The sequence below is a fragment of the Protopterus annectens genome, chromosome 11.part0 (assembly GCF_019279795.1).
Source record: "Protopterus annectens isolate FY-2018-M chromosome 11.part0, PAN1.0, whole genome shotgun sequence".
NCBI lineage: Eukaryota > Metazoa > Chordata > Ceratodontiformes > Protopteridae > Protopterus > Protopterus annectens.
In genome coordinates, this window is record NC_056745.1 from 1429007732 (window position 1) to 1429079820 (window position 72089).

A 72089-nucleotide genomic window follows, 5' to 3' on the forward strand; every position below is an offset into this window, starting at 1 on the left:
TAGGCTGTAACTACATTGTAAATATTATTAGCATTGTTAATGTTGCGAGAATTGTTAATTTTTCTCTGCTGTATGTTCAGGACCTTTTCTCCCCAGGCCTCCACTGAAAATGGGCCCCATTCCCAGTCGGACATTACCCAGTAAACAAACAAAATAAATAAAAATAAATAAATAAATTTCCTTTCAACCATTGTCACTTAATAGTCAAAAGAGGCAGCACTATTGACCCAGGTTCTTAACTTCCTAACTACATTTTCATTTTGTAGTGGATGTGACATTGTGAGCTATTGCCAGCTGTACCAGGAAAAGTGGGACAGTGCATGTTTGGCATATGCCAGCATGGCTGGCTAAAGTTTTGTGAATAATCTTGTGCCATTTGACTGTCACATTGATTTGCACAGATGTGTGTATTAAAATTGTATGTGTAACAGTTCCTTATGTTAAAAATGCTGCAACAGAATCTTAACAGAGTTCTGAATGTGAATTGTGCCAGAGTCAGGTGACTAGATATGATGTCATTCTAGAACATGCTGAAGAACGGAACTCTGACAGCAGCAGTTTGTTGTTTATTTTTGTTTTTGTTTTTTTTTTTTGGAATCTGATATTAAAGATCTGTGTCAGTTATCACAGTTCATTTGGTAGATGTACAGTTCATTCAGTGTGTAGTATCTCATCTTGCCATGTGGAAGTTAACATCTCAGCAGTACATCTTGCCTTGCGATACTAAGTGAGTCAACTAGGGACAGTTTCTCTTTAGTTCAGTTAGGAAAAGTACAGTGATATTAGATTAGTATTATTTCTTTTTCTGCATCTATGAGGTTCTGTCCAACTGTGCTATTTTTATATTTTCTGTGACTATAAACTCTGATGTTTATTGTAATTAAATATTAAGTATTCTTCTGTTTTTCTACTTTATTATCCATTATTAAATGTTTTTATACCTTTTCATTGTGGCTGGTCTTTTAGTCTTTTAGTGAATACTTTTAACAATTTGAGGGTATGCTTATTTTAGTAACACTCTGGCCACTCTGATAAGCCTTACTGCTTCTGTCACACTCTACCATTTATATCAATATTAATTTGACACAGTATAATTGATTTCTCTTTGTAAGAGCCTTAGAGTATCTGGCTGGTGGCAGCAATCTACCTTGTAGTCTGGAGAGAGGGGGCATCGCTGGTGAATCTGTGTCAGCCTTTCCCAGAGGTGTGTGTGTGTTTGCGTGCACGCGTGCGCGCACGTGTGTGTGTGTGTGTGTGTGTGTGTGTGTGTGTGTGTGTGTAATCAGATATTCAAGTGTGTGTGACAGATACTTGGAATTTGGACACAGTGCTCCAAGCTGTGTCTTGTTTGGGATCTGGAGAGACAAAGATTCCAGTCTCAGTGGAGCATGTTCCCTGTGTGCTCTTGGGGAGATTATGTTTGATGCAGAGAGCTGTATTTGAAATACTGTGTAAATCATTCCTGTTTTTAGTGACCACCTCTCACCAGTGTCAGTAGTGAGGTCTGGGGCTCCTTGTTTACTTGCCCAAGGTAAAGAGGTGTCATGACAGTTGTATATTATCTTTACATTACGATGAGAAGACAATGTTTGTTAAAGTGATGATACACTTTTTAGCATTTACTTTTAGCCCACTTTTAGTACACAAATACTTTACTAGGGAGAGCTAGTTTTGGAAGGTTTGGGTGTGAGGTTAACACCCACTCCCAGTTTGCACTCATCTGCAAACTTTTTGTATTCAGAGGTTTTTAGCTCTCTGTTTAGAGATCTGAGAAGTAATTATTGAAAAAATGACATCTTGATTAGCATGTTTATTAAATTATATTGAGAAATAATTGGGGAAGTAAAGAATTCAGACATTTCAGGACTTTGGATAGAAATCACTGAGATGAATTTGACACTAAATATGTTTCCAAGGATACTGGCAATGTCTTTGGTCAGAATAGGAGGTGTTATTATGAGTAAGTTTACAGCAATATAAAGTACTGTTTCTGAGTTTTCTTGTATAGCTAAAGAAGGATTTATATTTTCTTTGGCTTCAGAGGCTGTGATAATTGGTTCTGGTAGGAACTACTAGCTCTATGTATTTTTCTAAATGGCTGTAGAATTCATTAGTGAAACTTTCTGCTGTATCTAGGTCAGATGTCATGGCAGTCATAAGTGAATTCTGACATTTTGTCATAATGTAGGTTGAGGATGGCATGTAGTCCTTAATTTGAATGAGGTTTGCTATAGGAGATTTGGGGATTTTAAAAGAGAAGGTCACAATTTTGTGGTCAGACATCAATGAGAAAAGAGACACTGGAGGATTAGTGCAAGAGCAGCCATATTTATAAGAAGAAAGTCAACACTGCTGCACCCTCTAGGCAGGTTATTTACCAACTGCTCATATTAATTTTTGTTAAGGCTAGGAATTTTTGAGGCACATTCTACATTGGAGGTGCAGGTGTCTCAGTTTATTGAAGGGTAGTTAAAGTCACCGAAACTAAATAAGTTCTTGCTATTACAGAGATCATTTTCAAACTTAAGAAATTTTACGTGTTCATCAGGGACAAAGAAGATGTTCTGTAGCAAGCCATGAGCTGATAATTAACTCTGTCTAGAGTAATCTGTTGTTCGGTGAGTTCCGTTTGCGAGTTCCTAAGGATCTGCCTGGAGGTAATATGCACCTTGACAAATGTAGAGACTCCAACACAGTTGCTATTGGGTCTGAAGGTATGAAAAATGCAAAGCCTGAGTATAAAGGAAATGTTATCTTCACATTTAAACCAAGTGTCAGCAACTATGTAGGCATGGATAGGTTCCAAATTCAGATGTTTCGCAAGAGAAGGCAATTTATTGTTTCTGTTTCTGCCATTGAAAAGAGCCAGCTGTATGTAATCTGATTTCAGGATTGATATGTTAGTTACAATGGAATTTCCATCAGTTGGACTCTGTCTAAAAAAGGCACAGGATAGTAGTAAAGGCTTCAGCCAGTTTGGGAAAGTTTTGAATGAGAGGGGCAGTCCATCTTTAACAAAGCAAGCTGGACTGTTGAACATTTCATCCTATGCTGACAAATACTGAATCCCCTTTGAATGACACCAGCTATTTAGACAAATATTGAAGCCAGTTATCTTTTCTTTGCATAAAGCATCAAGTAAGGTGAAGGAAAAATTCCATTCAGAATTAGAGCCTTACCTGCAGTTGTAACATGCATGAAAAGTCCAGCAATGTCTCTCTGCATGGCCCTTAAGGTTTTATGTTTCAGGTCAAATACTTGCACCAAGACCACTACTGTGTCTTAATCATACTTTCCAGGAATTAGGGTCTTTTGAACTCTTACAACATCAGAGATGCTAGTGTCTGAAAGAGAACACAGTATAACCTTTTCCTTGTCCAGCCTTATGAGTGACGGGGCAATGTGCTTGACAATAATCACCTGTCACTAAAACATTTCTACTGCTTCTGTGGTTCAAAATGGAAGAGTTGGAGAGTTATTGCTCAAGATGACTCTTTATGTATGAATTGGATGAGTAGTCTGATTTTTGCTGAGACTTAATCTTTTTATTTCTGCGAGATTTTGCCAGTGATTGTTTTACAGCCTCAGCATTAGACATTTTGATATGATTAGAGATGGACTGTGGTGGAGTTGTGTGAAGCTCACAAGCCAGGTTTATAGGTGTGAGGGAAGCCTCCAGATTAATTTGGTGTCTTCACCTCTCACTGATGGAATTATTAGCGCTTAATACAAATACATTATCACCTAGTGATAAATGGCTGGCAACAGGGAAGAAACTTACAAGCTGACCTTCCATTTTGTCCAATGCTTAGGTGTTTACATGAGGAAGTAAATGCAAAAGAGCGTAATTGCAAAACATACAGAGAGGTCTCACCAGAAATGTCTACTCTTGTCCTAGATGTCACAGATTTTAAAAGTATGATGGGAAAATGGAGCTAATGCTTCCAGGCATTTCACTGTGTGCTAAGAATCTAGGATGACTTGAAAGTTGATGGTATCTCAAGCTTTAGCAGTCAAAGAGGAGAAAATTTCCAGTCTGATCTCCCAGTGCTCAGTAGTTTGACCAGATAAGACCAGGAAATAATACCATAGACAAATTTCTAGTAAGGGCCAGCAACTCCAAAGCCAACAAGTTTAAAAACAAAATGGACTGGCTTGATGGACAATCAGAATTTTGGATCAATGGAATACAGTGAGGTAGCAAATGTATTTAAATAGCTTAAGATGACTGACTTCCTAAATTATACTTTTTTACTAACCAACAACATCCAGTGAAAGACGAGAAGGGGAATTTTGTCGTGAAATTATCACCAAGTTTAAGAATACAGCTATTACACACTGGAAACCATGTGTGTGTTTTCCTGAACTTCCTTGATAGGAAAAGCCTTAAGCATGCAAAGGACTGCTGAATAAAAAGGGCTTTATGCTGGTGCTGAATTATATGGGACAAACCTGCTAATAACTATTCTACAAGGTGCTTCCCATATAAAGTAACAGAATTCCCCAAGGGATATAAGAGACCTCTGATATATATGGGCCAGCCATCAGATGTGCTGTTTAATGAAGCAGACTTTTCTGGGAAAACTATCCGGTGGATTATTGGCACTCTGATCTTCAATGAAGGCCCATCAGTGAAGACTACTCCATGTAGTGAAGGCTGCAAAGTAATATTTTTATGTCATCTAGTCTGAAATCCAAGATTTGTAGATGTAAATGAGGTTCTTCATGTTATGATGCTTGCAGTAGCATTAGTGTTAACAGACAACCATGTGTTAGCGGCTGGCCAGTGCCTCATAATAGTCAGTCTCTCTCCAGCACTTGCTGCAGAGATTGCTACATGACACACTTTGTGCACATTGCATCTGGGCACAGGCACACCTTGTGGTGCATCTTGCTGTGGTTGTAGCCTTGATGTTCCTGGGGAGCAAATACTCATATGTGTTCTGCTAACTATACTATTCAAATTAATGGGTCAGTGTTTGACAGTAATAGAAGAAACTATATTAACCTGGTGCCTCCCCTATTGATAGCCAGGGAGTTGTCACCAGCCCAGCTTCCACATCCAAGCCACCAACAGGTATGAGACTTGTCTTACTTTCTCTTGGCAGGGATACCAGAAATTCCTCCTCCTCCTCTGTGAGATGCCTTTGTGTTGGTAATCAACAACTTAGGGTAACCTGACTTTGTGCTGGTGGTCAGTGACCCGTGATTAACCTTAGTCTTGGCATGCAGTGTCATATTATTAACTCTGAGGACCTGTGCTCTATTATGGTCACCCACAGCCTTGCTACCCCATGCCACAACCTGCCCCACCTGCTGACAAAACACCTTGTCTGCTTTACTTTTCTCAAGGATACGCCTGACATGTGTACATAGCATCTGTAATAGTACCTCTATTTCCAGTGCGGTGAACTTTTCCAGCCTTTTACATTCTGGCATGACCATGACAAAACATGCATACCTGTTGGTTAGAATACCCTACAGAGCAGGACAGTAACCCATCATGCCCTTGTTTCCCGCTCCGTGTCATGGTGAGCCCTCCCTACTAAAGCAAGACAGAATCCTGTTCTCATACTATCTTCCCTGTCAGGGAGACTGTCTCTGCAGCAGGAATTCAGTGTGTCCTGACCTTGTACTCTGTTCCATGTCAGGGATAGCACCCCACAGCATGGCAATCCCTGTCAAGCTGTGTTACCTCACACAGTTAATCTGTTCAGTATCTGTTGCTGCTGCTGTCCTGCACTGCTGTGTAAATACTGCACTTTTGAGGTCCATTACCAGTACTCCTGTCTATCACTTTGCCTGTTTGGCAGTACTATATTAACCACTATCCTATGTTTCTTGTGGTAGTGTAGATCATCACAATATGGTGATCACAATACTTATTGGGCTAAACAGACGGTATAACTCAGTAATTGTGCTAATTAGGTCATATAGAATGATCATTTCTGAACTGCAACTATAACTTAATGTGTTTTCAGACACAGTCAGTGCTATGATGTTCACATCTGCCCATGCCCAGGCTGAAAGGCCACAGTACAGTGCAGTCGCTGTGCCCAGCCACCAACAAGCTCATATTGCTACCTGTCTCTGCTCCAGATGTGTGTGTGGGACTACTATCTTTTAACTTGTTCTGACCAGCAGGGTGGCCATGGCATCTTTGATTAATAATTTATGCAGTGTTGCCACATAGTGAAGCCAACAAAAATCTTCCTCCATATTCAACACAGGGACTATAGGCTACAGCTGCTGGGGCAGTATGATACCTCTGGTATAAAATTAAATGTGATGCCCAACACAAGCTTGCCAGAGCATTGCGTGATGGCACTTGCATTATCCACTTATGTATCCAGTGCATGCAAAGATACACTGAATTGTGGAGGTGCACACACAGTCCTGCTTCCCCAGTGGGAGACAAAAATGATGGAGAGGTAACCAACTTTTGGTAGTAATCATTCCACATGCTTGATTTGACACTAAGGATTCAGCCAATGACTCACTGCTGTAACTGCTTTTAGCTGTAAAGGGTAGTTAACACTTATTATTATTTGTTTTCTTTTTACTGGAGATGAGAAGATTAAATTCAAACATAAGGGCATCAAAATAGACATGACATGCTCCCCAGGAGTTGGAGTATATGCAGTTTATAGCTGTCTGTACTGTAATATTTTTATACAATGCCATATGTAGGTGCTAATCCTTTGTATTTGCACCACTCTTTTTCTATAGGGTCAGCTATAGTGCAAGCCTGGGTGAGGCAGTGCCCCCCTAGATCCTGTCTCTGCAATGGCCACTAGGTTTCCCAGCAGTCCACAGGCCTACCTTTCTGCAGGGTTTTAAAGGTCATTCCGAGGAAAGTGACCTGGAGGGTTCACAGGTGGACACTTTAGCCACCTCTTGGGAGGGGGTTAAAGGCTCCTTCCTCTGAAACTGGTTGGGAGGAGTCCTCTTGGGTCACACAGTGGCACGTGTAACAGCTGGTGAGAATTGAGATGGAATGGCAGCTAAATGCCTTCCTTGGCACAATGGAGTATTACCTTGTTTGGCTCATAGCATTGCATGGTTGGTTGGCTTTGTTCATCAGGCCACCAGAAGACACACCCACCCATGATATTAACCATGCAGGTGACTGATACCAGGGTGAGTTCCCCTTTTGGTAGCTCAGGCAGGCTTCTGTATCCCTCCCTTTCCCCTACCATGGTGTTCTTCCTTCTTTACATGTCTCTTCTCATCATCAAATCATAGTGTAGTCCACCTCGACAACAGTTATCCACCTTCTGTCAATCTGCATCTGACCATTGTAGGACTACCTCCCCTGTCAGTCTCTGTCTACCTTGTATGTTTGGTTGTCTGTACCTGCTTCCTTCCCTTTACCCTCCGACCTCCATATGTGTCTTGCTACCTTTTTCCTTTTTCTTTCTTAAAAAAAATGGAAAATGGGCACCTGTCCCACAAAATAATGTGACCTACCCCAACCACCACCCATTTCCCCTTCATGCTGGCCTTCTGTGCATTCCACTGTTTGCCCCTTCCCATTTTTCCTTTACTACTTGCCCCTTTTCTCTCCATTTATATGCTAAAATACCTGGGCACTTTGCTGTGGTGCACTTGTGTGTGTTGTTGTTAGTGCCATTGTTGTAGCTATGAGGCACTTTACTGCATGTGTGAGTGTGCATAGTGTTTAGGATGTCATTTATGTGATTTTCCCATGAATACTGTTAGTGTGGCCACTCCAGTGGTGTAATTACTGCCACTATTGCAGCCCTGTCCCTGGCACGACTGCTCTATACCAGAACTCATGCATACAAAATCAGCATTGAGTCATGTTGTATTACATTTTGAATGCTTTTCAGTTTAGTGTAGGAACAATTAATCTTTCTGAAACACCATGTTTTTAGTCATTATTTCTGTGTTGTTTATTCTATTTTAAGGCTATACCAAACTCCCAGAAAAGTTGCAGATATATTTTAATGTAACAGAACATGTAGTCTCAGTATGACACTTAAGGAGTTTTCATTTTGTGTAAGTTATTTCCTGCTGTTACCAGTTTTAATACGCTATCTTAAATTAAAGATTTCTGAAATGTTTGAAGTGCAAGAAATTTCTAATTGTTTTTGGGAATGTATTTTCATTCAGAAGTATATTTTTTATGAAAAAGCTGAGAGGGTTTAATTATGTCTGATCATGCTGCAGTGACTGTACCTTCGAAAAGGACACAGTGTTCATAACACATTGCAAAAGTGTTTTTACTGAAAAAGACCCATGGGTTTTACTCCATTTTATTCTGTTTTTTTTTCTTTGGCAGACTTATCCCATGGTAATCAGCCAGAATGTCTTCATTATTTTTCTATTATAAATGAGCTGAATTCAATGTATAAAGAACTATGCTGTCGAGATTAATCACTTAACACAGTATAAGATTTTAACTCGGTTTGTAAAAACAGTAGATTTTTTTTCTTCTTCAATACTCTCAAACTTTTTAATTTTCAGTCACTTGCAAAAACATAATTAGGACAGGTGGATTGATTATTTCAGTATCTTAAGGCCAAGAAACATTTGTGAGATGGACATGGATCTTTTTGACTTATGCATACCCAAGTAGTAAACTGACTTCTGGATAGGATTACCTACAGGCAACAACACAATGATCTATTTTTTAGTTAGTAACAAGTATCCTCCTTTTTTCTCTTCCATCTAGAAGTCTACCCTTGAGCAATGGCTAATAACATCACTAAGAAACCCACAAGACAAAGACAGTGAATGCATATAATCTGCCGTGTCATAGTCATAAATTATTGTCAAATGTCTGTTGAGATTGCAAAAGTTATGCTCTGCTGCGTATGTCTCTCTGGTGATATCTTGCAGTATGACCCTGAACCATGCAATAAAATATTTGCAGTGTGTGTGCACTACTACACAGCACATTGCTAGACAAACAGATACAGCAGGGGAAAGGCATTCGGGAGGAAGCAGTCTTGGAGAAAGTCCTTGAGCAGTGGAGGAACTGCTTAATGCATCAATTGCAGGGGATGACTTTGTGAGGCAGAGGTGAGTAAATGAGCTGTATGACTGTATGAGTCATGCATGGACAAGTGTAGGGAGTCAGAGACAGTGGGTAAGGAGGGGATGGTGTCTCCATTGTGGTGTTACTGGGCAGTGGCGAGTGGCACTAAAGTGTGTGTGTGTGTGTGTGTGTGTGTGTGTGTGTGTGTGTGTGTGTGTGTGTGTGTGTGTGTGTGTGTGTGTGTGTGTGGGCATGGACACAGCTCCAGAAGTGGTACAGCACTGTTTCAGAGTCCAATGGATGTGTCTAAGAAACTTGCAGGACATCTATGTACTGACAATGTATGTCCCTGCCCACAGGGTCACCCTCTCCCGGCAAGGTCACACATGATCCACAGCAGGCATAGTGCCCAAAGTGCTCTGTGAGCATGAACAACAGGATGTGCTATGGGTGGTGTCCATGATCCACAGCAGGCGCAACGCATGAAGTGCTCTGTGAGCATGAGCAACAGAATGTGCTATGGGTGGTGTCCATGATCCACACCAGGCACAGTGCATGAACTGCTCTGTGAGCATGAACAACAGGATGTGCTATGTGTGGTGTCCATGATCCACAGCCAGCACAGTGCATGAACTGCTCTGTGAGCATGAACAACAGGATGTGCTATGGGTGGTGTCCATGATCTAAAGCAGGCACAGTGCATGAACTGCTCTGTGAGCATGAACAACAGGATGTGCTATGGGTGGCGTCCATGATCTAAAGCAGGCACAGTGCACAAAGTGCTCTTTGAGCATGAACAACAAGATGTGCTATGGGTGGTGTCCATGATCCACAGCAGGCACACTGCATGAACTGCTCTGTGAGCATGAACAACAGGATGTGCTATGGGTGGTGTCCATGATCCACAGGATGTGCTATGTGTGGTATCCTTGATCCACAGCAGGCACAGTGCACAAAGTGTGCTATGGGTGGTGTCCATGATCTAAAACAGGCACAGTGCATGAACTGCTCTGTGAGCATGAACAACAGGATGTGCTATGGGTGGTGTCCATGATCTAAAGCAGGCACAGTGCACAAAGTGCTCTTTGAGCATGAACAACAGGATGTGCTATGGGTGGTGTCCATGATCCACAGCAGGCACAGTGCACGAACTGCTCTGTGAGCATGAACAACAGGATGTGCTATGGATAGTGTCAGCATGAACACACTGTCTGTGTCCTGAAATACCTTCAACACTAGACTGTGGTTAAAGGGGGAGATACTACAGGTGATATGCTGTTCGTTCCCCCTCCCATTGTCGTCTTTCCACCAGATGTGGAGGGGATCTAGCCACAAAAAATGCATTAGATATGATGGGCAGCTGCACAGAGATATTCACAGCATACGGACTCTCTACTATGCCTGCCCATAATGCTACTCATCTAGCTGAGGTACTCCTGCCACCATCATGCAGACCATGTACAACCCTCACTAGTTCAGCTATAGTTGCATTGATCTATGCCTGTCACTTTATAATGGCCCTACACAAATGCTGAGTAGTAGCCATAAAGACACTCACACCCATGATGTGTCCAGCCACCAGTACACAATCCTCTGCTGTCCTCCTCATGCTCAATGGTCTCTCCACTGCAGGAGATATGAATCCTTCTTGTACTGATGTATTGGCCACATCCTGTCCTACTGTTGCATTTATGAAATTGATACTATGTAACGAATATCGCTTATTTCAGAATGAGCAAAGTGTTGTTAATAATATGAAAAAGACTTTGACCTGTATGCAGCTGGTCTACCTCCCTGCAAAAGATGTCATGAAAACATTTTCTGGCTTGTATGTGTGTACAATGTAGTAAGTTAGGATATTCCATAAAATCAGAGTGTAGGTTCTGCAACGGCAAGACATTTCAACAAGTCAAAGCTGTTATGCAGTTTTGTAGACTAAGACCATGCTATTTCACTACCTAAATGTGTCCTTAATGACAATGTCAGAATCTGCTTAGCTCAGAAGAAACTTAAACAGCTATTATACAATGCAAAAAAATCACATTAAAGATGATTTATGATGTGTTTTTGCATATTAATGATTCATTTGATTTTATTAGAGTCGGATTTAAGCCCTTCTGATGAGAAAATATCAGTTATGTATTCAATTGGCATTATGCAGATTTGGTGTTTGCTTCTGTTAGCTTTATACTTTTTTGTCAACCTATCAAATACTTTAATCAGATGCTGAGCATTTTAAAGTTTAGCTGTAACACAGACCGAAATGTTTTTAACCACATTCAGTACACTTTCTAGTCCTTCTACAATATTAGCAGCAGCTTGCCAGAGATTTCTTGAGCTTTTGTGAAACTCCAGGCTCATAACTCTAATGTGCTTAGTGGTGTAAGATGCACAGCATGGAATTAGGTGCACTGAGCATATCTTGTTAAAATTCTTCATAGTGTGAAGTACAGAGAAATATTTTGCATTGGACATTGTTACTACTACATTGTCCATTTTCTAAAGTTTCAGCAGCTGACAGTACCAGTGGCTCAACAGATACCACACTTGTTTTTGGTGCTGGAAGACAAGCCAGCTCCGAGTTCTATTCTTGCTGTAGGTAATTGGATCAATGACACTACAGAGCAGAATTAAGGAAGTGCTGTACTCCTGAGTGTGTCATTCTTTAAATGAAACGTTAATCGAAGTTCCCATCTGCGTGATGAGCTGGTGGTAGCACAGTTAGCAGTAAAAGATTAAATTGCACCTATCCAAAAATTGTAGGGGGATTTCCATGATGCTCTGGCCAAATTTCCCCCAGTAGCATAACTATCTCTCCTGAAAAGAGGCATAGTGGGACTAACCTGGTCAGCAATGAATAAATAATAAGTTGTAGTGCTCCCCTTTGACCCTCTTATTGTGAGAATTTCGTACCTACATATCCTTAAGTTGTCTCGATTACTGTCACAATCCTATTATTCCATTTTGAATGTTCATATTATTTCATTATGACCCCATTAGTTTCCATGTACTTTATTTCTGGCTCAGCCATGGCTCGAGTGCAACAAGATTTCTTCCTGAACATGAATTACAGGCATCTTAAAATGCTTGTTAGTAGCCTGATTAAATTATAACTGTTATTCTAAGCCTTTGGTTGAAGCACTTGGGCTTCAGACCATTTGTTTTACATTAAGAAGGTTTGTGGTCTGCACTGTTGTGGCAAGACAGGTAGCTTACATCATTCTAAGTTGGGAGTTGCTGATTGAAGGTTCAGTGTCTGTTATTCTAAGAGTGTATTAGTTCTGGTTTAAGCACTTGGGCTTCAGGCCAGTTATTTTACATTAAGAAAGTGTGGTCTGCACTCTTGTGGGAGGAGATGGTAGATTCTGCCATTCTGAGCTGGGAGTTTCTGGTTAAAGGCTTATTGTGACTGCTTATTTGAACTGTTTCTTTCTTAAATTTGTACGCCTTGTTTGCTGTAGCATAGACTAAATTCAGACCTGGTGAATCTAGCTTTGTTTGTATAACTTGAGCACTAATCCAGACCATCTTTTTGGAGAAGGTTCCCCTGCACCCTAGTGGCAGGAGTGTGCAGCTTGTCTGATCGAAGACTGCTGGAACGAGGCTCAGTTTTTAGCTTTTTATTGGTTAATTTGCTTAAATCAGTTTGCTCATTTGCTACTGTTATATTAAAAAAAGGTACAGTTTATGCATTGTCGTTTACCTAGGGTTCAACTATTCCTGGTGCTATAAAGTCTGCTCTTCAAATTTTCCCTTAGAGCTGGCCAGTTTTTTAGTTTTAGCACTCAAATCTGTTTCTTTGAGCTCAGCACTTGTTCAGAACTCATTGTAAGCACTAAATAAGCTACAAATTACTACAGCACTCAACTTTCCTCACTTGTCTAGAGGAAAACAATTTTTAGTACGTAATAAATAAGCACCTATCCAGTCATGTCTAAGGGTCAGCTCCCAGTGTTTTCTCCTGTCTTCCTGATGAATCTGGGCATCTTGGGGCAATGCAGAAATTGCCTTATGTACACAGACAACCACCCAGCACTACAACCTGTGAGAGATAAACTTATATAGCCAAACTGGAAGCAAATCTCTCTTCACCCAAGACTGGACTAGACAGTCAAGAGGAGAAGGTAAACACTTGCACTATACCACACTCATCACATAGTCCCTCAAAACCTACACCACCAAAACACACACATAGCAACACAAAACACACACCTACATTCGCGGAAGCTCTCAATAAAAATCTGCTCAAGCAACAGAGATGTCCAAAGCAGAAACCTCCACCCCCCAACACAACCCAAATGACACATAGCCCACAAACTCATTGTACCATTCAACCACAGCCCATAAGGCATAACAACATACCCAACACTCTAGTCATAGGTGACTCTATAGTCAGACACACTGATGTTCCACTCACCAGGCTAAACAAGGAGAAAGTTACTGTCAGCTGCTTGTCGGGTGCCAGGATCCACCACATAATGCACACACTCAGGTCACTCCACAACAACTACAAATATGACTCTATCATTGTCCATGTTGGTGTGAATGACCTGAGACGTATCTCCCTGGACTACATGAAAAGAGACATGGGGGAGCTCTCCAGTCTTGTAACCCAGGCAGGTATAACCCTAGCCCTGAGTAGCACCCTGCCATCACCCAGAATTATATCAACATACAAGGACAAAATGATTGACTTCAACAATTGGCTAAGCTTCTGATGTCAATCTAAGGGGATCCAGTATCTGTCTGCCTGGGATGACATGATGGACAGACCACGATGCTTTGCCAGAGATGGCCTGCAACTATCACCCTTGGGATTCCAGATACTAGCTAAGGCTCTTGCCACCCCTATAGTGCCTTTTTTTAGGCTAGGTTCAAATGACAAATTCACCACCGTAACAGGTACAAGCAAGCAAAATCTGAGGGTAATGCTACTCAATGCTAGAAGTCTAAACCTCAAAATGCATTCACTCGAGGCACTCCTTAAAATGGACAACAGTGACTTCTGTGCAGTGACAGAGACCTGGTTCAAGGCTCCAGAGAGTACCCCTGCATTACCAGGCTATAATTCATACCACACCTTTTGGCCACCTAACCTGGACTGAAACACTAAAGGTGGAAGCGTGTCCATATTCATTAAGGATATCCACACCTCCAGACTAGTTGCTCAGCATAATGCATCCGAGATTATCCAAGTGCAACTAACTCTGGGCAAGATCACAATCCAAATTGTAACTTGCTACATATCCCCCACCATGCACCAGGGTTCCCACTCCTCATTTCTTGATACACTAGAAAACATTAGGGTACAACCCAACACCCTAATAACGGGAGATTTCCACCACCCCACCATTAACTGAGAAAACTACTCATGTACCAACTCTTTTGCTCATCGTTTTCTGGAATTCATAAATTCCAATGCCTTGGATCAACTTACCCACACCCCCACCAGGGGCAGCAATATCCTAGACCTGGTCATTACCAACATGGGTGACCAGTGTTCCACACCAGAGGTCAATTCCTCATTGGTCAGATCTGACTCTAACCTAATCAGTCTAGACATCCAGATCCCGCCCTCACCCCCCACTAGGGAAACCACCATAAAAAATTTCTCCAAAGCCAACTTCACGCTTCTTAAGAAAGAACTGGCAAACTTCACAACACCCATGCAGATGGACAATAGAGGTACGACTGCTGAATCCTACACAAATGCATTTTATAAGCACTTACATGAGTGCACGGATTGTGCTATCCCTAACAGAACCATAAAATCCTCCAAAGCTAGTTATGAAAACAAAATCGCCACTGATTCTAAAGACAACCACAAAGCATTCTATAGCTATGTCAATAATCTCAGTGGCAACACTCAGATCTGCTCTGAGTTACAGCACAATGGCACTAAATATACAGAACCAACTGATATTGCCAACATCCTGGCAGATAGGTTCAGTGCAAAATGTATCCCCCCTCACCCCATAAAGGGCCCATCGCTATACCAGAAGAATGCAATGTTCCTGTAATCATGGCTGCACAGGTAAAAAGCACACTCTCTAAAGCCAAGACCACAGCATCCATGGGACCTGACAACATCCCAAGCAGCATTCTACATGAACTATAGAATGAACTGGCACCCCACCTATGTACCATGTTCAATCATAGCCTCACCTCATGCTTTGTGCCCACTGAATGGTGCACAGTGACGGTTATCCCACTCCACAAAAGCAGAGCCAACACGGACTCTGGGAACTACCACTCCATTAGCATAACAAAGCCATTGGCAATCTCCAAACTCTGGACCCCACCCAGTTCGGGTTTGTAAAAGGCAGATCATGTCTTCTAAACCTGATTGACTTCTTTGAAGCAATCACCAAAGCCGTAGAAGAGGGTAAGATGGTTCACGCAGCCTATCTAGATCTCGCCAAGGCTTTTGACACCATCCCCCACCCTGGAATTATAGATAAACTCACTAAACTAGGTATAAATCCATATGTCACAAGATGGGTGCCAACTGACTCACTGACAGAACCCACACTGTGAAAGTAGCAGACTCCAAATCCAACTTCAGACCAGTAACAAGTGGAGTACCACAGGGTTCAGTCCTGGGTCCTCTCCTGTTTGGTATCAACTTTTTTGAAGTACAGGCTAACACAGAAGGTCTTTGGCTAACAAAGTTTGCACATGACTGCAAACTAGGAGCCATAATTGAAACTTCTAACGATGTGGACATCCTACAAAAGGGCCTCACTGAGACAGATGCATGGTGTCAAAGCCATGGCCTCAAGCTCAATGCTAAAGAGTGCATTGTCATCCCCTTTGCTAGAAGCTCTGTACCCATGAGCTACCGCATAAGTGGTAGTCTACTTAACACCAAAAGTGTCATAAGAGACCTTGGGACTCAGGTGGATAGTAGTCTCTCCTTTGATAATCACATTGCCACAGTAGTCAGGAAATCCTTCTACGTGGCACAACTCATCACAAAAGATTTCTCAACCAGGAACAAAAAGGTCATTGTTCCCCTCTACTCATCACTCATTAGACCCATTATAGAGTACAATGCCCGTTTTGGTATTTACCTCACAAGACATCTACAACAACCGGAAAGGCCACAGAAATACCTCACAAAGAGGATTACTGGCCTCAAACAGATGCCCTAGCAGACCTTTTCAAAAAACTCCAGCTTTACTCTCTCACATATCGCCTACTCAGAGGTGATCTCTGCCGAACATACAAAGCTATGTCAAACCCAGAGCTGTTGGACATGCTCCACTTAAAGAAATCCCAATCTCTCTGAGCTATATGCTCCAAGGACCTAAACCTTGTCACCACAATAAACAGAACTTGCTGGAGGGATAGATTCCTGTCCCAGAGACTTCCAATACACTGGAACAAACTACCTATCTATATCAAACAAAGCTTTCCATTAGCACTCTTCAAGAAAAATCTTGAGGATTGGATGGGAAATAGGAAGTTCACCCCAGGGATCACCTCTGTGGGTCTGCTCGACAAGGGCACAGGAAAATAATTTTCTTGGGTGGCGAAAACCAGGATACCTTTTTGGCTAGACTTGTATAGGCCCTAGGGTTGATAGCCTAGTACCTACCTATGAACCTATGAATCTTGCAGTTTTTGAATAATTCATGATATTGTTTACAAAATATTCAGTACTCTGTAACTTAAGTGACTAAATTAATGCTTTATGGTATTATTTTTTCTTATATTATTGTACATATAATGAAATACTAATCGTGGAAACCTTTCTGTACTTCTGACTGGCCCATCAATGCTATTAATAAGAAAAATAATTAAATTTAATATTATAATTTGACACCATGATTATTATTGGCCTCTTCTGTACTGCACAACCTAAATTACTGCTCATACATTTATATTTTAAGAGGTCTTGGCTAGTGTCAGTTAGAAATGAGTCTTTTGCAGATAGTGAATAACATCTAGTGAATTTGGGGGAGGGACTGAGGAACATCATTGCTCATTTAACTACAAATATTTAGTGGCATCTTTATTTAACTGCAGTGCTTATTTGATGTGTTGCTCTGTGGCTCACTATTGCTGATCTCTGTCTGCATTTGATTTTTTTCCTCCCAAAATACTACTGTTGTACTTTTAAACTTGGTGGATTTTGAGCTAGTCTTCCCTACTACAAATCTGACTTTGGGCACTCCTTCCAGTCCTATCTCATCAGTTTGTTCTACTGAGTACAGAGAGATTGTCTGGTAGGACCTCCCCCTGATTCTCTTAAACTTGAATTATCTTCTGTTTCCTTCCTTCCAACTTACTAAAAATGCATTTTATTCAGCTGCTTTTACTGTATTTGTGCTTCTTCCTACTTTATTTAGCTTTTTGCTGCATGTGCTTAAAGTGTTCAATTGCATTTAATCTGTTGCATTTATTATTGCTTGTTAGTAGCCTGATTGCATGGTAACTGTTATTCTAAGCCTCTTAGTTTTGACTTATTTTACATTAGGAAGGTTTGTGATCTACACTCTTGTAGCAGGAAAGGGTAGCCTACACTCTTCTAAGCTGGGAATTTCTGGTTGAAGCCTTATTGTGTTTGTTATTCTAAACGTGTCTTGGGTTCCAAACCAGTTACTTTACATTGAGAAGGATGTTGATCTACACTCTTGTGAGAGGAAAGGGTAGCCCTCCACCCTTCTGAGCTGGGAATTGCTGGTGAAGGCTTATTTTGCCTGTTATTTTAAGTGTCTTTGTTCTGGTTTAAGCACTTTGGTTTCAAACCAGTTATTTTATATTAGGAAGGTTTGTGGTCTACATTCTTGTGGCACTGATGTTTTGACAGATTTTTTTAACTACTGGAACAACTAGTTTGCGCATCGTTCAGTACTGCTCATCAAGTTCCTTGTCTTCTTGACCTACTCATTTTTTAAACTTCCGTCACTCCTCCCTGGTAGATCAGTGGCCGTGGATATGCACTTCCTGACTCTTTCTGTGGCCAGTCTGGTTGAGATGGGTATTCTGAGGCATTGCAGCAATTGCCTCATGAACACTGGCAAACCACTTGTTCTTAATAAAACAAAGTGTGCAAGAGGTGTTACACTTTAATGCTGGGGGCAAAACTCTCTTATACAACCAAAACTAATCCTATAGGGGGTTGTCAGTGACACTTGTACCACACCTATTGCACAGGGTAAAAACCATGCACATAAAATAACTTATGCTGAGGCACTTACAGGTAACCTTCCTGAAACACTATGACCTCTTGCACAGTAAAATCAAAGAAAGGATCCTCATCCATCATATAAACACTCCATTAAAACAACACCCACAGCTACACATAGTAACACTATACCTATACTGGTAAGACCTTAAGGCAAGCTAGTGCACAGCCAAATTTCCTGGTCATTGGTAATTCTTTTGTGAGGCAGTCTGAAGTCCCCCTCACCAGACTGAGTAAAGACAGAGTCATGGTTAGCTGCCTTTGTAGGGCCAGGAGCCATCAAGTCACACAGGCACTTAGGTCATTCAATCACAGGTACCAATATGACTCTGTCATACTCCATGTGGGTGTTAATGACCTGAGATGCATTTCACTTGACTATATGATGCAAGACATGTTCAAGCTCACTGATTATGTGTCTCAGGCAGGTACAAGCCTAGCACTGAGCAACATACCACCTTCTCCAAGGATGATGCCATGTTAACAATAGAAAATGATTGATTTTAATAATTGGCTTAGATTCTGGTGTCAGTCCAATGATTTTAACAATTGGCTTAGCTTCTGGTCTCAGTCCATGGGGGAGGACATGGTTGACAGACCACTCTGCTTTGCCAGGGATGGTCTACATTTATCCCCTCTAGGTGTTCAGATATTGGCAATGACCTTTTCCACCCCCATAATGCCTTTTTAGGCAATACCTAACTGAAAATACTCCTGCCTTAACTGAACTTATGAAGGTATATCTGAAGGTGGTACTGCTCAGTGCTAGAAGTTTTAATAAGAACCTGCACTCCCTGCAAGCCTCCTACTTCCTGGAGAGTGTAGACATCTGTGTTGTAACGGAGAGTTGATTTAATGTAATGAAGAGTACCCCAGTAATGCAAGGGTATAATGCCTTTTACACCTTCAGTCCAGCTAAGAGTACCCCAATAATGCAAGGGTATAATGCCTTTTACACCTTCAGTCCAGCTAAGAGTACCCCAATAATGCAAGGGTATAATGCCTTTTACACCTTCAGCCCAGCTACTGCACAGAAGAGAAGTAAAGGTGGAAGAGTCACAGTCTGTATTAAAACTAAAGGCACATCCAGACCAGTTAAAATGTATGACCAACTGGAACTCATCCATGTGCAGCTGACTATAAACAGAGTCTTCTACCATATCCTTGCAACCGATAGGTTCCCCTCCATGTCTCAGAACTCATCCATGTGCAGCTGACTATAAACAGAGTCTCGTACCATATCCTTGCAACCGATAGGTTCCCCTCTATGTCTCAGAATCCCATACAACCTATCTCAATGTACAACAGTCCCTCATCATTCAACCCAGTACTATCTTCTTGGGGGATCTCAACTACCCTGCTATAGATTGGGAATCCTATACCATGTCTAAAGCACAAGCCCATTAATTCCTAAACTTTATTGATGCTAACATCCTGGAACAGTTGGTCTGTTTTCCTAACAGGAGTACAAACATGCTTGACCTTGTACTCACAAACATGTCTTTGCTCATGAGATCTAACCATAAGGCAGTATTACTTGAAATAAAAATTAAGTCCAGGGGATACAGTGAAACCAAAAACCTTTATGAACTATTCCAAGGCCAACCTCTCTTTAGTAAGTGACACCTTAGCTAAACTCCAAGCACCCCTAAACCCAGTAAATATCATAGCATACACTGAGCTATTTACAAAATATCTGTACAGCCATATGGATAGCTGTATAGAGTGAGCTGTGCCCACTCAAATTAGGAATAAGACAAACTCAAAAGACAAGCCACCCTGGTAGAATCACAATATCAGTCAGTTATACAACAAAAGAAAACAAATCTTGGCCAAGTATAGGTGGAACAAAGCCATACATACTAAAAGCCCCCTGACCAATCTAAGCAGAGAGCTAAGAGGGTTAATTAATACTTCAAAGGCTAAATGTGAAGAAAAATTAGATTCTCGGGCAAAGGACAACCACAATGATTTCTACAGCTATGTCCTTAACATTAGGGGAAATATGCAGCAATGTGAAGAACTTATTATAAATGGCATCACCCACACTGAAGTGGAGGCCATTGTCAATCGTTTGGTTGACAGGTTCAACTCAAATTTCTCCCCATCCCACCCCTGATAGTCCAAAGGAAATACTGCATACCACATTATCCCCAACCATTACTAGGGAACTGGTCATCAATCCATTTTCCAAGGCCAAAACACTGCATCAATGGGCCCCAATAATATCCTGGGATGTTTATTAAATAGCATGAAACATGACCTCTCTGGTTCACTTGAATCACTTTTCAACTGCAACTTACAGTCAGGATTTGCACCCAAGGAATGGAAAATGGCTACAGTTATTGCACTGCACAAAGGAGGCCCAGCCACTGATCTGGGTAACTACAGGCCCATAAGTCTTACCAGTCTCATATGTAAGACCATGGAAAGAATCATCATGGACATAATAAATGAGAACATAGGTATCCTCCAAACTCTGGACCCATCTCAGTTCAGCTTTGTTAAAGGAAGGTCATGTCTATTAAATCTGGTAGACTTTTCTGAGAGAATCACCAAAGCATTGGATGAAGGCAAGACTGTGCACACAGCTTACCACAACCTGGCCAAGGCTTTTGATACAGTAACCCACTCAGGCATTATATACAAGCTTACTGATTTAGGTATAAACTCTTTTATCACCCGCTAGATAGCCAACTGGCTCACTGATAGAACTTAGGAGGTCAAAATAGGTAAGGCCATCTCCACAAACAGGCCAGTCACTAGTGAAGCCCCCCAGAGCTCGGTACTAGGTCCACTCCTTTTTTACATCTATTTTTCTGAAATGGAAACAAATGCTGAAGACTTATGGCTGACTAAGTTTACAGATGACTGTAAGCTGGGGGTTGTCATTGAAGGTCTATCTCTAAGAAATGGTGCCAAAGCCATGCTCTTAAACTCAATGTTAAGAAATTCATAATTGTACCCTTTGGAAAGTCAACCATCCCAGCTAATTACCATGTTGATAATACACCCCTAAGAGTCGACCCAGTGGTCAGGAATCTGGGTACACACGTAGACAGTAGCCTTACCTTCAACCACTGTGTGGCCACAGTGATGAGGAAATCATTTTATGGTGTACAACATATAAGTAAGGGCATGGCATCTAGGTTCAAAAAGGTCATTATCTCACTGTACTCCCCCCATCAGACCAATCATAGAGTACAATGTTTCTTTCATTATGTAGTTGACCTGAGACATATGCAGCAATTAGAGCAACCTCAAAGTTTCCTTACAAAAATAATACAAGGCATAACAAACCTGCCTTATGCTTAATGCCTTAAAGCCCTTTTCCTCTGCTCAGTTTAATATAGATTGCTGAAGAGTGATCTATGCCTGACTTACAAGGCATCCACAAACCTCACACTTACGAATCTCCTGCATATTCGTAAGTCAAAGAGTATTAGAAATACAAGGTCTAGGGACCTAAATTTAGTCTGTGACTTAAACAGAACATGATGGAGAGGCAAATGTGTCCCACAGACTGCCACTCCTATGAAACAAGTTTCCAATCCATCTGAAGTAAAGTTTGTCTATTACTCAGTTTAAGCACAACCTAGACCAGTGGATGTGGAGTAGAAAATTTACAACAGGCCTGGCACCTATGTCCCTTGGGGACAGAGGTAGCTTATAAATGCCTGGCCCTCAATGTCCTATTTGGATACAGGACATCATTATCCTTTTGGAAAAATGTAGCTAGTCTTAGAAAGGCCCCTGCAGTGTTAGCCTGGTAACAATCTATGAATCTATGTTGTGTACCTCGATAAACATACTATATGGCTGTGCACACACTATCATTTTGTGTATTTTAACCACTGCCAGTTTCAGTGTTCTGACATGCCACTGTGCTTCTAGCACTTATTTTTGTCACAAAAATGTTATTCGACATCTGTACATCCATGTGTTTTAATCATACCAAAATCTTCACATTCATATGCATCATACAAAAAATTAAGTTGATTTAATTAGCTTTATGTGACAGAGTTTGAAATAATAACTTATAATTCTTACATTTAACACATAGACTGGCTAAATAACCAGTCCCCAAGATGAATAAAATCTGTGTAGGTACCGTGTAGAGCCTACACAGACTGTTAACGTATCTGTATACACTGTTCTTCCTTGGTAGCGCACCATGCATATTAATGGTGATGCAGTGCTGAGGGAGAGCCAAGGAACATGGTTATTCAATCAGTGTAGGGAGAGGTGTAGTAATAACCATGGTTGCAGATGAGTATGAGACTCCCTGCAATGTCCTTTGTTTTATTCTTATTTTGTTTCCTTTCTTTTATTTCTTTATTTATTTTAAAAAAGCATGTTTGTGCAGCACAGAGCACAGCAGTTCCAAGTAGTGCTCACATATAACATAGCAGACATCTGCCAGAATCTAAAAACAGAAACCGGATGTAACTAATTATTTAATTAAAAGTGTGTTTAAGCATATCTAAGCATATTTGAGTGGCTCGGTGCAGCGCTCAGCACTGCTTATAGGTAGCTCAGTGGTGTATGTGAAGGTATAATGATTTTCTTAATATCCTTGGAGCTAAATGGATAGAGTTATGGCTTCATGTGCAGTAGGTCCAGGGTTCAAATATGTGAAAGGGAGAATATGTATTTAATTTTGATATACATATTATACATTTGTTAAATAACTGATGGCCTCACTGTGCTCTGCCAAGTTCTGCTCAGCTATGCTGAGACTTGCTAAGCACTGCATAAACATGATAACAGCTGCCACTATTTGTGCCCTGCTCAGCTCTGCTTGGCTGGTATGCATGCTGCTAAGCTCTGCTAAGATCATGGTTCTGTGAGATTTTGCACTTCTCAGCTCAGCTGCTCTGGTTTGTGCAATGCTAAGTGATGCGGTGCTTTTTTGAATGTTGCCCAATGATGTGTAAGGGTGGGAAAACAGCTTATATTAAGCCCAGTAGGTGAGAATACAGCAGAAACTATTGACGGTTACTATGGCTGGTGTTTGTGAAGGTGTACGCATTCAGGTGCAGTGTTGGGTCATTTTGGAGTCCACGGTCATGGTTGGACTCCTAGTTAAAACACATGAAGACCAGCTACTGCAGGGAGGCTTCCAGGGCTCAGAGTTTAAGGCAGATGCCTGGGACTGGCTCACCAGAGAACTCATCAGTGTTACTGGTATCTCCCATTATCACCACCATGATGACCTGAAATGACAAAAGAGGGGACTCTTTTACACCTAAGTCCAAGAAGCTCAGGCAGGGAATGCCCCACAAGTATGTAAGTAATTTTACCTCTGTTTTAACAATATGTAATCTGAATGTCTGCAAAGCTGGTATGTATAATGGTGTGCTTCTCTCCCAACAGCTGCAGCTTAGAGAGCTTGCAATGTAGAATCGCACACCAGCAGCTTGGCCAGGGTGCACTGTGAGTGTGGTGAATATGGATGTATTATACTAACTGTGGTGAAATAAGCAAGAAAGGCTAAAGCATTAACTGCATTAAAGTATATACAATAACATTTGCAGTGCCATAAATGTGGAATTACAGCTGTATTGCAAGAAATGAATAATGCCACCTGTAGTGCAACAAAAACATGAAACAATACATGTAACTGCATTAAAGTATATATGATAAAGTCTGTAGTGCAATAAATGTGGAAGTAGAGCTGTATTGCAAGAAATGAATAATGCCAACTGTTGTGCAATAAACACATGAAACAATACTAATAACACCAAGGAAAATGGTGTACATCAGGATTGTCTTGTAACCATTGCAGTAGAGCTGTATGCAGTCAGGTTGTAAGGTAAGTTGCTGCAGTCAAGTATAACACTGTCATAGCTGTAGAATGCAAATACAATGGATGCAAATTGTATTGGTTAACTCATATAGTACTGTTTAAGGCTGTCTCTAGGCCAATATTGGTCACATAATGCTCTGTCATCCACAGACAGCAAGTAATAAAGGTATATGGTTGTGGTAGCTCAAACCATGAGCTGATATTGTTTGTTGACTTTACAGATATTTCAACCCACTAACAATAAACTGTGTACAACAGCATTGTTTATGCTGATATATAGTGTACCTACTATCTGCAATATGCATGTATTTCATGCATTTATGTTCTACTGTCACTGCAGTCTAGTATAACACTGTAGTAGTACTGCCAGGTCATATTTTGGTTCCAGGTGAGCTCTAGGCAAATATCAGTCAATCAGTAATAAACAGTTACTCAGTAGCTCAGTTTGTTAAATGCTCTGTATATAGTACATTTTGCCACACACAGACCATGGTTTGAATCCAGTGCTATGTCGCACTAAATATTACAGTAGCAGTCATGTAATGCTTACAAATTCTCTCTACCCAGGAAGTACAGGTAAATGGGTGAGGTAGCCCATGTTACGAGTAGATAATTGTGTGTTTAGATGTCACAGACTGTTAAAATCATTAGCAAGAATGTGTTTATCAGCAATGTTCAGTCAGAAATAAATTGTGTAATCCCAGTATGGCTGTATGACTGGAGTGTCTGTTAAAAGTTGTTGCAGTCAATTAATACATCCTGTGCACGTCTCCTGCAGTCACTGCTATTGGGTTCGATTCCCATGCCTGCCATCAAAGAGATGACAGCTGTTTATTGTCTGTACTGTACACATACATGTCTCTCAAGTGTCACAATTTCGCATTATGTAATTAATAGTGCAAAATCCATCTGTCACAGGATTACCATGGAAATGATTAGATTGTAAAATATCGCCAAATCAGCCCACAGACCATCTTGATAGTTATATAGGTCTACCTGATATACAAGTCTTCTGTCTAGTTGTGTACCTGCAGCTGTTACTGCTTGTCCCACAGTGTCCCATGCAAATAGCTTGAGAGGTATGTACATGCTACATCAGCTGTAGGAGACTTGTAGTCACTGTACACATAAACAAGATACAGACCTGTAGAGTAAATAGTAGTACTGCTGTCAAAGAACTAACTGGAAATGTTACTAATGAACTGTTTTTCTCTCTCTCTCCACCCTTAATCTTCATTTATTTCTTATTGTTATTCATTGGTTATGGTTTACTATTAAAGGACAACTTTGCCCTAGAACTAAAAAAAATATGTTTTTTTCACTCTGTCTTTGTTTCCTGACCTATTTTAATACCTCAAAATAACTCTAGGTACTTTATTTGTAATGTTAGCTTGTTTTCCACAACAAGGCTACCAATGGGGCTTGGTAAATCAACGTAATCCTTATTCTCCTTCAACCCTTACTCTTTCCCATAATACTTTGTATGACTCATGCCAGACATAAGGAAGTAACTGTGAATTCCCATGCCATTGACATATAATGGGATTTGTGTGAGTCACTGGTATCTTCTTTACCTTGTGTAACAGGACTGCTTCTTTTCTGTCTCTAATCACCCTCATTTATGTTTGGCTCAGACCTTGTTTTACACTATTCATAGAAGTTATCCAGCCACAGCCGGAAAAGTAATTAAATTGCAGGCCTTTGTTCAGGGTTTTCTTTTCTGCAATGACACCTCTGCAGTAGTGTGGGGGGAGAGGACTGTCAATTCCTCATGAACTACAAAAGAAAACCCTAAACCCTGTCACCTACTACTCTGTTATTGGCACTGTTGCATAGCAGATGTACCTTAATCACATGCCTCGATTGGACTGTTAAGGGTACCCTCACCCTGGCTTTACCATAACGACAGGGTTGACACAGCTGTTGCAGTTACATGTATGTTGTTCTCCAAAGTATTCACACTCCCCCTAGGTGTCCTAGGCTGTAATAGCAGCTGCAGCCTGTAGCACATACACCTGTATGCAATGGTAGCTACTATAGACCTACCATACCTTCCAATGCCCTAGCACAAGGAATCTGGACACAGCTATACTTAATGGGAAAACAAAGGTCCAGAGATTGGGACATGTTTTATAGTTTGCCCCTACATTGATAGTAGGTTGCTACAATAATATCTATTGCATAAGCATGCATATTCAGAGGGGGTATGAAGTCTGACACTCAAATGTGTGTCTTCCTTTACTGATATCAACCCACAATGTTTGTCAGTGAATTGCCAAATGACCACAATGTCATGGGACACTGACCACACATATGAGGCAAAGCTGTGGACATACTCCTTGGATCTCTACAGTTGACAGTTATGGTACCTACCCTCTGCTGTAGTCTCCACACCTCGGTAATATCCATCTTAACAGCTAAGAAAAGGGCCCAGGTCTACAAGTAGGCCTTATATATTGCACTGGGGTGGCATGTCATTGGCTAATGATAGTGCAATTCAGCTGTTTGGCTGAAATTAGCATATCAGAGACACAGATTGGTGCAGAGGCAATTATATGCTAATGAGCAGTACCTTAAAAAGGCAAGCAGCTTGTTATGGGGAAAAAGTCTGTATGAGACTTACCTCACACAGTGAGTGTATTTTGAAAAGCAAAGTTCAGCAAAGGAGTACTGCACTCAACCAGGTATGTAATTGTTTTCTCCATATAACAGTATGCAGATGGGAGGATGGCGGTATGGTGAATAGGAATTACAGCAGTAAGCCTGTCTTACATCTATGGTAATGACATGTCATTGATACTCAGCTGTCGTACATCTACAGGCATGCCTCTCCAATGTCAATGATTTCCACTCACATCTTAGCTCTGTCCCTCTTATTTCCACCTACAAGGTTTGGCTGTTGTAGGGCAGCTAGTGAATGACACATAAAACATAGTGACAATAGGTAAGGGTGTATACTCCTGTAACATCAGACGATGTACACTAATTCACCTCTTCTCAGTCTGTCAATGTCTCACATAAGTACATCTAACATTTTAAAAGTGTCCCTGATTGCCCCGATGTAGTCTGGCTAAGTCCATAATCCTGTTTACGTTGTTCCTTGTCTGGTTGTGAGCTATGCCTAACATAGTTGTCAACCTGTTACAGCAAAATATCTGAACAAAGCCATAATGAATGGAGGGCAAAGGCCCAAAGTTAGGGACACTGTAACTATTGCTCATACAAAGAAAGAAAGTGAATAGAATAACAGATATTACAGTAGCATAACTGTGTTCTGAAGGGCATGACATCTTAAACCCAGATGTCTGTCTTTATTCTCTGACATCAACCATCAATGATTGGCCAATCCTTTGTCAGAAATCTACAATGTTGTGTGAAAATGACCAAAACTATGAGGCAAACATCTTGACATTCTGGAAACATCTGTATAGTTGAGAGGCATGATGCCTACAGGGAATATATACTACATCAGGTTTGCACTTTTTCTGTCATTGTGGCACACCAGTGTTGCTGGACTCTCCCCATATAGTGACTGTAATAGCACACAGCTATTTGTCTGGCAGTGGCCATATGACATTAGTGGGAGTTTACCCATAGGGGACACACCAAAGTAGACTGCAGTGTTGGGCATAGGAACATACAGCAGAACCTGTCATGACACACAGGGACATACTCCAGTATTGCCATTATCTTGGTGGTATCCACACACATATAGTATGTTGCCAGACTGTGGGTATGACATTTGAGGGAGCAATGGATAGTGCAGGCCATTATGGGTGTGTTGGATCTGTACATAGTGGACGTCCACATATCTGGTAATGTAATGTGCTCCCCTTTTGTTGTCTTTCAGGACCCATGCACCACAGAAGACATGCCCCTTTCTCAGATGCAGAGAATGACATAATAGTGGATGGACTGAGACAGCACCATCAGATCTTGTTGTCCAGGGGGAGGCATAATCAGGAACGGCAGACAGCATTGTGAGCAGACCTTGTGCAGGATGTCAATCAGATTGGCCAACAGGACCTATGAGCAGATCCAACACTGGCCACAGACATGCTGAATGCTGCATGACAAAGAGCAGCTGATGTTGCTAGGGATCGTGCTACCCCTGGTGGAGGGCCTGCAAAACAACAACCACTCTCAGCCACAGAGGAATTTCTGGTGTACTTAGGAATACACGACAGCTCCCAGGCATCCATCACACCATACATCGTGGAGGTGGGTACCACAGTGTCCACAGCCGAGAAGTGTCTATGTAACCATACTATGTTCACCAGTGTAATACTATATTAGGCATTGTGGCAGGCTGTACATACTTGTACAAAGGTGTAAGATCTAGCTGTACTGGGGGGGGGAGCTGGGGAGTATGCTCAGTTGTGCACACATACTTAGAATGTCAACAATACAGCCAGTATCACAGTAGCTACTGTATATGTGGATATATGCACATATTACCTTGTAGTGCTGCAACATTTGTTGGTGTTGACAATAACTCTCCCTCACCTTTTCATAGGTCCATTAGATGTGGCCCAAGTCCATGCTCCTGTACCTGGTAAGTGTGATACTGTTTTTTATGGATCATACATACCTATGAAAGTTAAGGGCTGTCATATTGCCCTATGCACAAATGTGGTGTTTAGCTAGAGTAGAATATTTGTATGTTCCATTCTGAAACAGTTAACTATGGTTCATAGACTGGATAATCACAGGTGTGTATTTGAATGACCATCGACACATTTGTAATTATAGTTATGAGCAGCTACACAGCCTGGTATACATGAGGCAATTATTCCCAGATGCCTGTTCAAACACAAAAGGGAGATGGTACATACCTGAGGTAGTGACACTAGTACTGGCATATCATTATCAAGATAGGTGTACTGGGTTTTATGTGTAGGTCTATCACATATAGTGTCATATTGCATACCTTACAGGCAGATTGTACTGGCAACTTTACCTGGATGTGGCTGAATTGCATGTTATAAAGGGCTTACCTTGTCTGTGTATGTTGGTGTGAGGTTGTCTCTTGTGCATGGGAGTGGAGGTGAGAAAATGTGAGACTGGTCATGCAGTTGTGGATCCTCATTTGTATAACTCTGTGTGGTGTACCATACATAAACGTGCAGGTAGTAAAGTACTGCTTTTGTCTTGGTTTTCACAGGTGACTGAGGGGATGGAGTCTGTCTCCCTCACAGCCTGATGTGTGAGTGTCTCATCGGACTCTGATGATGATGGTGGCCATAGTCATGCACAGGTGTTTTTTTTGGGAGCTGAATCTGTCCCAGAGATTTACATCCCTCTTCTGTCCCCATTGTCACTGCACACAGTCAGTAAGCCCACACATACCCAGTCCCCAGACGTCACAGATATTGGACAGTCAGAGAGTGGCAACATTGAACAGATCAGTGTGGGAACGATGGGGTCACTGAGTGTAAACACTGTTCATAGCCAGAGAGCTGGTGAGGTTCTACACAGGTAGACTGACAGGGGTGCTTGTAGGAGGACTGCTGTTCATCTGCCACCTGTTGCAGTTGTCACATCACAGATCACTCGGCGCATGTTTTGGGCCATCATGGAGGCATAGGCATGTTCTGAACACAACACCAGATGGAGGCTTACGGTTATGGACGCAGCACAGTCTGACATCTGTGACTGCCTCCACCACATTGGGGACACCCTGAATCGGTTGACTGATGCAGTGGACAGACGGTGGGCTGAGACAGTGTCTGTCTTGGACCGCACATTGTCTGTGCTGGAATATCTGGTTGGAGTTGAGCGTCAGACACATGGACGTAGGTCAGCAACCCCATCTGCTGAGTGTCCACATGGCCATGCACAGTCACATTCCCATAGTGGCAGTACCTCCAACGCTACAGAGGGAGGTGTGCTGTCCACACCATGACATGGCAGATCATGGGCACATTGTCCTGGGCCATCCTGTGGGGGACACAGCCCCAGCAGACAGCACTCACCATCAGGTACTAGCACTACATCTGACACTGGGCATGGTGGTGCCAGTGCTACTCCTGGCAGAGCCAGTTCTCATGTTCATGGCCAGAGACAGTGAACTGTCTACTCTACCATATATGGTCCACAACTGTCCAACATACACATGTATAGGGCTAACATTGGGCTTGACTGTGTACATGCGCACACTCAAACACCACTGTCACATGCAGGTCACCAATAGACACACATGGCACCTCTCCATGGCTCATCTAACCCACACCGCTTCCTGACTCCCATACATGCTGTCAACTGTTTGGCACAGTCTAGGTCTCCGGCACCCCCACACCACAACTTGTGCATGTGATGATACCTGTGCCACCCACAGCATGTATATATTACTTGACATGTACTTGTGTTGTGCATTATTGTTTTGCCATGTCACTTGTTGTGGGCCACAACAGGTACTGTATGCTGGCATGTGTCATGGCTACTTATTACACTTTGCGCATCTCTGTTGCATGATGTTGGACTGGTGGTAGTGTTACAGAATGACAGGTGTGTCACAGACCTGTGTATGTTTCTGTTCCAGGAGTCTGAGGGGATAAAGTATGGACACATGGTGGCAATACAGTGGCACAGAATGGCACAGCAGTACAACAGACATATGACATCAGGAAGGTACAGCAGTATACATGCATGGCTCCCAAGATGCATAATTGTAGAACAGTCTATCAGGGACAATATGGGCAGTCAGCACAATCATGCATTCATACATTGTGTTAAGGTCTGCTACCCTTGTTACGTGTCACCTGGGATTTCTGAACTTACAAATCTAGAAGGTGTATTGACAGAGTTGTCACGTTTACAAATATCCTGTGTCCAGGTCAGACAGGTGGCGGACATCAGTTATGATTATGTAGAGGAGGGCAATGTAGAGGCCACCAGCTAGTCACAGGGCCATAAAATGCATAATCATTACACGGAGATGGCCTATATAGGCATGTCTGCAATGCTGCAAGGGAATATATTTACAAACACACAGAGTCAGCTGATGTAAGATTAGAACCCCTACCTGTGTACTACTACACACTATAGCTTGCAGTACTTATCGCATGCACCACAGAGTTTATGTGGTATTAACCTGTCCTCCAGCACTCTTATGGTGGATGACATCAGCAGGCTTTGTATAGGTGGGCAATGTAGAGGCCAGCAGCTAGTCACAGGGCCATAAAATGCATAACCATTGTATGGAGATGGCCCATATGGGCATGTCCATAGTGCTGCAAGGGGATATATTTACACATACGCACAGAGGTGGCTGATGTGAGATTAGAACCCCTATCTGTCTACTATTACACACTATAACTTGCAGTACTATTAGACTCTCTGCCAGTGCTCTTAAGGTGGATGACATCAGCAGGCCTTGTAGAGGTGGGCAAGTCACAGGGCCATAAAATGCATAACCATTGTACGGAGATGCCCAGCACTCTGAAGGTGGATGATATTAGCAGGCCTTGTAGAGGAGGGCAGTGTAGAGGCCAGTAGCTAGTCACAGTGCTGTAAAATGCATAACCATTGTATGGAAATGGCCCATATGGGCATCTCCAGAGTACTACAAGGGGATATATGTATACACACACACACACACACACACACACACACACACACACACACACACACACACACAGAGTCACCTGATGTGAGATTAGAACCCCTACCTGTCTATTATTACACACTATAGCTCGCAGTACTTATTGGATATGCCACAGAGTTTATCTGATGTTATACTGTCTGCCAGCACTCTTAAGATGTAGAGGCCAGCAGGTAGTTGTATGGAGATTGCCCATATGGGCATGTCCATAGTCCTGCAAGGGGATATATTTACACACACAGAGTTGACTGATATGAGATTAGGACCCCTGCCTATCTACTATTACACACTATAGCTCACAGTACTTATCACATGCACCACAGACTGCATCTGTTGTATATGGGATTGCGGGCACAGTACTTTTGGAGTACGCAAAATAGCCTTGTGTTAGACAACATGTATGGCCTGCAGAGTGATATTGCTTGGTACTGTTATTGTATTTAGTGTCCTTGGAGTGGGATACCTGTTAATATCTCTGCTATGAGTGTACAGTTACCAGTATACCCATATGTGGCTGGTTGCAATTAGATAGGCAACAATGTGGCCAGAGACAATATGGCCTGTCCAAGGCATGCATTGATACCACTGTACATTACAACACCTGCTCACCTGTGTCTGTCTACAAGGTGACATTCCACAGGCACAGGGGTCTGTGGGTGAGTGGATTATGTACTGTTGCAGCCTTGGTCTGGTTCCTTCCGACAGTTGTGATGTGATGTGTAAGTGCAGACAACCTCAGCATTCCAAGGGTATGTGGGGACATTCTTACACCCCCCCATACACACACACACACACACACACACACACACACACACACACACACACACACACACACACACACATATATATATATATATATATATATATATATATATATATATATATATACATACAAATGTGTCTAACAGGGATGTCTCTGTAAATGTTGCTGTGTGTGTACGATATGTAAATGTATTAAGGTAGATATATGTGGAGAGTGTGTATCATTGTAATTTACATAGCTACATATAAATCGGTATCATATGTATATATGATACATACTGATAGATACACTGATCGTAGCTGTATGTATGTACAGCCATATGTCTGCATGGTAGGTCTTTGTGAGGAAGAGGCCACAGACTTGCGCTCAAGTTAGCTAAGTGTAGGACCATGCCCAGTGGGACTGTCAGTATTTACAAGGAGACTCCAGGCCACAGCTACCTGTACTCTAGTCCAGGATTTTGTGTGTTGCAGACATTGGCTGCTGCACCTGTTTCTGCAGTACAGCACTTCCCTGAAATTGTGCAAGGCATTCCCCAGCTGTGTGCTGTACTTAATATGTGACTTGGGTACATAATGTAACACCAGACACAGGGTGACAATCTGAATACCTCTCACAGTACATGTTTTTGCAGAATGCCCAGCATTTCGCCCCATATGTCTGGTCTGTTCCTCATACATTTGTGGTGCTCTGGTATAATATTGTATAATGCGATCACTGAATTGTACTAACTACTGACACATTTATGTGATGGCCTTTATGTCCTGCAGCTATTCTGTTCTGTTGCAACTTGCTGTTATACTAGTCACCTTCTAGGTTCATCAGAGCATGTATAATGTCTATCTGTAGTTTTGGGCCTTTGTCCCCTCATTCTCTCTGACTTTGTCCAGCTTCCTTACAGTAACAGATTGAGGGATATGACAGTCTGTGGGAATACCACCATACTAGTATCTTACATGCAAAAGATGTGCATGCTGCCAGATTCAAACCATCAACACCATCATTCATGCTAACGGTCCTGGCCCAGTGAGCCACACCAGCCACCAGACAGATTGGTGTCATTCCTCACACAATCAACAGCATACAGACGTACCATTGTCACCTCACATTACAAGACATACAATGTGTGGCTAGGTTCTATGTCACAGCCCTGGGATTGGTTGATCTGCTGATATGTAACTGCAGATGTACTGTTACAGCAGTTGTATGGGAACACTGATGTTTTGGGGGTGGGGGAAATATAGCATATGATCTGCTGGCATAGACAGCATTGCAAATATCATGTGACCCCCCCCCACTGTTTAACATCTCCCTTGACTACTGTAGTGAATATCCCAACCATGAGGCATACTGAATATTACAGAACACATACTATTAGACTGGGTATCTGTAGTCTCATGTAGATGTTACAGCTCTCCAAACAGCCCACTATATTCCCTTGTATACATGCAGCAGGTCCATACATATAATAGCATATTATAGTACTCCTTATAAGTGGTTTGTAGGTGAGTGACTTACCTTGCGAATGCAGCATTGGACAGATTCTGTCTGATGCAAGCAGTACACATCCAATACATGATTAGGTACAGGTTGTGTGGGTTGCCTGTCATCATTTTTACTATATGTATGCAAGTCGGAGTAAGGTGTCAGTCCCTCAGGCCCTAGGTTGTCAGTGCTTCTGCTGTGCATTGTCTCTTGGCCAAGGCCGGGGCATACGGGCATGCCTAAGTCTGCCTACAGGGACATCCTCAGGGATTTCTTCCTCTGAGTCCCCCTGTGGGTCTGGCTGTGAGGATCTAGGCATTGGTGGGGAGCTGTGTATCCCTTCCCTTTGCTGATTCTGCTGTAGCTGTTTCTACAGGATTATATTGTGTAGCACAGCATGTACTGTGAACATCTGTGCATATGTGGTTGGAGAGAACTGCAGCCTCCACCTGATATAGAGAGGCGCAGGAACCATGACTTCAGTCCTAACACATGCTCTGTGATGTTCCTAGTTTGTGCGTGTGCCTCATTATGGAATTCTTCCATGGGTCTGAGTGCATTTCTGATGGGTGTCATCATCCATGGTTCCAGTGTGCAGCCAGCATCCCCCAGTAAATGGCTGTGCAGGAAGTCCCCCTCAACAAACATCTGGTACAGCTGTGGTGCGTGCCAGATATGAGAATAGTGATAACTGCCAGGGCTGCCAGCACACACATTCATGATAATGCCCTGGGCATTGCACATGACCTGGCAGTTGATGGAGTGGTGCCCCTTGCAGTTAACATAGATTCTACCCTGCTCACCGGGTGGTGCCTTGATGTATACATGAGTGCAATCTATGGCATCCAGTACTTCAGGGTAGTGTGCTACACTGCAGAAGTGTTGCATACTTCTGGCCCTTCCCTCAGGGGTGTGAGGAAAATAATTGTGCTCACTGCCATGTGGTTCATAGGTTCATAGGTAGGTACTAGGCTATTGGCCCTAGGGTCTATATAAGCCTAGCCATATGGTACCCTGGCTTTCGCCACCCAAGAAAATTATTTTCCTGTGCGCCTGTCAAGCAGAGCCACAGAAGTGATCCCCGTGGTGAATTTCCTATCTCCCATCCAATCATCAAGATTTTTCTTGAAGAGTGCTAATGAGGAGCTTTGTTTGATACAGATAGGTAGTTTGTTCCAGAGTATGGGAAGTCTCTGCGACAGGAATCTATCCCTCCAGCATGTTCTGTTTATTGTGGTGACAAGGTTTAGGTCCCTAGAGCATGTAGTTCGGAGGGATTGGGATTTCTTTAAGTGGAGCATGTCCAACAGCTCTGGGTTTGACATAGCTTTGTATGTTATGCAGAGATCACCTCTGAGTAGGCGATATGTGACAGAGTAAAGCTGGAGTTTTTTGAGATGGTCTGCGTAGGGCATCTGTTTGAGGCCAGTAATCCTCTTTGTGAGGTATTTCTACGGCCTTTCCAGTTGTTGTAGATGTCTTGTGAGGTACATACCAAGAGGGGCGTTGTACTCTATAATGGGTCTAATGAGTGATGAGTAGAGTGGACCAATGACCTCTTTTTTCCTGGATGAGAAACCTTTTTTGATGAGGTGTGCCATGTAGAAGGAGAGGTGTGCCATGTAGAAGGATTTCCTGACTACTGTGGCAGTGTGATTATCAAAGGAGAGACTACTGTCCACCTGTGTCCCAAGGTCTCTTATCACACTTTCGGTGTTAAGTAGTCTACCGCCTATGTGGTAGTTCATGGGTACAGAGTTTTTGCCAAAAGGGATGACAATGCACTTTTTGGCATTGAGCTTGAGGCCATGGCTTTGACACCAGGCATCTGTCTCAGTGAGGCCCTTTTGTAGGATGTCCACATCGTTAGGAGTTTTGATTATGGCTCCTAGTTTGCAGTCATCTGCGAACTTTGTAAGCCAAAGACCTTCTGTGTTAGCCTGTACTTCAGAGAAGTAGATACCAAACAGGAGAGGACCTAGGACTGAACCCTGTGGTACTCCAGTTGTCACTGGTCTGAAGTTGGATTTAGAGTCTGCTACTTTCACAGTGTGGGTTCTGTCAGTGAGCCAGTTGGCAACCCATCTTGTGACATAGGGATTTATACCTAGTTTAGTGAGTTTATCTATAATTCCAGAGTGGGGGATGGTGTCGAAAGCCTTGGTGAGATCTAGATAGGCTGTGTGAACCACCTTACCCTCATCTACAGCTTTGGTGACTGCTTCAAAGAAGTCTGTCAGGTTTAGGAGACATGATCTGCCTTTTACAAACCCAAACTGGGTAGGGTCCAGAGTTTGGAGATTGCCAATGTCTTTGTTAGGCTAATGGGGCGGTAGTTCCCGGGATCCATGGTGGGTCCCCTTTTGTGGAGTGGGATAACCGTTGCTGTGCATCATTCAGTGGGCACAAAGCCTGAGGTGAGGCTATGACTGAACATGGTACTTAGGTGGGGTGCCAGTTCATTCTGTAGTTCATGTAGAATGCAGCCTGGGATGTTTCCAGGTCCCATGGATGCTGTGTTCTTGGCTTTGGAGAGTGTGTTTTTTACCTGTGCAGCCATGATTACAGGAACTTTGCATTCTTCCAGTATAGAGATGGGCCCTTTAGGGTGTGAGAGAGGGGGTAAAGTTAGCACTGAACCTATCTGCCAGGATGTTGGCAATATCAGTTGTTTCTGTATATTTAGTGCCATTGTGCTGTAACTCAGAGCAGATCTGATTGTTGCCATTGAGATTCTTGACATAACTATAGAATGGTTTGTGGTCGTCTTTAGAATCAGTGGCAATTTTGTTTTCATAACTAGCTTTGGAGGATTTTATGAGCGATCTCAGCTTCCTACTGAGGCTGACCACAGAGTTTCTCCAATCATGGGATTTTACTCTTTTTTTGCAACAGCTTCTTTCTTCTGTTGTAGAGTTTGTTTATGGCAGGGTACCACTGGATTGGCTTCCTTTTTTTGGAGGATAGCATCTTGGTTCTGTTAGGATTGCATGATCCATGTACTTGTGTAAGTGCTTATAAAGTGCATTTGTATAGGATTCAGCAGTCATACCTCTATTGTCCATCAGCATGGATGTTGTGAAGTTTGCCACTTCTGTCTTAAGAAGCGTGAAGTTGGCTTTGGATACATTTTTTACAGTGGTTTCCCTAATGGGGGGTGGGGTGGGATGTGGCTGTCTAGGGTGATTAGCTTGTGGTCGGATCTGACCAACAAGGAATTGACCTCTGGTGTGGAACACTGGCTGCCCATGTTGGTAATGACCAGGTCTAGGATATTGCTGCCCTTGGTGGGTGTATGGATAAGGTGATCCAAGGCGTTGGATTTTATGAATTCCAGAAAACGTTGAGCACAAGAGTTGGTACATGCATAGTTTGCCCAGTTAATGGTGGGGTAGTAGAAATTGACCATTATTAGGGTGTTAGGTTGTACCCTAATATTTTCCAGTGTATCATAGGTTCATAGGTAAGGTACTAGGCTATTGGCCCTAGGGCCTATATAAGCCTAGCCAAAAAATACTCCGGCTTTCGCCACCCAAGAAAATTATTTTCCTGTGCACCAGTTGAGCAGAGCCACAGAAGTGATCCCCAGGGTGAATTTCCTATCTCCCATCCCAACATAGCATCCAGGAACTGGTGAAATACCCTGGATGCTGATGCATGTGAGACCCCATCATGTCCCCGGTTGGTCTTTGGAAAGTGCCTGTAGCTAGTACCCTAACAGCTATACATACTTTTGTTTCCAATAGGATGGCTTCCCCTCTCTTGGCTCTGGGTCTGTGTTGAGGGCGGCAGAGTTCAGTGAGTTCTTGTAGCAGGTCCCTGTCCACCCTCAAGTGCTCTACAATCTCCAGCTCATGTAGTACCTGAAAGCTTACCCTGTACCTGAACACTCTTCTCCTTCTCAGTCTAGACCTATTGTCATCTCAGGCATCAGCAGCAGCAGCATTGACCTTATCATCTAGAACATACAGATGCAGCAGACCTGCAGCAGCCCCTAGCATTCCAAGTCTGTACTCAAGTGGTGCAGAGTATGAGGGTGAAATCAGATTGAAGGGTGTATGCAACCTTTATAATGCTCTGCTGAAGGTGCAGCCTGTGTGATTGGCTACCTATGATGCATTCCACCTGCCAAGTACACCATTGCAGACTATTAATGGCTCTAGTTTAATTGAAACAGGGGTCATCAGTAATTAATATACCATTCGCTTTCTCAGCCAATTTTTTTGGACAGCCTTCCTTGCTCAGCACTGCAGCGCACCAAGCAAAAACGTGCCCTGAATGTAAATAATGCTTAGCAGTCAGTGTACACACCCCCTTGCTGAGCACAGCAGCGCACCATGCAAACAAGCGGTGAAAAGGTAAACAATGCTCAGCAGTCACTGCACACACCTCCCTGAAAAGATTACACTCAGCACAGTGGCATGCCGTGCATACACACTGATACATGCACCCTGAAGGTAAACAAAGCTTAGCAGCCAGTGTAAACACCCCCCTGATGAGCATAGTGGTGTGCAGCACAAACAGGCATATCTGTGCTCTAATCAGCTTACAAGTCCTCAGACGTACCCCCCCTGTTGATGTCAGCTACCTCTTCTATGGACACTAACATGGTTTTGTGCCTACACAAATGGGATCTGCGGACACTGATACCCGTTTGTGCTATTCAGTACCCCCACCTAATTTGCATAGGGATCCATGCACACAACCTGGAAGTTACACATTTCCAGGCCTTGCCTCATTGCCAACAGCACCATTCCACCACTGTAGATACTCCATGCAGGGTCCTATAATACATTACTGTCACATATACTTAATTTGTTGTTTTACAATCTTTTTTATTTTTTTTTCATAACAGCATGTTTGCACATTGCAGCACTCAGCGCAAGCATACACAGATCATTACAAAACAAAATGATTATTTTAAAGTATTTCCCATATGGTTTTGGACACACAGTGGATAATTTTGCACATATCTGCATCTGCTATCCTATTTCTGTTCATCGAACTACACTTTTGCAGCCCCTGCTCTCTGTTTAAATTCCTGTGCATGGAATTTTTCCATGTACACTTCAGACACAAACACGGGGTCTGCAGGACTGCCTATCCACTTGCTGGATTGCTCTACCTCCCTCATTTGCATGCAGTTCACCTGCTTATAAGGTGATTTACATGCCACGGATACTTCCATGTTGGCACGTGCATGTGTGCCACCCAACTCTGTTTACTGGATCGCAAATCTGCTTACTTTTGTGTAAGCAGTGTGCCATGATGCCTACGTGGAAAACAAGTCCTTATAAGTTTCTCAGAATAAGACTTAAGTAAGCATGGAGACTTGAACATTTTGCAGTTAACATTCAGAGATTTCAATGGATATCCAGTCAGAATATTGCATTCAGCTGTAACTCTTAAATTAAATACTACAGACATGTCTCTAAACATCAGTTTTCTGTCAAGCAATTAACTTTGCAATAACTAGTAACTTTAACTACATTCATATTATCACTTTTCTCCTTTCCATTAGCACTAGTACTGTTTATGTTTAATGTATTCACTGTGTTTATATAGTCAATAAATATTTCAGCTTTGTTACGTCTTGTTGCAACTGTCCTTTTCACTTTCTTTACAAATTCTTGGGAAATAGTCACAGATTCTACAAAGCCCAAGACTTATCACAATCTTCTCATCATGTGTCTGTATGTATAAAACAACAATGCTTGCATCAGACATTGTTTATTGACTGCATGTCATCCATGAGGTAATCATTTTTACATACATACAAATATTTCAGGCCTGGACAATAATGCCCTTCTAGCCTGCATTATACTGTATACTAAAACCGTCTTTTCATAATAAGTGTCCAAGCTTTTTGTGAAAAATATCTAAACTAGTGCTTGCTTTAATATAATTTAGTAGCCTATTCCAGATATTAGTTACTCTCTCAGAGAACCAATTAGTACATCTCTCATTTCTATATTGTCTTCTACCCAGATTGCCTGATGATTTTCTACTACTTTTTCAGAATTTAAACATTCCAAGTAGTAGTTGTCTCTAAATACCCTATATATCCGAATAGGGTCTCCTCTTAAATATTTATATGAGACACTGTAAAAGTTCAGTATTTTATTCTTTCTCAAAAACTTAAACTTTCACATCTGTAAATGAACTTGGCATATTTATGTTGCACTCTTTCCAGTTTACTCATGCTATCTTTCTTATAAGTTCTTTCTTAGCAGACATAAACTTCCATTTCTCATTCACAGCACTTATTTTGCAGACTTGCAACTCTTGTGTTATACTTTAAAACTGAATTGTAGACATTTCTCTCACTTGCAAAAATGTATGGCTTTCTCTGATGAGAGATCTGCTTCCCTGAACAGTCTGCCTCTAACCTGATAATTTCTGTTTCCAGTCATGGTTCCACACTTGATAAGAGTCATTTAAGTTACCAAACTCACATGCTACTGAGGCATTCCGAGGGAGCAGTCAACTTATGGGGTCATTTGCATATATTCCATGTTACCTCTAATGCAAGAGGTTTCAAGGAACCACATAGTGAAAAGTCTAGCTTAGCTAGATTTTTCTTTTAGTTTTTTAACAATTAGTTTTTCTGTGTGACCTTGGTACTCATTGTTTTAGTTTATAAAAAGTAAAGTACTCATTTGCTACCTTTACTTTATAGGTTCCTAGGTTCATAGGTAGGTACGAGGCTATTGGCTCTAGGACCTATACAAGCCTTGCCAAAAAGGTACCCTGGCTTTCGCCACCCAAGAAAGTTTCCCAGTCTTCTATGTCCTCCTTCCCATCTTTGTTTAACTTGCCTAAGTCTGCCCTTTCTTCCTTTAGGCCTCTTCATGAACCCTTCTTTCAACTCCATTTTCATGTTATGTTTTTTCTGCACTCACCTTTATAGTCTTTCTTCTTGCATCGTTGTTCTCTGGTTCCTCCACCTTCCCACCCCCATCTACCAGCTCTCGTACACTGCTATCTTCAGTTGCCATATGCCTGATATATTGACCTTCTCTCCAGGTCGTTATTATCCACTTCTCTAAATGCCCGCACATCCATCTTTATGATATTATCCTTCCCCAGCCATGTCCAAGCCACACAGTGACATGATCACTATTTGGTAATTGCACCTTACCAAAAACATCCCAGATGCCATCAGCCTTAGTTAGAATCAAATTTAGAGTAACAGCTACACTATATCAATGCACCAGCACTTACCTCCCACCACCTTAACCACCAGGACAATCACCCTATGATCTGTCTCTGTCTCCTTATTCCTGTCCATTGTTGTCCTCAGATTTAATTCTTTTATGTAACTCACTTCTTTGGGCAGCCACGGTGGTTCAGTGGTTAGCATTGCCACCTCACAGCAAGAGGTTCTCTGGTTCGATTCTTGGCTGGGGTGGTTTCTGTGCGAAGTCTGCATGTCCTCCCTGTGGTTGCGGTTTCCTCCCACATCCCAAAGACATGCAGTAGGTGGATTGGAACCTCTAAATTGGCCCTAGGTATGAGTGTGTCCGTGTGTGTGTGCCTTCTGTGGAAGGTAGGGTACCGGGCTGGCAACTCGACAGTGTAAAACTCCACTGCCAATCATAAGCAGACAGATGATCCACAGTGGCGACCCCTAAACGGGAAAAGCCGAAAGAAGAAGATGATGCAACTCACGTCTTCACTTCCATCTTCAGTTCTCTGTCATTCCTGAACTGTTATCTAATAGTCCATTTAAGGAAATCTATATACGACTGTTATAAAGTACTATTTAAACATACATTTTATTGGATACATTTGTTTTAGCCTGGATATGTGATACAGTGAAGATTTTTGGCATTTATTTTGTCACAGAATCTCTAACTACTTGTTTATCTTATGTAGTGAGAGAAGACTTTATACTATGTTTTTCAGCACAGTGCTTTAAACACTGTCATGGCAGTCACTTTGTTTCGAGCTATATTTGCTTCATGCTAAATAATTCTGTGCCATAAAGAATTGGTAAACATCTGCTGAGCATGCCAATGAGCTTTATATGAAGGCTCTGAAGAAAGATCACACAGAGGGATACAGGGGCTTATTGTTGGAGTCATAGAATCAATTCTTTGCAGCATGACTCAAGTTTGTTATTAGCAGAATATGACTATCCTCTGTGGAATTAACAGGGTTACTGTAAGACAGAGATTGCAGAAGAATGCTAAAATGTAACATATCCTCTTTCCATGTAGAAATATTTTTACTGTAAAAGATATATACTTATACCATTTATTATATTCCTTTAGTGTCAATACACTGTAGTACAAATTACATGTAATATTAGGATTATTTATCATGCCTGGATTTGTCAATTTCAACTTTTTTTTCAGTTTCTGTGCATGAAGTACCAACATCTGATTTCAATGATAATGCTTGTTTACTCTGCATCCTTATGCTATTAGAAGCTAATATGTTACGTTTTCTGCCGACTTAGCATAAGTAACCTTGTTATTTGGGAGCATATCTTACATCATATTATATATTAATTAGTTACTTAATAAAACTTGCATTTTATATTTGTTACTTTGCTACTGTTCATATTACATACTTATTAATTACCTTTGGTACTACTGTATTTTATTAAGTATCTTTTGAAATAATGCTATGTTTATCAGGACACTGTGGATGTGTTACCATCCTCTGTGGATTACTGCTACTGCCAAGTGAAAACAAAACAAAGCACATGGTGCCCACCCCATTATTATTAGTGTCCATTTCTTTAAGGGATATTAACATTATTTTTCCTCTTTTTTTTGTTGTCTTTCTGATTTTCCCTCTGCACCTGCCAGACATTAAGTATCTCCCATCAGTCATGTCTATTTGTTTCTCCAGCCTGGGTATTCTTTTCTGAGAGTGACAGCTGCCTTGGGGACCCTGTTATACAGGTCGCCTCGGCAGTGCCCTGTCCCCTCACTGGCATTCCCAGCAATGATGTTGTGCATATTTGGGCTATAATGTTCTCCCTCATGTGGGTGATTGATTAGGTGCACTTAGAATGAGAACTTCCTCTGAAGCAGTTTGGTGACCAAATGTCTGTCCCTGGCATGCCACTCTTGTCCAGATGGGTCTATATTACATGCTATGCTAATGCTCGACATTTTGATCACTCATTCATGTAATATAGACCTGTCCAAATGACTATAGCACCCGATGGTCTAGTACAACCTCTTTTCCTCACAGGATGCCACCTCCATCCTCTCCTGCTAGTTGTATTAAGCACCCAAGACATTAATCAATCTTGGGTTGCCTGGATCATAGCCAAGGCTTTATTCCTCCATGCCACTAGAGCTGGATTTAAAGGGCTACTAGTATATACTACATTATCCTTTCCATAGGTAATAAATAGTCTGTATCTATTAGGAAGTCATGTATTAATTTACATTGATGATGCATATATTTTACCAATAATCTACCACTTGGTGTAGGTAATGTAGAATTTATCCAGAGTTAGAATGGTTTGATTATGAGGTCACAGCCCAAGTGATCAAACAAAGCCAGTCCTAGTTAAATTGTGTATTACTTAATCACTGTTATATAATGCCATACTTTTAAAGAAGAGATTGCTTGACTTTTTAAAATAAAGGCATTCTGTATGCCTGAACATTTTGCTTATGTTGTCTGTAAACATTGTTCTGTTTTCCTGCCAAGCAGTGTTATAAATACCTGATTTGTTTGCTGTTTAAACATTTTTTTACTGTCTCCTTGCTGTTTTTCTGCTGTTTAAAACAATTTGTCTCACTGCTGTTATTCTGCTGCTTAAAACATTTCTTAGAGTTTCCCATCTAAATTACTGTAGCTAGTATATGTAGCATAGTCCAGATACAGGTGTGCTGTGTCTGGGTCTGTTTGTAGTGGCTGTTGTATTCTGAGCACATTTTCCAAGCCATCTTTGATTGGAAGGGGCCCTTCTGCACCCCTGTGAGAGAAGCGTGCTGATTGGAACATACCTGGTGAAGGGTGATTGGTCTAGGGCTTGGAGTAAGCATCCTCATTGTTTTTTTTTTTTTTTTTGAAAGCATAAGTAAGCCATGCATCCGAGCATGTTTCTGCTTGTTTGAGCAGAGCCAAACTGAGGTGAGCTACCAGCCACAACTCTGAGCTGAGGTACCAGATGGCTAGAGGCTTCTGGGCTTCCCAAAACCAATACGTTGCCTGTTATTCTTTTTTTTGCTTGCTTATACTATTTACTGTACTTTTTATAATGCTCTGCTTATTTAATACTGTATTTTAAAACTGTAAACTAAACTGCAATGTTTGTACTGCTTTGGCTGCCTTACTGTGCATGTTAGATCATATTTTGTTGCTGTCTTCACTGTTTGCAAAGCGTTTTTTTGCTATTTTCACTGACCGCATATTAATTGTTACTACTTTTCACTGTTTGCAAAGCATCTGTTCTGTTTGCTCTGTTTTCTCACCAAGCATCATTTTAAATAAGTGATTTGTTTGCTGTTTAAAATGTTCTTTAGTGTCTCCTTGCTGTGTTTCTGCTGTTTAAAACATTTTTAGTGTCTCGCTGCTGTTTTTCTGCCATTTAAAACATTATATTATTGTTTCCCAACTAGATTAGTGTAGCTAGTACCTGTAGCATAGTCCAGGTACAGATTTGCTGCATCTGGGTTTGTTTGTAGTGGCTGTTGTTTTCTGAGCAAATTTTCCAAGCCAACTTTTGGAAAAAAGTGTGGTGATTGGACCCTATCTGGTGAAGGGCGATTGGTCTAAGGGCTCTCATTGTTTCTTTTGATTTATTTTTTAAGTTTTTAGCTTCTGGTATGTAAGCCCCATGTTTGAGTGGGTTTCTGCATGTTTGCACATTGTGCAGCACCACTCACTGCCACTCAATTGTGCTCCATAGCCAGTCAGATAATTTTGACAAGTTTTCCCTTAGATACAGCTATAGTACATTAGTGTAGTCCTCATCTTTAGTACATTTCCAGTTTAAGTCTTGTTAGTGAGCTGTGCCCTATTAAACTACCAGCCCAAAACCCCACCAGAAATACACATCTACAGAGCACCTCCTAGAGCAGTCCTGAATGCACCCCCTTTGTGAAAACTGTTCTTCAAACCTAGCATTATGGAAGTTGGACTACCTCTGTTTCTCCCGACAGCCTTGGTGATTTGGGTCTCTTGAGGCAGCATAGCAACTGCCTCATGTACACTGACAACCCTCTACTAATAACTCACTCTAGTACAGAGTGAGAGAGATGTATCTACACCAAGAATCTTGGATCCCTGCTCTCTAGCACTAGAAACAGTAACACTGAAGAGGTTTTCAACTTACACTCCACTACTCATACACATATTAGTAACCATACACATAGTACTCATCCAACACAGAAATCCACATACACTGATGTTCTCTCAAAAAACTTACCAAACACCAGAGACCTCCAAAACACAAGACTGCTACAACTAACACAATTCCCACAGCACCCAAGACACGTAGCAACACCAGTGTCTCACCTACCAAGCCCTCAAGGCGTAAAGCTCATGAATCAAATTTTCTTGTCATTGGAGACTCCATAGTGAGACACATGGATGTCCCACTCACCAGGTTAGGTTATGAGAAAGTCACGGTCAGCTGCCTGTCTGGTGCCAGGATTCATCAGTTCATGCATGCACTCAGGTCTCTTGGCAACAACTACCATTATGACTCTCATGTTGGCCTGAACAACCTGAGATGTACCTCACTGGACTATATGAAGAGGGATATGATTGAGCTCTCTGAGTATGTGTCCCAGGCAGGTATGTCCCTAGCCTTGAGCAGCATATTACCCTCACCTAGAATGGTGCCACAGTATAAACTAAAAATGATCGATTTCAATAATTGGCTTAGTTTTTGGTCAGCCTAAGATGACATAGTCAACAAACCTCACTGCTTTGCCAGAGACGGTTTGCATATGGCACCACTAGACCTTCGGCTACTGCCAAAGGCTCTTGAATCCCCCATTGTGCCTTTGTTAGGCAAGATCTTAAAAACAAAATTGCTGATGTGAAAATTGTCAATCATAACAAAATAAATGTCACGCTGCTAAACACTACGAGTCTAAACCAAAAAACTGCACACTCTGGAAGCACTCCTATCAGTGGAGGATGTAGATGTCTGCCCAGTCACAGAAACCTGGTTCAAGGCCTCAGAGAGTACCCTTGCCTTGGAAGGCTACAATGCCTTCCACACCTTCAGGACACAAAATGAATGTGTGCGAACCACAGGAGAAGGACGTGTTTCTATCTATTTTAAAGATAAATTCAACTCCCGACTAGTTATACAGGACAACTCCATGGAGTTACTCCAAGTTCAGATTACTATGGGTAAGACCCCCATTGAAGTCATAGCTCATAACAGATCCCTCTCCATGAATCATAATGCACATGAGGCCTACCAGGCCAAATTTTAGTCAACCCAAATACTGCCAAACACTCTGGTCATGGGGGATTTCAATTATCCCACCATCAACTGGGAAACCTACTCCAGCTCTAACTCACTAGCGCAAAAGTTCCTTAACTTTGTTAACTCAAATGCCCTGGAACAAACTGTTCAAACCCCAACAAGAGGAACAAACATACTAGATCTCGTCCTCACTAGCACAGCAAACAGATGCTCCACTGAAACTGTTGAACCCTTATTAGTTAAATCTGACCACAAATCAGTTGCCTTCAAACTGGTACTAACACCAGAACTCACAAAGGACAAAGTCAGACTAAAAAACTTCACCAAGGCAAAATATACCCTCCTAGGGGAAGGTATAAAAACATTCCAAGCCCCACCCCAGCTGGAAGTGGTAACTATACCAAAGCTTACACTATAGCCCTTTACAATCACTTGTATAAGTGTATAGATGCGGCTGTTCTAGACAGAATCCAAGCCAGAGCCCCAAGTAAAAACAAGCCACCCTGGTGAACATCCAGCATCAACAGACTTTACAACAAATGCAAAAAGTTGCTGTCTAAGAAAATTAAGGTGAGGCCCCACCAATGGAAAAGCACCCTCCTCAGCCACAACAGGCAAATAAGACAACATGTCAAATCCTCTAAGGGTAACTTTGAGAAAAAACTTAGCAATCACAGCCAAGGATAATCATAAGGCCTTTTACACTTATGTACATAGCTTAAAAGCTAGGACCCAGCCATGTGCCGAACTATCAACTAACGGTATCACATACACTGATCCCACAGAGATAGCAAACTTGCTGGCAGACAGATTTGGTGAAAATTTCATTCCCTTATCCCCTCCAAACTTATCGCAAACCTTGCCCACCATCACCCCCCCTACATATCCAAAGAACAGGTCAGTAAAGCCTTGTCTAGGGCAACAAACACAGCTTGTATGAGGCCAGACAGCATCCCAGGCTGTCTTCTAAACAAACTAAAACATGAACTAGCATCTCCATTAATTACTCTGTTCAATCACAGCCTAACCACAGGCTATGTTCCTGTGGAATGGAGAACAGAAAGAGTTATTCCCATTCACAAAAGTGCCTTAGCAACAGACCCAGAGAATTATAGGCCCATAGGTCTGACCAGCCTCATCAGTAAGGCCATGGAACGTATCATCATGGACCTCTTAAATAAAGACATATGTGAACTCCAAACCCTGGATAAGACCTAATTCAGCTTTGTCAAGGGAAGATCCTGCTTGTTAAACCAGGTGGATTTCTTTGAAAATGTGACCAGGGCCATAAATGAGGGCAAATCTATGGACACAGCATACCTCGACTTGGCCAAAGCATTTGACATAATCCCACATTCAAGCATTACTGATAAACTTAGCAAACTGAATGTGAACCCCTTAGTTGTACGGTGGGTTGCCAACCAGCTCACAAACAGGTCACACACTATCAAAGTGGGTGACTCCACATCAATCAGCAGACCTGTCACCAACAGGGTGCCACAAGGTTCAGTGTTGGGCCCCTACTGTTTGGTATATACTTCTCATAAGTTCAGGCCAAAACTAAGGGGCTGTTGCTGACCAAGTTTACAGAGATCTGCAAACCGGGTGCAATTATCAAATCCCTGAATTATATCAGTATACTTCAGGAGGGTCTTACTCAGACCAATGACTGCTGTCTTAGTTATGGTCTCAAACTAAATGCAAAGAATTGCATCATCATTCCCTTTGGAAAAACAATGTCCCTTCACACTATCAAATTAAAAACAAAACCCTAAGTACCTATGAAGTGGTAAGGGATATGGGATCACAAGTAGACTGTGACCTTAACATTGACCACCATGTGTACACTATAGTAAAGAAGGCTTTCTACGTAGCACACTTGATTAGCAAAGACATCGCAGCTAGAGAAAAGGAGGTTATAATCCCTCTATACTCATCACTAATCAGGCCCATAATTGAGTATAATGTCCCTTTTGGCATGTACCGTACAAAGCACCTGCAGTAATTGGACAGACCTCAGAGGTTTCTAACAAAGAAGATGAAGGGACTCCAGAACATACCTTACACAGACTGACTAAAGTCCCTGTCACTATACTCAGTATTGTATAGACTTCATAGGGGAGACTTATGCCTGGCTTAGAGAACAATTGCTGACCCAAACCTAATGAATTTGCTGCACATCCGTAAATCAAATGGGACTAGAGCCAGGGCTAATTTCAGAGACCTAAATATGGCCTGCAACTTCAATAGGAGGTGTTAGAGGGACAGTTTTGTCTCCCAGTAACTACCACATCTTTGGAAAAGACTGCCAATTCATGTGAAGCAGAGCACCTCTATGACACTGTTCAAAAGGAACCTGGACGAGTAAATGGGGCACCATAAATTCTTATCAGGGAGAGCACCCACAACCCTCCTGGACATGGGCAGTCAATACTAAATGCAACCTTGGGTATTAACTAACATTTATATGGCATTACATTGGGATGAAATGGCTAGGCTTGAAATGACCTTTGGGCCGATAGCCTAGTAATCTCATATGATCCTATAATTTCCCAATCTTCTATTGATGGATATGACTTTCTAATATTATGTCTGTATGAAGGGCGCATACATGCCAATGTCTGCACAGTACAGTTTCTGCCACGTTCATTTAATGAAGAAATTAAAATAAACATATATATATATATATATATATATATATATATATATATATATATATATATATATATATATATATATATATATATATATATATATATATATATATATATATATATATATATGTGTGTGTGTGTGTGTATGTATAATTTGTTCCAACTAAAGGTTTTGATCCAATGCACTTGTTCTGTTATTTTTTATTTTTATTTATTTAATTATTTAATTATTTGTTTTATAACTGCTCATAAGAACACAAGAATTGTTTGTGAGGATGCTTGCAGACTCCTAATTCCCCAGCATTAAGTTTGATTTTTTTTTTAACATTTTGTCATTTATTTTTTTAATACTTTGACTTGGGAGGGGCTGTGGTGTCAGAAGTTCATTGACTGCCTTAGCTTTTTCTAAATAGTTACAAAAGGTCGGTCTTCTTCCTGTGGGTAGTGTTGGATTTACAATACGAGCAGTGATTTCTGTCCAATCAGAGTGCATGTTCTTGAATACTAAAGAAAGTTCATTGTATAATTAGAGCTACTTCACATCAAAGGATTTACAACATTTACTGAACATCACAAGGCTTAACTATTTAAAAATATGGTTGCAACTTTTCAGTCCTTAGAGTCAATATGTAGTCAGGTTGTAATACTGAACCTGTTAAGGAAACATGCGTAAGAGAATGTATATCCTATGCTGGAATAGTGTAGTGCATGGAAAGTAGTATAGATATGACGTACTGTCCAGAAATTATATAACAACTAGATTAATTAGTTCAAAACTACAGTGTAGATACTTCACAACATAACTATCAAAGAGAAAAAATGCCAGACTACAGAGTACTGAGTCACCAAGGCGCAGAGTCGACAACGTTTTCTTTTAGTTTAATGACACAGAGTACTTAACTTGATGTATGTAGATTAGTACTCCAAGTACCCTTTTGAAGTGATCAAGTTAACGGAGTACAAGTGCTAGTGTGATAAGAGTTTTGAAGTCAATATTATGAAGACAAGCTACACCTGATGCTGACATATCCACAAGAGTCCGAAATATATAGCCAAGAATTTAAAAGGCTTCAGCAAGAGTGCAAGTTTGGGCATATAACTACAAGCCCATGTTACCTGTAGTCAAATAGAAAAATGGAGACAGCTGTTCAAACAGTGAACAATCTGACTAAAACAACAGTAATAGTAGGAATGAGGATTGTTATCTCACAATGTTTGGAATATTTAAGCATGTTTTCTTAACTGGTTAAGTATCACTGTCTTACAGTTTAAAATTCTAAGACTTGGTCACAACTCATTTCTTGACGGAGGAGTTTGCTCTGGCCTACTTTACATGGCCTACTTCTTATTCTGATTTCTTTCAGTAACTACATTATCTAGATCAGTCTCAACACATCATTTTCTTTTATCATTAGCATCTACTAGATAACCCAAAGAACATCTAGTTCTTCTTTTAAGACATCTATATTCTGGTCTGGTACATGCTTAGGCTTAACAAATGAAACACCAAACTTAAAATGCATGTTGATGCAAAGAGTAATATTATGTTTGAACATATGAAGTTGTAGGGCTGCAAGATACAGAAAAATGGTGATATATATACATAGTCTTAACAAATTCATGGTACAACTAAAGCCACTATGTTAAAAACCTATTGAAATATGAACATAAAACAAAATGATAATAATTATTGTCAAATTGTGTTTAAGGAAACAATTTCACTTAATATACTGGGTTGCTTCATTTGTGAGTAGCTTGGAATGGTAAAACAAATTCACAGAGTAACTGTTTTCCTGTATACACAAGACCAATCACACAATTGCAAGAGACTTCTTAAATCCAGCACAGAGGTATAGCATACTGCTTTATTTATAGTCACTGAAGATTGCCAGGAGAATATTACATACCAATAAACCCTGATGTTATCCCAGTGATATATGTTTCAAAGAAAATAGAAGTAGCCATAATAAGGGGGAAGAAGGAAGCAGGAAGTGAGATAGGCAATTCAGGTGTCATTGAGAAGTAATATTAACCAATAGAATGGGAGAACAATATTTTCACCTGTATTTGCATGGAAGATCTGTTTCCTGTGATTAAAATGCCAATAACTCAATGCTTATCTGTAAAGAAATCTAAACAATGTGAAAAAAAAAAAAGATTTTTATTATTATTTCTTTGCTTTAGACTTTCAGACTTTTGTATTTCTCTCTGTTTGCTCCTATCATAGTTGTACATAATAACTAACCTTGTTTATTAATTCTAATCATGTATTGCTTATTGCTGTATAACCATGTAATATTCCATTGGAGCTTTTCTCCCCGGGCCTCTACTGAAAATGGGCATATATCCAGTTAGACTAGCCCGGTCAACAAATGTAAAATAAATAAATAAATGAGTGGGTTGACAGATAAGGTTAGCTGATAAAAGTTTTACTTTGTGTAGATTCTGTAAATTTAATACAGCATTATGAATTTAGACTTCCATTTGATAATTTACCAACAACTATGATATTCCAAAGAAATGTTGTACAATAGCTGAACGCTTTGACACTGCTGCAATACATAATTTATTATAAAGTAGTCCAAGACCAGACACAAAACAGCATGATAAGAGACTGCTACAGCTGCCAAACAGCATAATTTCAGTTTATAACACTGACAAGTTTGAAATACTGTGTCAATTTATTTATTTCCTTTAAAAGTTTTTTTTTATTGAAAGCACATACATTTTTTGCTATTAGCATCTCCCTTACTTTTTTCTCCCACATGCCCCTGACATTCATTTATTCCAAATAAGCATAGCATACTTCCACTCTTTGTCTCATTATATAACTTTCTCTGTATTGCATTTGTTGCCTGCCATTTTTTTTGCATTACGTTGCATCCCTAACACACATGGTCATATTCTAATACAGACAGAATTATGGAAATAAATCAGAAATCTGTGCAAATATTAATGCTGAAAGACAAGCACAAACACATAATTTTCTAGGGCAAATTTAATAATTTGAAATCCTAATATGCCTGAAATAACTATGTCTTTAAGAATGCTATTAGAGCACAATGTAGCCTGAGAGTGAAAACAAAAAGAGTTTTAAAATGCTTAAAGAAATGGTTGCACAAGCTACTACTTAATATATTAGGAGGTATATATTACAAATACATGCCAGTCAAGATGGTACAGGAGCTGTGATCCAACAAGAAAACAAACCAGTTACCTTAAAGTCAATAAGAACATTTACAAATACATAAAATAAATATGCTCAGATAAAAAGGAACTGCTAATAAATCATAGCATATGGATATGGAAATTCCATCACTATGACAATAGTAAAGAAATTGCAAAAGAGATTCAAAATGTATTTGCTCAATGCACCCCTGGGGTTGAAAAGGATGTTACTTAACTTAAAGAAACACAAATTGAAAGTGAGATATAGACTACAAAAAGAACTACAATATAATACATTTATCAGATAACTAAGGGATCTAGCTTGATGAAGAAACAGAGATTCAATAGATAGTTCAGAAGTTTAAATATAGAGAAGAAAATTGAAAGCTGTCTTAGAAATGCAGTTATTGCAAGGATGAGATGCTGGTCTAAACAAAAATCAACACAAAACTTCAGTCTTATTTTTCTTTAAAGGAAGGAATATGTTATGTCCAAGGTGTAATCATTTTTCAAGTCATCAGCAAAGACAAATGACTGGGAGGTTACATGAATTACATCTGAGAATATTAAACAAAAATAAAGAGTAAGAAATATAATGGTTAGTAATGATGGCTCAAATAGAATAAGTAGTGAAGAATTGTGCATTTATAATTCATACCATAATAAAATCCACACAAAGAATGATACAGTAATCAGTACCAAGATAACAAATGATCAGACAAAATAATCAAATGTCAATAATTAAATGTAAATAAATATATCGATATAACAGAGTATGCATACATGTGTTTCGTTTCACAAAGCAATTTTTCTTATATTTGCAGATTATTATTCCAAGTTCCCTGAAATAATTAAACTGACAGAACAACTGGGAATAATTAGAGTTCTAAAGCCTATATTTTCAGGAGTGTATATTCTTGCCATCATCATATAGTCAGTGGTCTGTAATATAAAAGTTAGGAAATCAGAGCATTTGTGCATGAGTGTTAAGCCTAACTTCAACACCCAGTCCACAATATCCATATCCCAATTGGCAAGTGGAGGGAACTATCAAACAGTGAAAATATAATGATAAATAGAAGTAACAAATGATATGATGATTTGTTAGTAACATTTTTGTAACACATGAATACATATTTCCAGGGTTTCAGTCCCTCACTACCTCAAATGTCAGAAGGCTGAAAGCCTGAAAATTGATGCGAAGCAGAGAAATACTGGAAAAATATCAAATTAAAACTAATATATCTAAAGTACAATGGAGGAAGCTATGAAATCTGATTAGGCTGAAATTTTCTATCTCTAATTTAGAAAGGGAGAAAGACACTGATAAGTAAGAATACACAACCTTATTGGGATATTTGCAGCCTGAAGATGAAGTAGCTGGTAAAGCAGCTTAACCAGAGTCCTATGATTTTTATGGGGAATATGGAAAAGCTGTGAACAAAGAAATATAGACATTTGTATAAATAAATTCCAATGTGATAAGCAGCTACAATTTTCACAGACAGTGATAGTTGGTCATTGCAGGGAGTTCATTGTACATATCTTTTACTTCACTGCTCTGTGACATTAATGAATATATTGCTGCATTCCACAGTCCTCAAACACATCACCTAAAAGAACTTGAAAATGTACAACTTACTAGAAATATCATAGGGCTAGAAACTTGAAATATTCAGAAAAGCTTCATGAACTATATTAGATCTCTCTCTCATTATATATATATATATATATATATATATATATATATATATATATATATATATATATATATAAAATATATGTTACAGGTGAATATTGCCTCATCCATAAGACAAGGTCTGATCTGTTTACATTTGAAAATCTATGCCTAGATTACACCACTAGGGAGCTAATATTTGATGTATGAACCTAAAACTAAAATAAATAACAGAAAAAAAGAGAGAAACATCACTCAATAACTTTTGAAATTATGGAATAAGCATACCCTTACAATACAGGAATTTGGTCATTAACTTCCTTAGGAAAATATATGCATATAGAAAACAAAATATCAACAGAACATTATGATAGTTGAGTTTCTTGAAAGACAGCAATTATTAAGCTTGACAACTTGACCTATGAACTGGCGAGCCTCCTTTCAGATTACATAATGACCATCTGGACCAACCACTTCTTGGGTGCCTGACAGTGAAGTGAGGGGCAAAGCCAAATTTCATTCTCCTACTTATGATTATCTAGCAGGAAGTAAATGATACTTCTTCATCTGTGTCATCATCTTAGACTCCTTATCAAACAGATACATTTCTAAAATCATTAAAATGTCAGATTCCAAAAGACAAACTCCATAACTAACTTCTGAATAAGGAAACCACTTCATTAAAATTCTACAAAATTATTTTAAAACCTCTACATCTGTCACATTGCTTCTCATCATACTTAAGTCTTACACTCCAGCAGATGTGCTATCCTCCCAGAATAGAACAAACTAGTCCCAAACCCATTTAACTCTGCCACTCTCATTTTAACCTGCTCAGCATTCCATGCTTGTTATCCATAAATTCAACCACACAGTCTTTAACTTCTTTTCTGATCTTGGATTTAAAGGTTTTAATTTTGATCTTTAATTATCTTTGCCATGAGTTCTACCAGATCAGGAAACCTTTCATCTGTTTTCAATGTCCTTCTGCTAGATTGTTTGCTATTCTTTGATAGCATCTTCCAATATTTCTTGAATTTACTCCTGCTTACCCTTGCATTCCTTCACTCCACTTAACTATATATATCTCTGTGGTCCACTTCAGATGATCGAACTTTGAAAAGTTTGAATGTCATATGGCCAAGACCATATGATCAAACTTTTAAAAGTTCAAAAGGTCTGAATGGAGATCTCCGTACAGAGCAGAATGGGAAGATTTCCCTTTTCTGCAATGTAGTGCAATCTCGGAGTTGGTATATTTAAGTAGCGGGGGTGTGGGGGGGTGCAGATCATGGATCTGATGAAGTTCCAAATAATATAATATCGAGAGTACCTCTCAACCTCTTAGAGTAAGAAAGCTGGACAAAGCCATAAAAAGTGATATAAATAGTGACAATTTTTAAATATTGCTCTTACAAACTTAGAAAGTTGACAGAATAACAGGTTTTGCATTAGCATGAATTTTCTGAATGGTATGAAGTCTAAAACTCAAATGTCTGCCATTATTTTCTAATTTTAATCTTTAATGATTTGCCACTAATTTGCCAGAAAGCCACAATTTTATGAAAAAACGGACCAAAAATATAAGGTAATCTGGACATTCTGCAAAAATAAGTACAGTTGAGAGGATTTTTGGGACAAAAGTGCTTATTTGTTTTTAAGGGCTCTTTGCTGTGATTGTGTTTTAAACAAACCTTGGGATTAAACTTTTTTACTTCGCTGAGTGATGCCTGCGTGTTGTCTTTTTAACCCTAGTTCCAACATTCCCTGTATCTCCTCACTCAGAGTCTGTTTGACTCTCTCAGGCATCCTATAAGGAGCCTGCTTAATAGGCCTTTGAGGTCCTGTATCCACACGGTGCTGCACCAAGTGGATGCACCCTGGTTTCCCAGTGAACATGCCCCCAAACTCCTGTAACACTGCTCAGATTTCTCAAACCTGGGTCATGGATAGCTGCTGGACATAGTTACCCCTTCCACTGAGGTGTCAGGCCAAGCCTCACTGAGCAGATCACTCACCAGATCTCCCTCAGACTCCTCTTACCATCCACTGCAAATACTCAGCAGAAGGGCCTCCCTATCATGGTAAGGTTTCATCATGCTAACAAAGTACAATTTGGGCCTCTGCCTCCTGCCTAGCAGTTCTACCATGTGGTTAACATCACTGATCTTCCTTTCTACCTTGTAGGGTCCCTCCCAGGCTACCCACAGCTTGTTGTGTCTGACAGGAATGAGAACCATTAACTGCTGCCCCACAGCATACTCTCTAGCTTGAGCATTCCTGTCATACCAGACTGTTTCTGCTGCTGAGCTTCTGCCAAGTTCACCTGGGCCAAGCCCATGAGTTCTCTGAGCCTTGTCCTGAAGTTTAGGACACACACCACAAGAGACTCCTCATGGGATTCACTCACCCTCCCACTCATTTCAAATCAAATCTATAAGTCCCCTCACCCTATGCCCATACAACACAAAGGGTGAAAAACCTGTGGATTCCTGGGACACCTCTCTGTAAGCAAACAACAGATGGGGCAAATATTTGTCCCACTCCCTCTTAGACTGGTCTGCAAATGCCCATAGCATGGACTTGTGTGTAGAATTTAACATCTCAACAAGACCATTAGTCTGGGGATGTTAGGGGGTGGTCTTCAGGTGCTTCACCCCACAGTACTTCCACAGACAAGCCAGCAGGTCTGACGTGAAATTGGCACCTTTGTCAGTCAGTATTTCTTTTGGGAAACCTACCCTGCTAAAATCTCTAACAAAGCATTTGCCACATTTTCTGCCTCAATGGAGGACACAGCCACTGCCTCAGTGTATCTGGTAGCATAATCTACTACCACTAGGATATACTTTTTCCCTGTGGAACTTGGAGTACTTAGAGGCCCCACAATATCCATAGCTACCCTCTGAAATGGCTCCTCAATCACAGGCAAAGGCATCAAAGGAGCTTTCACCTTGTCTGCTGCCTTGCCTACCTTTTGGTACTGCTCACAAGTCCTGCAGTACCCTGTTACATCTTTAGAAATCCAAGGCCAATGAAAGTTCTGCATAATACTTCTCTTTGTATGTTTTATGCCCATATGACCTGCAAAGAGTATATTATGGGCTATGGCCAGAAGTGCCAGATGGTAGGCTCTGGGAACTACCAACTGCTGTATTTTCTCAGCCTCTAGCCCTCCCTCAGGGGTCCACTCTCTCTACAGTAACCCTTTGTCCCAGTGTACAGATCTCCCCTTCCCTTGAGAATCAGGTGCCTCACTAGCTACCTCCCTCAGGCCTTGTAATGTAGGGTGTGAGAGCTGAGCCTGTCTCAACTCTCCCTTTGTAACCCTTCCTGGCTTCCCTTCCACAGGAAGTCTGGCATCCTCTGACAGTGGTGCCTCACTGTCAGCCTGGGTGCTACTACTACTCACCTCTGCCCTTGCAATCACTTTGTCCAAGGGAACATCAGTACCCACAAGCAGCTGTGGCCCACCTTCAGTCTCACTGCTACAAGGTAGCTCCCTCCCTGAAGTAACCATTCACCAGTCCTGGCTGCATGTGTGCAGTCTGTCTGGGTCTCCCGCAGGCTACCAGACCCACATGGTTTCTCCAAGCCTGACTGCATGTAACTGCATGCACACATGATACTGCATTAGCAAAATCATTCCCTATTAGGACATCTGCAGGATTATCCTCAAACACATCTACTTGCTGGCTTCCTTTTCCACCCTCCCAGTCAAGGTGAACCCTAGCCAAAGGTATTTGGAATGGGGTCCCTCCTAAAGCTCTGATTGGAGTAGACTGCCCAAGCAAATAGTGCTCCTCTGTAACCATTGCAGGCTTTACAATGGTTAGGTCCGAGGCTGTGTCTCTCTTAGTCATGGCCTCTTTCCCATTCACTAAGATAGGATATAACCTCTTGTGGTAGTTTGGTACCCTTGTTGTCTCGAGACAACTTACTGCTGGCATTTTGTCATTCCCACTTACTGGCTCTCCCATCTTTTGTTCCCCATGTTGCCTCCATGGACATCTACATGCTACATGGCCCCACTGGTTGCATTTAAAATATTTAACCCTTGGTCCCAGACATGTACCTGGACTAGTGTCATTCCCTGCTACTGATGGAATCAGTTGGGACAGTCTGGGCTGCCCACAATGGGTTCTCTTAGACCCATGAGCAGCACTGGGTGTCCATTTCCTCAGCAGTGATGCCCTGTTTGCTAGGTATAGGTCTCCCTTTCTTCCCCAACTGATCTGCCATAGTGCATTGTCTATCAGCTAACCAGATTCTCATGTCCTCAGGCAAAGTGCTAAGGACTTGTTCCCTCACCAAAAGGTCTGCCAGCCCTTCAAAAGTGGTGACCTGACATCCACTCACCCACCTATGAAAATAAGTGCTAAGTTCAGCAACATAATCACACACCTTCATCTGCCTTGCATCTATGCTCACAAAACTTATTTCTATAAGCTTCAGGGGTTAACTTAAAACATTCTAAAAAAAGAGTTCTTTACAACATTACAATTTAAACAATCAGTATCAGACAATTTAGAAATTGCAGTTACAGCTTTACCATGGAGTAAGGGGGGATCAGAAACTGTACCCAGAGTCCTTGGTCAACATCATACTGTTTACATACCCTCTCAAACATATGAATGAAACTATCAAAATTATCCCCCTCTGTAAATTGTGGAAGAAATGTACTGACCTTTGTTGCTTCTGGGGTTCAGTTATTCCCTTCCCCATTACCCCCATGACCCTGGCAAAGAGTCAGCATCCCCTTTTCATGTTGCATGTGCCTCTCTTTCTCTTCAGCTTCCAGGTGTCACAGTTTCTCATTTTCCTCAGTCACTAGACGCCTCAGTCTCTCTGCTGCCTCTATTTCCAAATGCTTGGTCTCCAACTCAAGTCTCTTTAACTCCAGATGAATTTTAAGTCCTCTGTGGAAAGGCTGAGCTGTCCATTTTATGAGAGTTGTACATCTCCATGGCCAGTCTGATTGTCCTCCTGGTTGCTATTCTCTGATGCGGCTGTGACTAAATCTACAATCATGTCTGCTTTAGTCAGGTTGGCATGCACCAGTCCTTTAGTCAGGTTGGTATGCACCAGTCCTTTAGCCTGGCAGATTTCAGCCAACTAGCTCCTTGTCAGCTTGCCATGCTCCTCTGCTGACATGCTTGCCTGCTTTCCCTGACTAACTAATCCAACAAAAAAAAATTGTGATATGAGCTCTGAATGTTCAATGTATGGTTAATTGAGAGTACAAACACCTTTGGTGACTACTATGCACAGGCTACAGGAATTCAATATCCACACCACTGCAAACCAATTAATATGCGATGTGGCTAATTCATCACTGTCAGCCAATTAATATGTGATGTGGATATTCCACCACTGTCCCCTAATTAATATGTGACACCCCTGCAAGGGCCCAGTAACCAAGGAGCCTCAATCCTCACCACAGGCAACACTGAGGGACATACACAACCAGAGGATAACAAGTACATTAACAGAAAATTACAATTTCCCTTAAGAGCACACACAGATCACAGTCTGTCTGGGGGTTGGTTTCTCCCTCTTTCTCCAGATCCTCAGTAAGACTCCCCACTGGCACAGCTATAGAGCTGAGTCCTTAGCCAAGGTTTCAAGCTAAGTCCTTCAACATTTTCTCTGTCCAACCAGTGCTTCATGTCCTGCCCAAGTAGCTGACATGCACACACACTCTTTGAGATTTGATTTATACACAAACACACACCTGGGAAAGGCTGGCACAGGTTTACTAGCTATGCCCTTCTGCCCAGACCATAAGGTAGTTATCACTGCCACAAGACCCCTTATCAACTACTTTAAGGCCCTTCCCAAAGGGTAACCAACCCTGCTGTGTAATGTTACTATTATCCATATGCTAAGTGTGACCAAGAGCAAGGCTATTTAGGAGTGTCCGGTACAGTGTCACCAAATACATATGCAAGTACACTAAGAGCTTAAATATGTCTCACAAATATCAGCCACAAAGATAGATTTAAATATATTTAATAATTAATAATAAAAAAAACAAGACAATACTCAATCAACACAGTAACTACAGAGTTCAGAATCACAGGAAATATTTTAAAACAACATTGCAGGACAGTCTCAAATGAATACAGAAAACATCTTAACTAAACTTTACTATAGTCCTATATATATATATATATATATATATATATATATATATATATATATATATGTGTATATATATGTGTATATATATGAAAGATACTATGCCCTAAATAACTTACTTACAGAGCAACATGCAGGCAGAAGTGCTGAATGAATGTTTCTAGGTCCAAGACAAGACACAAAATGCACAGTCTCTCTCTGAGAGAGTTCTTAAATTAATAATAAACCTTACTGCTGGGTCAGCCTGGATGAAATCACTCTGTCATCTGACTTCAGCTCCCAGGCTAACAGAAACTAACAGAATTTTAACATCTCTGCGTGAGAAGTACATATCTCTCAGAAGTTTGCTAAGAACTGGAAGTCATAAACAATTAAACACTTTTACATTTTTGACATAAAAATTACTTCTCTCCAAGACAATAGAGATACCTCTAGCTCTAGACATTGTGTCTGTTTCACTGAAACTGAGAGATAACACAATCATAAAGCAATTTCACTTATTTTCTTGAAGTTTTGTAAGTTAACTCTGTAAATTCCAGCTTCTGCTATTAAAACATACATTTGCACAGGTATATAGTTTATATAGATTTTTGTTCTTTTCCAGTAAGGTACACTGTGGACACATCCTTGAAGCTCAGTGCTGTACAAACCCTGTTCAACACAAACTTCTTCACCAGTAGTTTAATATACACATAACCTATAGCTCTCTTACATTTGTAAGACAAGCCTATGATCATAAATATAAATACTAGCATAAGTTCATATAGAAAAACACTCGAGCAATCATACAAAAAATGCATACCAAATACATATATCTAAAAACCTTTAAAACTTTTAAAACTCATCTACGTAGGGGTCGAGTCTTTAGAATGGGGCTCAATGGAATGTGATCATTTAGGCCATGTCCCATATAGGTTCATAGGTTCATAGGTTCATACTAGGCTATCTGCCCTGGGGCATTTATAAGCCTAGCCCGATTGTGTGTTTGCTTTACCACCCCTGATTTAAGTATACTGTGCTTTGCCTCTGTCTAATAATGACAACAAGGAAGTCCCCCCAGGACAAACCCTCTATCCCCATCCACTCATCTCAAGTTCTATTCCAGAGCTTAAGGAGCCTTTTGGGTTATGAATCTGTCCCCCTCATGCTTTCTTATTTTTTTGCTGTTGGTTCAAGTCCTCGTCAGTGTGGCTCTAATTTTAGAGATTTTTGAGGTGGAGCATGTCCATTATTTCTGGGTTGGGACATGCTTTATATGTATATGTCAGGATAGGATAGAAGTAGGCGGTATGCTTTTAACCGAAGCAGCATATGGCATCTGTTTGAGTCCCTTGATCCTCCTGGTGAGGTACTTTTTGGGGGTTCTTTCTATTGCAGGCAGGTGTGGGTAAAGGGTCCAAAGGGGGGGGGGGGCATTGGATGGATGATGATGATGATGAGGAATGAGCAAAACACCTCTCTCTCTCTTGATCTGATCCTGATGTGATGATGAGGTGGGTGAAGGTCTTAAAGTCTTTCTAACCACATATCTGCCCTAAGCCTTATGATCCACTCCGCTTCAAGTGTTTCAGTTCTTGTTCTGACATTACCTCCTGGTGGTATGTTTAAATGGTATAAAATAGGTGTTTTATTTAGTTATACTTCATTCACCTGAGGAAGCTGATTGTGAAAGCGCTTGTGTTAGTCTGACTATATTAAAACTGGTTACTGGAAACTGGAGCCTGGTCTCTACAAATTTATTTGCTTTATTGGATTTTTTGTACTCCTTTACTATCATTGTAGAGATGCCTGGTTTTCGTTGTTTTTTGTTGTACAAGCCTATGAATCATGTTGATATTCACAAATGACATACGATTATTTACAAAATTCCAGATAGCTGGGTTAGGAGTGTCACGCCAGAAATTGCACTTTTTCAGGTTCTATAAGGTGGCATGCTTGAAAGATGCATGATGCAGTGCTGTACTCAATAAAGGAATGGCTCCATGAGGTATAAAATAGTACAGTGATCTTCCTGAAGTAACTAAATATGCCCTTTAAATCAGATGGACTACAGAATATGCATTCTAAATCCTATAGATATGTGCTGGTCAAAGTTTGCATTCTAACCTTTACTATAACTACCTGAAACTGTATCTGCATTTAATTTATATTTAACAGATGTTTTAATACTGTTAGAAGGCTCATGTAAGCCATAAGTATCTATGACGTTATCCTCTTAGGTAGAGCTGGGTTACTCTTTAACTCATGAACTTGCACTTCCATTCTTTTTTACCTTTTTGGCTATATCATTTGGTTTGGCAGTTTAAATAATTTGAAAATGTATTATGCTAATGAGTTTGTTGGTGGCCAGCTGTATACTGTGTGTGTGTGTGTGTGTGTGTGTGTATATATATATATATATATATATATATATATATATATATATATATATATATATATATATATATATATACACACACACACACACACACACACACACACACACACACACATACACACACACACACACACACACACACACACACACACACACACACACACACACACACACACCATACACACACACACACACACACACACACTCTCTCACACTGGGAGAGTGTTGAATTTGCAACCACTTTTAACCTTGAAGAAATCCCTTTTGCTGAAGTACTATTTAAGTGTTATTTTTTGAAGTGCCCCAGATTAACTTGTCTGCACTCTATAATTATGGTGTCATTGCTGAATATGTATTTTAGTAATTCTAACAATTATTGATGTCCTTTTTGACAAATCTCATGATGCAGCATTTAGTAATATTAATTGTCAGGTTATTATTATTGAATCTGCTATGAATACAAAGAATTTTGACAAGAACTTTGACAATCTTTTATCGAAGTAATTATGCTGCTGAGTTTACAGTGATCAGCTTACACAGTTATCCACAGGCTAGTTCCCTGCTTTTACGTTTTAAGAGAACAGTCTAAAAACCATATGGTCCCAGGACTCATTTTGGGATAGTTAGATAATCCCCCACCCTGAATTGCTGTGTCTTGCCACTTAACAAGTATTTTGTTCATTGGATTTCATATAGAATGGCATTTAATGTTTTAATTTGTTTTTAATTTGTCAATTATTCTCTAATGTGGATCAGTGACTAGACCCTTAGCAATGCCAATATAAGTACTATGTCTGGTTAGCTCTTTATCGGTTTCTGCTGTTACCTATTTAAGAAATGTCACATTATTTAAAAGACAAGATCTCCCCTCTTAACAAACCCAAACTGTTCTATATCTAACACAAGTACTTTTCCTGTGTCATAATGGACAAACTCTAGTCTGACTTTCTCCATGATGTAACACAGAATACTGGTTAGACTGATGAGTCTAAAATTGTTGGTCCCTGATGTGCCCCCCACCCTTTTTTTTGAATTAGTACCACAACATCATGTTACTCTAAGTCAGGGATTTGACCACATGCTAATGTTTAATTTAATATGACTAATAAAAGGTTAGTTAGGCTGTCCATAATTCTGTGTAGGAAACCTAGACGTATGCTATATGGTCTCAGGGAATGTGAGTTTTTAGTTTTACATGTGACAGCAGTTATTATGTCTGTAGTTATACAAGGGCTGTCTCCACTTATCTGCAGAGAACATTGACATATTCCTTTGATTATTGTGAGGTTTACCCAAAATTTGTCTGCAAGGACATATGCTTTATGTTGTACCTGGTTGATCACATCATTTTTGTTGATAATATGTCATAGTCACCATTTTCTCTTTCAGTTTTCTAATGTAATTAAAGAAAGCCATATCATTTTTCATTATCTCAGATTAAGATAATGTCATAGTTAGATCAAGAAGATTTGATAAAAACTGGTTTCTGTGATTTTTTTAAACTAGAACTATTTTGTTTGTTTTAATGTTTGAAAGCTAAGAACTGACCTTCCTTTCTGTTGTCCAACTTATTAATTTTGCAGTTCTACCTTTTCTTGTTGAATTTACATGCATTTTTCTGTCCTATGGGTATGTGTTCGTGAATGCTACTGTTATTAATGTCACAAAATTCAGGTTAAAATTATCTTTACCAAACTAACTAGAGCCATGAGGATAGTATCCCAGTCTGCTTTTGTGTGTATACCATTCATTGCATCTTAGTTTCATTTGGTAAAGTCTAATCATTATTTATTCATGACTGAGGTTGAATTTACTGTTAGTTTAAAGATGTTGACATCATGCATTGATTGTAGTGAGCATAACAATAGATGAGAAGCAGAAAAATACTAGGTCTATAATATGATACAGATCTAGGTCCATAATATGATACAGATCTAGGTCTATAATATGATACAGATCTAGGTCCATAATATGATACAGATCTAGGTTCATAATATGATACAGATCTAGGTCTATAATATGATACAGATCTAGGTCCATAATATGATACAGATCTAGGTTCATAATATGATACAGATCTAGGTCTATAATATACAGATCTAGGTCCATAATATGATACAGATCTAGGTTCATAATATGATACAGATCTAGGTCTATAATATGATACAGATCTAGGTCCATAATATGATACAGATCTAGGTCTGTAATATGATACAGATCTAGGTCTGTAATATGAGAATGAACATATTACCATCACCTGCTGGATGTTACACAATGTTTCCAAATCATTTTGATTGAAATAGTTAATTAATATTCAGATATACTTATTTGACATTTATTAACTTAACCTATGAATATCTGGGTAGTTATAATCCACCATAAAGATTGCCTTTTATTGATTTTTACATCTTGGAGATTAATGAAGCAATCCTCATGTTCTGCAAAGGACATTGAGTTTCTACAGTAGATTTCTATAATAGTACATTTAGTATAGTTCTATTAATTATTGTACGTGCAATTTATAGTCTTGGGTTGGCGGTACTAGATGTTCTTTACAAAGAGACACCTTCACATTCAAATACGCCACAATGAAAAGAGGAGTACCTTGGATACTGTCTTTGTGTACTTCCTGGGGAATGGAGGTGAAGCTAATCTGGTGCAAAATACTCTGGCAGGCTGCATATCTCTTTCCCGTTGAACAGACATAGCATATCCCTGTCTGAAACACAGCCTCCTTACCACTGACTACATGCTAGAACTTTCTCATGCTATTCAGATGCCATGAAAAGTGATAGGAAAATTACACTAAAAATACAGTATAGTAGTAGTGTGTGTGTGTGTGTGTGTGTGTGTGTGTGTGTGTGTGTGTGTGTGTGTGTGTGTGTGTGTGTGTGTGTATGTGTGATACATGACATTATGTCCATTATTGTAAAATGTGTTTGCAATTAAGTACATGTTTTATTTTGTGCATGTTTTCACTTTCGGCATTCTCACTTGATTTTTAAGCAATTTTTACTTATGTTCTTTCTATGTGTTTTTAGTACTGCTGTTTTTGAAAAGCCATTTCAGAACCTTAAAATATTCTATTTACTCTGACTATTTGTTACCTTGGGTGGGAATGAATGATTTATCATAGCTGTCTGAGGGAATATCTACTGTAATTTGCAGAATATGATGCACAGGAGTATGAAGTGAAAGATGCTTGCATGTATGCCCATTTATATGAATTCAAAGTTAGCAGTTATCATAAAAAAAAACTTGTTAAGGCTTTAGCAATTAACAAGATGCCTCCTGTACCCAAGGGCAGAGGGTCTGATTCTTTTTGCCTTCATTTGCCTTCTGCATGACTCTGAGCAAATCATTTGACCAAACAGTGTTCCAAGATCACCCATTCAAAAGAATAATTCTGTCCACCAGGCTTATCCAGTTAATGAATGTATAAAACAAATGTTTGCTGGTTCTTCCAAACCCAAGTATAAACAGGATAGGAAGAGGAAAATGTGTCTCTTCTAAAAAAATAATAGTGCAATCTACTAATGTGCTCTAAACAAACTTACATTTCTAGACATGAAGGCTAACTGTAATGGGAACTTAAATTATACTCCAAAAGGACAGGGTGCTGCTTCTAAACAAAAATGTAGACAGTACTTACGTATTATCGCAACCAGATTTTCGCGGTTGCGAATTTAGTCCCATGTCTGAGACAGCAGGTCTATTAAGCTGGAGAAGGGAGTGTAAGTAAGTAAGTTAAATTGTGGCACACATGGTTTTGAGGCAGGGAGAGGACTAACTGCCAAATTTTGGAGTCCTGACTGGCATGTCTCACTTTGCCAGTGAACTACATACTGCTGCATGCAGCGCATGGTAGATCCAGCCTTCCTGATTACAAGCGCAATATAGGCTAAGTTAATCGGGAATATACCATCCTTATGTTCATCACCAGTACTCAGATTTTATTTTCGTCATCTGAAAGATTTTGACCGGCTATCTCTATGTTTTTGTCCCCCGTAGCAAACGTGCAGGTTGTAAGATTTTACTTTTCTTGAAACAGTCTTTCGCGCTTCTGCATTTTCACATGAACATTTCACACTCCCTGCTTTCTGTGATGTGTGTGTTTAATAATAACTGAATCACGTCTGTAGGTGTTACCTTTCTCCCCCTTTTTGAATGGTGTGTGAACTGTCAGTTGCTTTTTACCCCTTCTGGGCTGCTAGTTCTGGGGAAGGGAATATATGCTGCAGACGCGGCTCTGCTCTGTTGCGTGCACACATAACAGGACTTGGAAAAGCACTAAGACTGACATGATGTCGGGAAATGGCATAGGTTCAAACAAACAGTCATTTTTGTAGTACTACACTACTCCTACCTCAACAGAGTGGGTTTTTTTTACAGATAACGTTCCCTGTGTGATTCTGCATACATTTCTGGTTACAGTCACACACCGGGAAGCAAGCCGTATTATCGCAAAAATCTGGTTGCGATAATACGTAAGTACCATGTAGACATATATTAGCAACATTTTCTCTGAAACTTTTTTATAGACTGACTACCCAATAAGGAGCTATTACAAATGCACTAAATGGGCTTGCTACAGCAGGAAAAACAAACGTTTGTAAGTTGTAATGCTGGAAGGACTATGTGCAGGATCCAGAAAAAAGCACTACAGCAACGAGCAGTAATGTGGGAATAATCATGCCCACAGATTTTGGCAGACAGGAGGCTATACCACACTATGCATTCTGTATCACAGCTAGGAGGCATTCCCTGCCATGGGGGACAGGGCAACTGTTATAAAAGACTCCATACATTTTTAAGTGATATGTGTTATTGAGTTTAATGTCCTAACCCTCTAGTGGAAACAATAAATTATTTTAATTATTGGCTTTTGTGGGTTAAGTTCCAATTCAAATAATGCAAATTTAGCTGCTGGTGAGCATCTTGCATTTAGATAAGACTGATTATTTCTCTGCAGAGTCAAACATTGCTGCATATTAACTAGGACTCCATAACACATAACACATTAAGAAACTTTATAGACTTTCAAAATTTAAAACACTTAACAAAAAAAAAAGATTCACATATTTTGACTGTTCTATTTACTAACTCCCTAGTGGTAGAATTGCATGGCTTTAATGATGCCCCTTGGGACTTAAACAAGCAATAATGCCCAACATGGTATATGTTATTGTGTAAATAATGCATGTCCAAGGGTGTTTTGAGGCCTGACATCACAGGCAGATGGCCTCTACACCACCTGGAAGGGCATTATTTACCCAATAACACACACCTCAGAGGACAGACATTACTCTGCTTAGAGAATTATTTGTATTTTTAATTACTACATATATGTAATTTTAATATTTTTTGATGTAAAGTAGTTCCTCCACCTAATGCTTCAGACTTGCTGTAGTATATGTAACTGTTGTTAGAGGAAATATTTTATGCCTGAAGTATAAGTTTAGTAAGTATTTAATATCTATACCTCACTAAAATACCTCACTAAAAAAAATCACAGCCTAACAAGGCCATGTCAAACCCAGAGCTGTTGGACATGCTACACCAGGGATCTAAACCTTGTCATCACAATAAACAAAACATGCTGGAGGGATAGGTTCCTGACCAGAGACTCCCAGACTATGAATAGATTGCCCATACATGTCAAAGCAGAGTGCCTCTTTGGACCTCTTCAATATAAAACCTGACGATGGGGATTGGAGACTAGGGCTGATAGCCTAGTACCAACCTATGAACCTATGAACCTATGAATCTACACACACACACACACACACACACACACACACACACACACACACACACACACACACACACACACATTCAGAAACAATATACATTTAAAAGCATACATAATTAAACTCAGCTGATGATGTGAAGACCTTAACCCTTTTGCCTAACCCACATATAATGACTAATGTCAGCCATTTAAGTTTCATACCTGCATACCTCTCATATGTCTAGTTTTTTCACAGAATATCCAGATTTTCCCCTCAGTTTATTTATTTATTTATTTATTTATTTTTGGTCTGTTCCTCACAAAATTTTTGTTTTGCTAGCAAATTATTGAGGGTTGAAGTTACTAAATAATGATATACATTCATAATCTTAACTTCTTAGCACAAGAAATCTTGACAAAGCCAAACGTAATGGTGGGATAGCCCCCAAAATAGGGACAGATTTTAAATATTGTTTTTATAAACCTAGAAAGTTGGTAGAATAAAAGTTTTTTCATTAGTATGCATCTTCTGAAGTATATGAAATGTGAAATGTAAATTTCTGTCATTATTTATTGATATCAAACCTCAATGATTTGCCAGAAAATCACAAATTTTATGATGAACAGACCAAAACTAGGAGGCAAAAATCTGGATATGCTGTGCAAATCTGGACAGTTGAATGGTATGCATACGTCTGAGGTTTCAGAATTCATATCCTGCAAAAAAAATGCATTATAAAATAAATCCTGCTATTCTAGTAACTTTTTCATTTTATAAGAGCAATATTTAAAATCTGTCCCTATTTTTATGCTTTTCCTCCCCATTATTTTAGGTTTTCTACAGATTTCTTGAGGTAAAAGGTTGCGAGGTATGCATCCCTCAGATTTAAAGGAAAACGTGCTGTTTGTTACAGACACTGCTTGAATGATATCTCTCTCACTGTCTGTTTCACTCATTTCTACTTTCATGCATGCACACATGCATGCACTCCCACATGCAGATACAAACATAAACGGGTCTCTCTCAGTTGATCCAGTTTAAAAACACAAACTCTGTATGGTCGAGGCCAGATGATCGAATTTTTTTAAAACTCAAAGCTTTTGAATAGGGATTGTAGTACAGCAAAGATCAGGAAATTTACCGTTTTCCTCACTGTAGTGCAGTCTCAGAGTTGGTATATATAATTTGCAGTGGGTTGAGGGGGGGGGCTTGTTTCCCCTCCACAAACATAAAAAGGGTAGATTTTTGTGTTTTTAAACTCAGTGATATGGTCTCTTCAATGTTTTTTTGAGTTTCTGAAAAGTGGATCTTCTGACATAGACCCACATAAACACACACACACACACACACACACACACACACACACACACACACACACACACACACTTTTCTAGTTTTTGAAAGTATTTGTTTTAATTATACACTTGCTAAACAGCAACAGCAGTACTTAGCAAGGATAAAATAATGGCGTCCGTTAGCTTTCTTACAGTCCGGCTTAATATGCTGTCTTGAAGTGGCAGACTCATTTTTCATTGGACATTACCAGTGCATTGACACTATGCTGGAGAAAGTTCATTCTCCAATCAGAGTAGCGATGTACAGGCCGCCCATTCTCTAAGACTCTTTAGTGCTGGGCTGCACCAAAGGCAAAAGAACTACACTGAAGGCAGAGAAGAGACGAAAGGCCTTTCCATCTACGTTTCTGCTGATTCAATGTACTATAATGACTTCATAGGCTTTTTAGGATTGAGTCTTGTAATGTTCCAGCCATTGGTGAAAGTAGAGGCTTCTCTGTGACAGCTACCCAAGTTGTACATGGTTTCACTGAAGGATTGGCGGGCTTGTTTTTCATTGGCCAGTTTATATTATAGTGTTAGCTGCATTTTGATTGGCCAGAGTCTGCAGGGCTGTAGCCTTACAGACTTTATATACTGGGGGGCTTGGTCTGTTCAGTGCTTTTCAGTGTTTGACTATACTAAAGACACAGGACTACAGAGAAGGAGGAGAAGAACACAAAGACCTTTTCCATCTGGATTCCTGCTGACTCAGTGTACCGCAGGGACTTTATTGGCTTCTAGGACCAGGTCTGCAGTGAAAGTAGAAGCTTCCATGTGGCAACTACCTAAGCTAGGGTTTCTGTGAAGGACTGGGTGTTTGTTTTCAAATTAGATAATTTCAAAAATCTCGACCTTTGAGGATTAAAAAGTCATAGAACTGGCCTTTAAAAATACTGAAGTGACCTGAAGAATTGAGGAGTGGGTCAGAAAGACGAGCACTTTTTTATTTTTATTTTTTAGAGTAGAAGATCATCAGATTTACCCTTCATATAGTTATTTTCTTGACTATTTAGTAATGTTTGTTTCATTATAAATTTCCAATATTATGATGACTGTCAGCAAATCTAGGAGGAGCAACACTAAATCTGATGGCAAAAATCATAGCACTATTCCTAAATCATAGCATGAATAATCCTATTGGTGTTTGGATAACTAGTCCATGAAAATAATGAGCAAGTAGGCAGATAAGGCACACCCTTGGTGGAGTCCTAGACCCACCTTGAATATATTTGAATTAACATAAATTTTTATTTATTTATTTTACATTTGTTGACCGGGAGACTCCGACTGGATACATGTCCATTTTCTGTGGAGGCCCAGGAAGAAAAGCTCCACAGATTAAGAACAAACAACTATGAGATTCCTACATAGCAAGCAAGTATTTATAGGAAAACACATGATTTAACAAGATTCCATAGTTTTAAAGTTACAAAGTACAATATTCATTGGTAGTCGCAAGTTTTAACAAAATTCCATAGTTTAGGTTAGAGTAAAGTAGTACTTAGAATGTACTGGTTTCCAATAATAACATCGATTGAGACAAATGTAAGTAAAAGGGGGTTGGGAGTGGATGTTAGGGTTAGTTTTGAGAGATGTGGTTGGGTTTAAAGTTGGAATGTGTATAATTGCTGACTGTTGGTGTGGGTGTTCGCAGGTGAGACACTATAAGGAGGAGTCACGATTCTTCTTGAAGGGATAGAAGTGAAAAGGAGCACGAGAGTGGGTCAGAGGGTGTATATGATATGGGTATAGCCATGCGAGTTTTAGGTGTTCTTTTAGTAGCTTTTGAATGTGACCATTGAGTTGGCTGTGGTAATAGCAGAAGGATGCACACATAATTATTGTTCTACAAATACAGACAATGAATTGCACGCAGCAGTAGAGCTGATATCTCATATTGTTGTAGCTCCTCACACAACATATTCTGAAATGCTCACTCATATGATTTATCCAGAGCCACAAAACATGTATGCAACATATTTTAAATTTGTCTATCTGTTGCATGCCTATTTTATCTATCTATCTATCTATCTATCTATCTATCTATCTATCTATCTATCTATCTATCTATCTATGTATCTATCTATCTATCTATCTGTTGCTCTATCTTTCTACTGGGTATCTTTATTAATAACTGTTTCTCAAGTAAATTATCTTTTTAAAAATATGTTAGAACAAGTACAAAATTTATAGTAAAAATGAAAATCCAAAGCAGCGATACCTTACCGATGTAGAATATGCAGTGATCACAAAGGGGGTACAAAAAACAGCGGAATGCTTTTCAACAGATGTGTGGTATTATCCATGTCTGCTAACCAGATGTGTGGTATTATCCATGTCTGCTAACCAGATGTATGGTATTATCCATGTCTGCTAACCAGATGTGTGGTATTATCCATGTCTGCTAACCAGATGTGTGGTATTATCCATGTCTGCTAAAAGTTGTGGAGCTCACAGTGTTGTCAGAAGCTGAATTCATAGGCACAGTGGGGCACAAATGGCTAAACATTCCATTTACAAACTGCTGGATGCATGAAAACGTGCTTTCCATCCCTGCAATTGATGTCAGGTGGGTGCTTACATAAATGGTGTACCTGCCATATACTACAAAGAGATGAGTGCACCAGTATCTGATTTCCTGTGGAACACTAGGGAAAACTGTGTGCAGAGTATGTAAGCCTTTTTTTCATCAGTTGTTCAGTCTACTTATAGTAAAGGAATTAGCAA